This window comes from Rhinopithecus bieti, unplaced genomic scaffold, assembly GCF_001698545.2.
Source record: "Rhinopithecus bieti isolate Rb0 unplaced genomic scaffold, ASM169854v2 scaffold_13262, whole genome shotgun sequence".
Lineage (NCBI taxonomy): Eukaryota > Metazoa > Chordata > Mammalia > Primates > Cercopithecidae > Rhinopithecus > Rhinopithecus bieti.
This window is the reverse complement of record NW_016808004.1, coordinates 6,356,803-6,428,480: the sequence shown is the minus strand read 5'-3', so window position 1 is coordinate 6,428,480 and position 71,678 is coordinate 6,356,803. Positions and strand designations below refer to the sequence as shown.

Genomic DNA, 71,678 nt, shown 5'->3' with positions numbered 1-71,678 from the left:
GCTTCCCTTCCTTGCTGGGGTTGTGACTCTGAAGAGGGCACAAGGAGGCTCAGGCCCCACCTGCCAGGTGCATTGTCCACAGGGTCCATGGCTTCGGGCACACACATTGCTGCGTGCTCTGGGAAAAGCTGCTTCATTCACAAGCGAAGGGCTGCAGGGAAGGCATTCCTTAAAGATTACTGGGGTGCTGAGATGGGAGTGCCAACCAGGTGCACGTGGGGTGCTGCTGGCCAGCCAGGGCATCCCTAGGCACGGGTCTCATGCAGGAGGGGGTGCAGGGCACAGCAGACTCTGCAGACAGGGCCCTGCTGAGAGGTGAGCTGGGGACAAGGGCAGGGTGTGGAGGGGACACAGGGAGGGAGCCAGAGGCATCACAGGTGGGTCTGGTGAGGATGTCCGGAGATCAAGGGGGGACTGCCGGGGGGTCCTGCCTTGGTCAGGCCTAGCTTAAGAGATGGTGACATTAGTAGCAGTTCTTGAGACACTGATCTGTGGAGTGAGCTGGCTACAGAGAAGAGTGGACATGCTGAGGATCAGCTGCACAAGCTACATGCTTGGATCTTTCTCTGTGTTAGAGACTGTGAGTGTGAGAGTGTGTGAGTGTAAGTGTGTGAGCATGTATATGTGAGTGTGGGTGAGCATGTGAGAATGTGAGTGTGTGAATGTATGTGAGTGTGTGTCAGTGTGAGAATATTGATTGTGTGTGTGTGAGATGTGTGATGGAATGTAAATGTGTGAATGTGTGTGTGTGTGTGATGGAATGTGAATGTGCATTTGTGTATGAGAGTGTGTGTAAATGTGTAATGGAGTGTGAATGTGCATGTCAGTGTGTGTATGAGAGTGTGTGTATGTGTGAGTGTATAAATGTGTGTGAATATGTGAGTGTGATGGAGTGTGTGTGTGATGGAGTGTGAATTGTGTTAGTGTGTTTGTGTATGAGGGTGTGTGTATGTGTGTGTGAATGTGTATATGAATATGAGTGTGATGAAGTGTTTGTGTGCGCAATGGAGTGCTAATGTGTCTGTGTTTGTGTGTGACATGTGTGATGGAGTATGTATGTGTGAATGTGTGTGAAGTGTGTGTGACTGTGTGGTTGAGTGTGAATGTGTGTCTGTGTTAGTGTGTGTGGTGTGTGTGAATGTGTGTGTGTGTGATGGAATGTGAGAGTGTTGTGTGAATGTGTGTGGTGGAGTGTGAATGTGTGAGTGCTTGTATCTGTGTGTTTGTGATGGAGTGTACGTGTGTGTCTATGTGTGTTACTGTGATGGAGCGTGAATGTGTGTGTATTAGTGTGTGTGAGTGTGATGAAGTATGTGTGTGGGGGTGTCTGTGTGTCTGTGTGTGTGAGTCTATATGTGTGTGTCTGAGTCTGAGTGTGTATGTGTCTGTGTGCTTGTGTGTGGAGTGTGTGTCTGTGTGTCAGTGTGTCTGAGTATGTGTGTGGCTATGTGTTAGTGTATCTGTGTCTATGTGAGTCTGTGTGTGTGTCTCTGTGTGTCTATGTAAGTCTGTGTGTGTGTTTCTGTGTGCATCTGTGTGTCTATGTAAGTCTGTGTGTGTGTTTCTGTGTGCATCTGTGTGTCTGTGTGTTTGTGTGTGTCTCTGTGTCTGTGTGTCTGAGCCTGTGTTTCTATGTGTGTCAGTGTCTGTGTGTGTGTCTGTGTCTGTGTGTTTGTGTGTATGTGTCTGTGTGTGTGAGTCTGAGTGTGTGCGTGCCTTGTTTGAGTGTGTCTGTGTGAGTCTGTGTGTGCATCTGTGTGTCTGTGTGTCTGTGCCTGTGTCTGTGTGTCTTTGTGCGTCTGTGTGTGTCTATGCCAGTGTGTGTGCATCTGTGAGTCTGTGTGTGTGTGACTCTGTGAGTGTCTATGTGTCTATTGAGTGTGAGTGTGTGTGTTTGTGTCTATGTGAATGTGAGCGTGTGTCTGTGTGTGAGTATGTGTGTGTGTCTCTTTGTGAGTCTGTGTGTGTGCCTGTGTGAGTTTCTGTGTGTGTGTCTGCGTATGTGTATGAATGTGAGTGGGAGTGTGTGTGTGAGTTTGTGTGTCTGTGTGTCTCTGTGTGTGAGTGTGAATGTGTGTGCGTCTGTATGACTCTGTGTGTCTGTGACTGTAAATGTGACTGTGTGTCTATGTGTGTGTGTCTGTGGGTGTGTGTAAATGTGAGTGTGTCTCTGTGTGTGTCTGTGTGAGCATGAGTGTCTGTGAGTCTGTGTGTGTGAGTATGTGAATGTGAATGTGTGTGTCTGTGAGTCTGTGTGTGTGTGTGTGAGTATGAATGTGTGTGTGTCTGTGAGTCTCTGTGCATGTGTGGGGGCGTGAATGAGTGTATGTGGGTTTGTGTAAGTCTAAGCGTGAGTGTAAATCTGTGGGTGTTAGCGTGAATGTGAGTGTATGTCTGTGAATGTATGTGTCTGTGTCTGTATGAGTGTGTGAGCATGAATGTGTGTATGTCTAAGTGTGTCTGCGTGAGTCTGTGCGTGAATGTCATTGTGTGTGTCTGTGTGAGTCTGTGTGAGCGTGAACATGTGTGTGTGTCTGTGGGTGTGTGTGAATGTGAATGTGTCTCTGTGTGTGTCTGTGAGCATGTGTGTCTGTGAGTCTGTGTGTGTGTGTGAATGTGAATGTGTGTGTCTGTGAGTCTGTGTGTCTGTGTGAGTGTGAAAGTGTGTGTGTCTGTGAGTGTGTGTATGTGTGGGAGCATGAATGAGTATGTGTGGGTTTGTGTGAGTCTAAGTGTGAGTGTAAGTCTGTGGGTATTAGCATGAATGTGAGTGTATGTCTGTGTGTGAATGTGTGTGTCTGTATCTGTATGAATCTGTGTGTGAGCATGAATGTGTGTGAGTATGTCTAAGTGTGTCTGCGTTTGTGTGTGAATGTCAGTGTGTGTGTGTCTGTGTGAGTCTGTGTGAGCGTGAACATGTGTGTGTGTTAATGTGATTGTGTGTGTGTCTATGTAAATGTGAGTCTGACTGTGAGTGTGAATGTGTGTGAATGTGCGTGAGTCTGTGTGTGTGAGTGTGAGTGTGTGAGTCTGTGTGTGAATGTGAGTGTGTGAATGTGTCTATGTGAGTGTGAGTGTGTGAGTCTGTGTGAGCATGAGTGTGAATGTGTGTGTGTGTGTGTCTGCCTCCTACTTCCTGGGCGCTCTCTCGCTCATTCCCTCTCCTCCACTCCTCTCTGCTATTGGCTCTTCTTCAAATTGCCCCCAGGTTTTAAATTTTCTCTTATTTAAAATCTAGTGGAATACAGCACATCATACACATTCAAAAGTGTATAAAATGTGTGTGAACAGTTTCAAGCACAGTAAAATGAACTTCGAATGCATGGGAACATGTTTTTGGGCTCTGGCAACCTCCTGTGTGCCCTCCCTGTCCAGGCTTCCCACAACACCAGCCCTGAGCGACTACCATGGAGTCCCTTAATCACTCCCACCCAGGAATGCAGCCTGTATTAGAAACAGATCATTTAGGCTTTCTGGGCTTTTTTTAACTGGGTGTGAATGGAATCAAACATGTGTATCTTCTCTGGCTTGAATCTCTCAGGCGATACTGTTTCTGAGATCTCTCTTGTGTGTGCCTGGAGATCAACCTCTCTGGTGCCACGTGGATTCCATTGTTTGAATATACCACTCCCTACTCGTCCATTCCATTGTGGGCGGACACGGGAACTGCTCCAGGATTCTTTTTGTTGAAGAGCAATGCTGCTGTGAGCATCTGAGATGCGTTTCCTGGGGTGCACACCTTCCTGGGGCTGGTCACAGCGTGGGAATGGCCTGCCACGGTTCAGAGTATGTCCCTCCTGTGGCCCTCCACCAGCAGGGCAGGACCCCCCGCCCTGTTCCATGTCTTCCTTGTCCTCCTTCCCCACTTCCATTCCCTCCCTATTTCCCACAAGGGTGGAATCAGACACATGTCGCTGTATCCGCCATGCTTGACTAGAGTATCCTGGTGCAGAGGACGTAATGTCCCATAGTAAGAGGAGAGCACCCTGTGCCCTCCTCCCTGGGCCTTGCTGCCCGGGCAGGGCATCTCTGCCCTCCCTCACAGCAGAAGCAGGTGAGCTCTGTTTTTTTTCTGTCTCAACCAAACCATCTTCCAAAATGCAGCCCCTGATTGAGGAGGTCCTGATGCTCCTGGGGCAGCCCTCTTTGGGGCAGAGAGCCGCATGAGCTCTTGCTCCCCCTGCCCTCAATTCCTGATTGTTTTCTATGGGAAGCCACTTGGAAAATGGTGGGGAATCGGTTCTTTGTCACCGGTTTTCCAGGTGGTTTGTAAACACTCCCAAGGAAATACTTCTCGGTAATGAACAAGGCCCCTGTGCAAGCTGAAATTGTATGGGCAATTAACCCCACTGGCCCGGCGCCCAGGAGGAACACCCCTGGCTGCTGCCTGCTGCACAAGTACCTTCCAGGGTCCCCGATGTGAGCACCTCCTCTGCTGCCTCTCACCTGCGGGGCGTCAGGCAGGGGGGTGGGGAGGAGCAGGTCGGGGGCAGCCGGCTGCACGGGGGTGCTCTTCCCTCTACTGCTGACAGCTCATCCAGCCTCCCATGGCTTGGGATTCCTGGTGGTTTCTGAGGTTGTGGATGCCTGATGGCCTCATTTCGAGTCCCCACCACTAGGCAGTCCCCCAGTGGAGTCACCTGTGGACATGAGTGGGCGTGGGGCAGGCAATTCGAGTTGATGTGTGTCAGTGACACCCTCTGTGGTCACCGAGATGACAATCACAGCCATTTTCAGCATAGCATTCAGACACATCTATGCCTGGCAGGAATCACAGGGGCTACTTCCTCCCATGAGGCTCTTTTTCATTAGGGAGAAAAAAAACCCTTGCCAGATTCCCTCCCACCTCTCCAGGAACAACCTGCACCACTATCAGCTGCCAGAGGCTGCGAGGCGGAGTCTGGCATTTTTAAGCCTTGGTGGTGAAAGACTCCTTCAGGAAAGAAGAGAGTAGGGAGGCTGAGGGAAGGTAGAGTTGGGCATTAGGAGGTTGAATAGGAGTTCACCAGTATGAGAAAGGGAAGGCAATACAAGCTGAGGCAACAGCAGGTGAAACGCCCTGATGTATTCTGGTAACAGCAAAGGATTAGAGGATCAGAGTGTAGTGGCAAGAGTGGGGACCAAGAAGGGGAGTGGCTGGGATCAGCCTGGGGTTCCTAAGAGTCTTGGATTTGTCGCTGTGGGCCACAGAGAATAATTCGGTTTCACCACTGGGCATAGGACTCCTCAGTTTACCCTCTTGCACCTCCCCAAAGTCTCCAGAAAGTACTGTTGGAACAATTTCCCAAAGTCCCCCAGGCCCTCTTTTAACATCACCCCCATCTGAGAGCATACACCCGCCCTCTGTCCCTGAGGTCACTGCAGGTCTGAGATGGGGGAGGAGAAAGGAAGGGCTGAGGGACAGATTATGGGTGGCTGGCAGCTGGGGTCTAACTAGCTCATGGCCTTGGGGACATCACCTCCTTTGCTGAGCCCTTGCTCCCCTGTCCACAAGTGGATGGCAACAGAACTAAAGTCTCCTAAGATCCTGTGTGGATTTGAGGGGCTAAATCCCTGCAGTGCTTGGCATGTGGAAGGCGCTTAGTAGGTCCTTGTGCTCAACATCCAAGCCATGGTTCCTGAGCAGTTGGGTGCTGGGCATGGGGCACATAACTGAGACGCCATGCACAAAGTCCCTGTCCCCCTGGAGCTGACACTTATGTGAACGAGACCGTTCCAGAGAGAGCTTTGGGGAAAGTTAACAAGTCAGTGTGTTGGCAGCTGGGGTGGGCTGGGTGGTCTGGAAGAGCTTCTTTGAGGAGGTGACAAAAGGCTGAGACCCGAGTGACAAGGAGGAGCCAGCGGGGAAAAGCACCCCAGGAAGAGGGACTGGGGAACAAAGGCCTTGAGACAGGAGCATGCAGGCACATCCTGGGAACACAGAGGAAGCAGGTGTGGCTGAAGAGAGTGGGGACAGGGCAGCTGTCATCCCTGCCGCTGTGATTATTGTTAGGTCAAGCTCTGCATTGGCCGTGGCAGTTTCTCTGCGACAAGCCCTGTCCAGGGTGCTGAGAGGCCAGCGCAGGGCTGCAGCCCACAGCCCAGCCCATGGACCGGCCGGCTGTGCTCAGACTGGCTCCACCACTACAGCTGGGCAGCCTTGGACAGGCAAGTCCTGAAGCTTCTCTGTGAGCTGTTTTTTTCTCTGCAGTGTAGGGGTGACAGCTAGTACCTACCTCCTGCGGCTGTCACATAGGAAGAAAGCCGGGCATGTAGAAGGTGTGCACCCCACGCAACAATTACTGGGAGGACAAAATGAGGGAAAGTACCAAAGCAGCTCCCTTAACCCAGGGCAGGAAATGCTGGCTTCCTGGGCTCCAGGGCCATTGCCACCTTAGTAGGTGCTGTGGCTTTGTGGAGGGTCCTCCCTTCTTGCAGAGTTAGCATGTCTGTGTCCATTGGACCAGTGTCCCTTCCCTGTGGCCCATGGGTGACTTCAGGCCACAGGTGGGAGCTCTCCTGGGACCTGGCCGCACCCCCACAGAAGCCTCCAGGAATAGCAGGCGAAAGACATTATGAAAACGCCAGCAAGCAAAGTGTGAGGCCTGCTCTCTCCTGTCGAGAGCTGGAGCAAGGGCCTCTTTGCCATTGGATTCAATTTATTCCCATCTGGGCCCTGCTGTCTCCATCAATTCAGCTAATAAAGAGAGGTGGATGGCTATGACCTGGGTTGCCGTGGAGGCCTCTTCCAAGCTAATTAACCGGCCTGAACAATCCCTTTTAATACTTCTGCGCTTAATGCCCTAAAAGGGTAAAATGAACTGGGGATGGGGGAGGGGATGAGAGGCTGCAGCTGGCTGGGGGAAGGAGGGGGACTCGTCCTCCTGACACCACCTGGGGAAGTGGGGGAGGTGCAGCACCCGCCTCAGGAACCCAGCTTACAGACACTGAGTTGAAAGCCTCACTGCCAGAAACTCAGTTTTCTCACGTATGAAGTGAGGACAAGGACAGATTGTGAATGCATGCCCCCACTCTGTGAGATAAACTCAGAGCAATGCCATGTGTGGATATGCTGCCTTGTGCACACAGTGCCTCTGGGCAGGTCCACGGGAGGCTGGGGTCTCGGTGGTCTCTGTGGGAGGAACAACCTGGAGGGCAGAGGCACAGGAAGAAATTGAGCTCAGCATTTATTAGCCCTGGGGCCCTGGGCAAGTGCCTTTACCTCCCTCCCCTCAATGTTTTCATCTGTAAAAGGAGGCTAAGAACAGTGCTTCACTCAGGGCTGTCCTGAGGTCTGCATGACATAGTATGGTTAAGCACTTACTGCTTCCTCAGTAAATACTAGCCATAAGCCACAGTGATAATAGTTATCATTGTGGTTTGAATTCTTACCCAGTGTGTATATTAGCTATTAGATGGCATCTATCTATTTAAAGAACACACAGACAAAATCCCATTCCCCTGGGAGTCACAAGATTCCTCCATGCATGCCCAGTGCCAAGCCCAGGGCTGGGTGTTCCTTGGCATGAGTTCTGGGTACTTCCCAAGCCTATGATACCTGGCACACAGAAGAGAAAGTACTGCCCTAATGACTTTGCAAATGTCACTGGACCTCTCTGTACCCATGTCCCCACCTGCAAAATGGACATGTTTCTGTTCATGGCACTGCTCTTCCCAAGGCCAGCAGACCTTCCCCCCTTTGAGGATGGACTTTCTGCCCAGCTGCAGGGGGTGGTCAGCACACGACCTCCACCTGTCAAAGCCTCAGGGTCTGCCTCAGCTGCAGGGAGCTGCCTCAATGCAGACTTTGACCTCCACAGAGTGGCCACACCTGGCAACTGAGTGAGAAGGGGCACAAAAGCTTAGCCATTCCAGCCAGACCAGGAAGAATCTGGCACAATGTTCACTCCATCGCTGATGGGTTGGGCAAGGCTTTGCTGGGCCTGCACTCTCTCTTGTAGCACTTCTGTTCTAGCAGGGCTCCCACAATAAACAAGTGGAACACATCCGGGGAAAACCTTGGGGTTTCAGTGCCACCTCTAACCCAGGTGTGTCTCTTCAGCTCACAGTTCTCCTTTGACCTCCACTTATGCATCCTTAACTCCTCTTGGGCATCCTATAGGCATCTCAAGCTCAACGTGGCCCCCACTGAGCTCCTGCCAATGCAACAGTCCCTCCCCAAACCTGCTCCTCTCACAACTCGCCCACACAGGGGAAGAGCTGCTGCCTCATTTCTCAGCCTGGACTAAAATCTAAGGGTCATCTTTGGTTTGCTCTTTCTGGGACGCCTTGCATCCAGTGCATCAGAAAGTCTTGTGGCTCCTTCTCCCAAGCACCCGGCACCCTGGTCCAGGCCACCATAGTCTCCCCACTGGCCATTATTGTAGCATCTCTTCACTGGACTCCTGCTCCATCCTGGCCCCTTCTGTCTGCTCTCCACTCAGCAGACACAGTGCCCATCACAAAATCTAAGCCAGATTGTGTCTTGCCTCTGCTCACAACTTTCCAGTGGGTTCTAACCTTACTCAAAATGGAGCTCCACCCCTGGACTATGAGACCCTATGTAACTTACCCTGTGGGCCTCACAACTTCACCCTGCGTCATCCTCTGCTCCACTGTTAGCTCTGTGCCAGCCGAATGGCCACCTTTTGCTCACCATGTGCTGCTCAGCCTCAGGGCTTGGCACCTGTCCTTCCCTCTGCCTGGAGTATCCTCTCCAGATGTCACACCCTTTGCAAAGACATCTACTCCAATACCTCCTCTCTCCCTCCCCCACTCACTATCCACCTACTCCAGTCAATCCTCCTTCAGAGCAATAACATTCCCAGATAACATTCCCAGATCTTGATCTACACCGGTGCCTTCACCTACATCTACACTTACACCTATATCTACAACTACACATATGTCTACATGTACACCTACACCTATGTCTACACCTACATTTATATCTACACCTACACCTTCACCTATGTCTATACCTACATCTACATCTATGTCCTCACCTACATATACACTTACACCTACATCTATACCTACCCCATCTACAACTATACCTTCACCTACATCTACACTTACACCTATATCTACACGTACATCTACACCTACACTTTCACCTATGTCTACACCTACATCTATACCTACACTTACACCTACATCTTCATCTACACCAACAACTTCACCTACACCTATATCTACACCTACACCTATGTCTACACCTACACCCATATCTGCACCTACATCTACATCTACACCTTCAGCTACATTTACACCTACACCTATATCTACACCTCCATCCACACCTGCATCTTTTCCTATGTCTATACCTAGACCTACACCTATGTCTATACCTACACCTACATCTACATTTATACCTACATCTATACCTACACCTTCACCTACACCTACACCTGCATCTACACCTACACCTTCACCTACACATAAATCTATACCTACATCTACATCTATATGTACATCTACACCTACACCTTCACCTACATCTATACCTACGCCTTCACCTATGTCTACACCTACACCTATATCTGTATTTATATCTATATAGAGTCTGTTTCCCTTGCTGGAGTGCCTGGCTCTCTCTCCCTAAGGAGCCAATGACCCAACTTGGGCCCAGAGCTGGAGGCAGCCGCTGAGGAGCTGTCCACTCCACGGTGCTGAAAACAGGACCCAAGGGCCCAATCCTGCAGCCCGACAAGGGGACTTCAGGGCATGCTAAGGCTGCAGCCTCAGCCCCTGACTTGTTGAGTGGTCCCGGAGCCTTCAAGAATTCCCTTGCCCTGCCAACAAGTCAGTTCCCAGCTCTGATCCCATGCCCTGTGGCAGGCGCACGAGCAGAAGAGGGGAGACATCCCATCCTGAAGACGTCTCCCTCTCCCTGGGGAAGGCAAGTCTTTTGCAAACTAAACCCTTGGGAAGACAGCCTGTAATTAGAGCAGTAAATTGTGAGTCCTGATAGCAGGTATGGGAGAGGGTGGAGGTCAGGAAGCTCGTGGCAGGCTGGCAGGGTCAGCACATTGGTGTTTTGGGAGGACCAGACAGGCTTGACCACAGTGGGATTCAGATAAGTATCCCTCCACTATGCAGCTCACTTTTGTTAGATGTTCACACACTGCTCAGTGCTGGGGATGGTGGGGGAGAGACATGGGGCTCTCTCCCTGGGGTTGATGTCACAGGGGACTTCCAGACCCTGTTTCAGGGTAAGGATTGCCTTNAAAAAAAAAAAAAAAAAAAAAAGTGAGGTGCAGGTGCAAGCAGAGCTCCATAAAGGTAAACCGCAAAATGAATTCTTCCAAACTGCCTTTATTACGATTTACTAAGGTATTTTAAATGACCTTCCACATTTTTGTCCAAGTAAAGCAGTTAAAAATTAACATTATTGGAGGATTTAGGGGCAAACAGTCTCCACTTGGACACCACTCTCCCTCCTCAGGGGAGTCTCTGGCCCCTTTCGGCTGCAGGAACATCCTCTGCAGATCCACACTATTCCTGGCTGGGCTCTTGTGCTGTGGCAGAGGTGGACTCGGTCTCTCCCCACCCTCCAGCTCCCTTATCCACCCGGCAGCCTCATCCACCTGGCAGGGCAGCGGCTCTTGTGTTTCCTCTCTTGTTTGCTTTCTCACCCTGATGAGTATATTCTGATCTTACTTCCTGCTTCATCAACTACAGGCTAACATCTATAGATACTAATCTTTATAGCTTCTGCTTTGTTTCCAGTTGCAGAAGCACAAATGAGGAACAGGAGGGGACTCATTGTTCTCCTGGGTCTCAGTTATGTGCACCCCGAAAACCCCAGATTTCCTGGGTCAGAGCCTCACCTCTGCTTGTAGAGCCCTCACACCAGCACTCATCAGTGTGAGACCACCCATGACCCTGTGCCAGGGTTCCCTGCTCCCCTCCTGCCCTCCACAACCCAGCCTGACAGCCTCAGCAATCCTGCCTCACCTCCCACCCAGGGTCCTCCAGTCCTGTGGTTTGGGAAACAATGCAGGAATGATGGTGTGGCTCGACCCTATGGCACAAATGTGAGAAGAGGGGTCAGGCGTAGTCCCTCATCAGTCGTATGACACAGGGGCTCATCTCATTTTGTTTCAAAGTCCACAGGAGGGAGGTGACAAGGCCAATTCCCCGGCATTTCTCCAGTGAGTTTAATGTGGCTTGTTAAAATTACTCATTCAACTGAGAAGTCAGGAAGAGGTATTGTCTCCTTTCTCTCTCCCATTAATGCTGTGAGAAGAGAGTATCATCTCATTTTATGGCTGGGGAAACTGAGGCACAGGGAGACTCAGCAACTTGCTCATGGCCACACAGGTTGTGTAAAGTGGGGAAAGGGGCTCGTCTGGACCTGGAAGTCGCCAGCACACCGGCCTCATTGTCTCATAGCATTTGCCGAAGTTGATGACTGTCTCGGTCGCCTGCCTGATGCCTGTCTTCCCCATGACAACGCCAGAGCCAAGGCCAGGGCCTGGTGCATTCCATCTCCCCACTTAATGCAGTGAATGGTGTGGAACTGATGCTTAGTAAATCATGATTGAAGGTCTGGAAAGAAGGACACAACCTAGATAGTGTGGAAGGGCTCTCTGAGAAAGAGACTGGGTGGTTTTTCTTTTTGTATTTTTTATTGTGGTAAAATACACATAACACAAAATTTATCATCTTAACCATTTTTAAGTTCAGTGGCATTAAGCACATTTACATTGTTGTGCAGCCATCACCACCATGTGTCTCTATCCCTTTTCATCTTGCAAACCTGAAACTCTGTCCCCATTAAACACTAACTCTCCATTCCCTCCTCCTCTGGCACCCACCATTCTTCTTTGTGTCTCTAGGAATGTGACTATACTAGTGCCTCATATAGGTGGGGTCATACAGTATTTTCCTTTTGTGACTGGATTATATCATTCAGCATAATGTCCTCAAGGCTCATCCAAGTTGTAGTGTATACAGAATTGTCTTCCTTTTGAAGGCTGAGTAATACCCATGTGTGGATAGACCACATGTGCTCATCCATTCATCTGTTATGGACACTTGGGTTGTTCCCACCCCTCAGCTCCTGTGAATAATACTGCTCCAAATATGGGCATACAATTATCTCTGTGAGATTCTGGTTTCAATTCTTTTGAGTATTTACCCAGAAGAGAAATTGCCAGGTCATACGGTAATTCTGTTTAATTTTTTTAGAAACCACCATACTGTTTTCCACAGCAGAACAGTGCCATCTTACTATAAAATGTATCATTTTATAGTGCACGTACTATATAAAATGTACCAGGATTTCAATTTCTCCACGTCTTCATCAACCGTTGCTATTTTCTGTTTTCTTGATTACAGGCACCCAGATGGGTGTAAAGTGGAGGAGATGTCATCTTAGCAGATACCAGGAGATGAGAAGAGATGCGGAGTGTCTCAGGAAGAAGGAACGTGAGCAGGCACTTGCTGTGCTGGAGGGTGGAGGCCAGTGTGGATGGAGCCCAGGGAGGAAGGGAGTGGCAATGGGGACAGGTGCCAGACTGTCCAGAGCCCTGCAGACCATGATGAAAAGTCCAGATTTTGTAATAAGAAGCCACTGGAGAGCTTGAAGTTGAGGAGTGGCATTGTTTGGTTTCCAATTTTGAAAGATCTCGCTGGCTGTTGGGTTGTGTTGCAGTTATCCACTGCTGTATAACAAAGTGCTCTAAAACATAGGGACTTCAATTAGCTGTTTTAGTTTGGTCACAATTTTGTGGGTCAGTAATTTGGAGAGGGCTCAGCAGGATGGTTCTTCTTGACTCCACATGATGTCCATGGGGGAGCTGAAGCTGGAAGAGCTGCCTCTGAGAAGCTTCTTCATCATGTATCTGGTGCTCCTTGGCCATGCTCTCCTCCAGGGCGTGTCTCATTCTCCATGGCTTCTCCATGTGGCATGAGTTGCATGCAGCCTGGTGGGCTCAGGGAAGTCTCACTTCCTACACAGCAAAAATGGAAGTGGTCAGTCCACTTGAGAGCTATGTTCAGAACTGGCACAGCATCTCCTCTGTCATAATCTATCTGTCAGAACAGTCACAGGGCCTAGTGGATTCAGAGAGGTGGAAAAAAAGACTTCACTCTTCATGGATGGGGTGGGGGTGCTGCAGAGAAGCATGTGGAATAGGAGGTGGTGTCTCAGCCACTTTGGAAATGGTGGTCTGCCCCACCTAGGTGATGAACGATGGAAGTGTGGGAGTGAAGGGGTAGGCACAGGGTGGAATTATTTGGGGGAGAGTGGGGATGCTGGGTACAGGCTGGCACCCATGGAAATGAGAAGACAATGTATTGGAGATATGGGAAGCAGTGCCAACAGGATTTGGTAATTTAATAGATGGTAAAGAGGGAGGGAAACAACTTAAAAAAGACTCCCGAGGTTCTGGCTTGAGTTACTGTATCAACCATGCCTTTTATTTTCTGATACTTTGACATCTGGAGCCTTAGTGACTCTGGAGGGACTACCCTTCCCAGGGTTATCCAGTTCCTAGAGATAGCAAATAATCCACCCAGGGGCACACCTCTCCTATCTCCCATGCAAACTACCTAACTCAGAGCCCACTCTGCCAACTGCCTCCTCTACTAGGTGCTCACATGGCCCGCCTGCCCTGATCACCAGGGCCAGAGACCAACAACAGGGTACAGACCCTCTACCCGAGAGCCCGCTGAAATGATTCAACTAGATCACCCTAAGCCTACATGCCCTGCCTCACCTGTTCCTTCCCATAGAAGCCATGCTTCCCTGTGCAGCCCTCATAGCATGGCATGCTCTCCTTTTTGAGAACTGTGAGTAACAAACTATATTTTCAATGGCAGTCATCTCCTGATCTATTGGCCTTACCATACCTACATAATAAAATACCTACCTTTTGAGATAGTCAGTGAGATCAAGACACCATGGGTAAGTATGTCTGGAGAGGCAGCCTCCTCTCTTGACCAACCAACTGCTTTCTGTGGCTCTGTGAGCTGGAAGGGACAGTGCAGAGAGAACCCATGCTGTGGGGCTGAGCCCTCCCATCTCCTCCTACCTGCCCCTGGCCATTTCCCTGGTGGGGGAGTTCCTAGGTCAACCAAGTGAGTGACGATAGTCAACTCCCTTCTTGAACAGGTGGGACAGCTGACACTCAAAGGATGGAGAAGGTATGAATGGGTTATTTTTCTTAATTAAAAAGAAGATATGTTCCTGTAGTTACATCTAAATCAGAAAGCATATCATGAGAAATTGTACATATCCCACATTCTCCCATCTCTAACACAATGACTATTGTCCTTTCTCCAGGATTCACCTGTTCATTTATTTGCTCAATGGACATTTCCACTTTCCCCCACCACACTGGCCAGATGCAAGCGCTGGCCGTGGGCAGAGTTGGGTAGTGGTCTTTCAACCTGACACCCCACTGGCACGTTTCCTATGTTGCCAGTGGTCTCCTGGCTGGCGGTTTTGTCTCGCTGAATGCTGTCATGAAAGAAGTGGGGTGGGCTCCCCTGCAGCTGTTGAGTGCAATAGGTTGGCCACAGCCATGAGAGGGAAGTCCAGAAATAAGGCCAGGTCCAACATGCCATGAGTGAACAAATGGCTATGTCCAGGCTGCCAGAGCCGGGGGAGGGAGGCCGAGGGCGCAGCCAAGTCTAGAAGCCAAGTCACTGCAGTGGCCGAGCTGGTGAGTGTACACCAGGATGCAGGAGCCCTTCCAGGTCAGCCCGGGGCCAGCTGCTCTGAGTTATATTTAGCCTGAGCTGCCGGGGACAGCAGGGGGACCGGGGCACCCCAGGCCCATGCATCATACACTGCCTAAGCATCTCTGGCACTGGGCATGTAGATAGCTTTCCATTTTGAGGGCATTATTTTAAGATGTTTCAATTAATAAAGAAGAGAGGAAGGGGAAGCTGTTACAGAATAAAGGAGAACGAGAAGACATACAGCAACCGAATGTAATACCTCGATCTGTTTGCTTTCCGATTCCAACAAACCAGCTCTAAAAATAGAGCTAAAGGCATCTGAGGAGATTTGAACATGGGCTGAGAATTAAAAGATATTAAAGAATTATGAATGTGTTGGGTGCAATGATATTGTGATTAGATTTTTAAAGTCCTTATCTGCTAGAGACACAAATGGAAGTATTTATGGATAAAATGATACGATGATGTCTGGGATTTGCTTTAAAACACTAATAATATTGGCTGTGAGCTTTTAACTGCTGAAGCTGGGAGTTGGCACGTGGTTCATTATCCTATTTGCTCTACTTTTGTGTAGATTTGACATTTTCCATAATAAAATACTAGAAAGTGCTTCAACCAATATATTCTCGTTTCTGACTTTTTTTGTTCCTTCTATTACATTGTTTCCTGAGGATGAATTCCCAGGGGTGGGATTACTGGAGGCAGGGGCTTCAGTGTGTTTTTCCTGGCTCTGCATGTGCTGTCAAGTTGCTCTTCCATAGGACAGGGTGGATTTATGCTGCTGTGCGCATGGGGACCCTGGAACCAACCGTTGCTGGGCAGCCTTGCTGGCACTTATTTCAGTTTTCAACTTTCACTAATTCAGTAGGTGGAAAATTGCCATTGTTTTCATTATTTCATTTCCAGGTCTTTATTACAAGAGTGGGTGAAATGTTTGCCCCGGTTGGCCACTAGCTGCATTTCTCCCCTAGCCCTACCCACATTTGACTAAGAGAATTTTTGTTTGCAGAAATATTCGTAACCTACTGATATAGTTTAGGTGTTTGTCTCTTCCAAATCTCATGTTCAAGTGTGATCTCCAGTGTTGGAGGCGGGGCCTGGAAGGGATTGTTTGGGTCATGGGGGTGGATCCCTCCTGGATGGCTCGGTGCCCTCCCTTTGGTAATGAGCGAGTTCTTACTCTATTAGTTCACACAAGACCTGGTTGTTAAAAAGAGCCTGCCACCTCTCCTTCTTTCTGTCTTTCCTCCTCTCTTGCCACGTGATTTCTATACATGCTGGCTGCCTTTCGCCTTCCGCCATGAGTGGAAGCAGCCCGAGGCCTCACCAGAAGCAGATGCTGGCACCATGCTTCCTGTACAGTGTGCAGAACCATGAGCCAAACAAACCTCTTATCAATTACCCAGCCTCAGGTATTCCTTTACAGCAATGCAAATAGAATAAGACAGCTGTGGATGACATGGACCCTCTGCCCTTTGGATGCAAATGTTTCCCATCATTTTAGTTTCTATTGTCCAGAAAGTTTTTATGTTTACATTATTAACCCTGTCTCTTCTTTAATTTCTTCAATTCCAAGACAGGTAGGTGTTAATACTTCCATATATCTGCCAAAGCATCAACTGTGTTTTCTATGTTTGGATTTCTTATAGTCAAATCTTTAATTTATCTAAGTTTAAATGAGTCTACGATGCAAAGTATACATGCTTCTTTTTTCTTTTCAAAATTGATCTTCAGCTATCTCAGCATCATTTTGTAAATTATTTTCCCCTTCACCATTATTTAGTCTTGAGTGTTTGTGAATAACTCCTCATGCATCCGACAGGACTCTATCTCAAGGCTCTGAATTCTCTTCTCCAGCCTCATGTCTGTCTCTGTGGCAGCACCACATGTTGCTTTAGTCACTGTTACTTTAGAGTGTGCCCTGACACCTGGCCATCCTGGAGTCTGAGCTCAGTCGCCTCAGACTCCAACACAATCCTCATACCTTCCCACGCTTCCCCCAAGGCTCTGGACCTGGAGGAAGGAAACTTGGGTCTCAATTCCAGTTTTTTCATGAGCTGCATGCATTTGGGCAAGTCCCTTAGTCTCTCTGAGGCTCACAGCAATCATGTGACTTGTCAGCCAGGTGAAATGCCTGCCCTAACAGGTGCTCCATAAATACCTGCACTTCAGGATTTTAAAACTGTCCCTGAAGGTAACAAAGCCTGCAACTCAGGTGGGTTTGGGGGGAGGTGGGACATCTTCTCCAGGGTGAGATTGGTTGTCATCCCTCTTGGCAAATCCTGGGGATGGTCCGATGAGGGGTCCCTGCCAGCCTGCAGAGCTGAGGGTCTGGGTCTGGCTTGGGTGAGGGGCACCGAGGCACCTCACCCCCGTGCGAGCCATAGTGGCTCACAGTTCTGTTTCCATGGTTACTGCCTGGGGATGAGATCACCTTCCGGCTCACAGGCCTGGGAGCACCAGGAATTCTGCCAAGGAGGCCCTCTGGTGTGCGGCAGTTAGCGTGGCTGGCCACGGGGTGAGGGTGGCATGGGCTGGATGTCCCTCCCGGACAGCAGGGGTGGGGCCACAGGGCACAGGTGGGAGTGTCATGAACCTGAGCCAGAGAGGCAAGCTTGTCAAGCCAGAACTATGTAGCATGTCAGTTCTGGTCCTCCATGAAGCAGACACTGAGATGGAATGAGGTGTGCAAGAGATTATTGAGGGAAACACCATTGGGGAACATAGGGAAAGGGGGTGGGGCAGGTGGGGGAGCCTCAGATCAGGACTCAGGGACCTGAGAAAGGGAGGAGGGGGCAGGAAGAGCCCCAGGCTGCAGTACGGCTCTGAGAGAGCCTTGGTCACACTCCACCGAAGGCCCCAGAACTCAGACTGCCCAGGGAGGAGTTCCTTTCTCCAGGATTCATCCTTTCATTTATTTGTTCAATGCCCCAGCACCCATTGGCCGTGCTTGGTCCTCAGCCTCTGTGTAAAGCTGCCATGGACCTTGAAGACACAGGAGCTGGGGGCTCTCGGTCAACCCCTTCCTCCCAGCAGGCTCCCTCCTGGAGTGAGCATGAGCTACCTACCCCTTAGAGCCATGTCTCACTCACTGCATGGCCTTCTGGAGTCCTCAGCCTCCCCTTGGGTGCTGATGAGGGCTGGGGGTGTGTTGGCTTCAGAGTCACCTCATGCAGGCAGAGAAGCAGCAGCATGTCAAGCCCAGGGAGGACATCACCCCCTCCCTAAGCTTCACCTCCTAGTACCAAGTCTCATAGCCCCAATCTTATGCAGGGGAGATGCTGGTGGCCACACTGAGGTATCCCCAGGACAGGGCATGGAGGGAGGGCCCTAGGGCTGTGCCAGGGAGGCAGAGGCCATGCTCTGGGAGAAGGGGCTCTGCGCACTCGATGTCTGCCAATGGGAGATGAGATCTTAAGCTGTGTGCCCACGTGGAGGGATTTTGGGGGAGACATTGGGGCCCAAGGAAGTCTCCTGGAGTCTTGGACCGAGGGCTTGGCTGTGGATGATGGGGAAATTTGGAGAGAGGAGGCATGAAGCAGGACCATGAGAAAGGAGGGCTGTGCGAGCAGAAGGTGGACGCAGGGTATGGGGAGGGAGAACAGAGGGAGAAGTCGGACATAGGGCACTCGGAAGGTGGAGAGCGCTCTGGAATGCTCCAGAGGAATTTGGGGAGACTGTTCCTGTTCATACCCACTGTGGCCTGGGTGCATAGAATAAAAGCAGAGCTCCTCTCATGAGCCAGCCACCCCCCTGGCCTCCCACTCTCCCTGGATGCCCCAGCCCTTTTGCCCCCGATACATGGGCCTCTCTCTCTGGGACTGCTCAGAGCCTCCACACTGCTCTTCCCTGGACGGAACACTTTCCCCACGCAGCTCCTGCTCATCCTTCAGGTTTCAGCCCCAGGGTCCCCTCATCTCAGCCCCTACCCAAGCTGTCTGTTGTGTGTTGCCCTCTGCTGTGCATGGCCCTGCCTGGTTTTCTTTGTCACACTAGCCACGACCTCCAAGTGTCTTGGTAGTGTTTTTGCTTACTACCTCCTCTCCCAACAGGTTTGTCACCTCCAAGGTGACTTTGTCTACCTTGTTCATGACTGTAGCCCAGCTCCTACAGCACACCTAGCACATAACAGATGCTTGAAAGAAATTTGTCAAATGACTGAATCCAGGTGCCTTTAAATTCTTACCCGTGGGAGTGGGGCATTGTATCACCACACTTGATTTTCAGGGAGGAGGCACGGGTGGAAAGAGTCACCCGTCCATGGTGACTCCACGGGCAAGAGGCTGCGGCTGCTCCTGAGTTGGTTTCCTGCTTCCTCGCTGAGTGGCCTTGCACAGGCCATCACCCTCTCTGGGTCCCAACGTGGGATGTGTGAGGAGTGGCCAAGAAACATCCATGGAGATGCCCTGCTTGGGGCCAGACACCTGTGGGCCCCTGTTCCATGCCACCGACACACAGATACCTGGTTCTGAGTGGCTCTTCCGTGTGTCAAGGTTGTCCTTCTAACAGCCCTGCTGGAGTGGGGGAGGCCTGAGCTTGGAAGCGCCTCTGAAGGGAGGGCTGATGTGTGAGGGATTTATGGACGCTGCTCGAAATGAAAAGCAATTCAATTCAATCCCAGGGTGGTAAGAGTCTTCCCGGAGCCTCACTAAGTGGGTCTGGAGCAGTGATCAGCGTTGCAAATCTATTAGCCGTGCTCGGCATCTGGGGCCGCCGCATGCATGAGTCATCGGGGTGGGAAGCCAGGAAGCTGCAGCGTCCAGCAGGCCACTCATCAATTAAACTCCTCTCCGTTTAATTAAGACATAAAACATCACCCTTTGTGTCTGCCAGAGGGGCCAGACAGCCAGGGCCATGGCAGCCCCACAGGCAACTCAGTGCCTCCCAGACCCAGACATCCACCTGACTGTGGGGCCACTGAGGAGTCCTTCTGTCCATTTCCCCGCCCAGGATTCGGCATCCCCAGTGGAGGCCCCTCTGCTTGTATGCTGCTGGTGAGTTGCAGCTCACTCCTCTGTTCCTCTGCTGCCCTGGACTGGACAGCAGAGTGGTCAGGTGTGCCTCTAGGGTCAGTCTGCCTGTGATCAGGCTACTCAGCGAAGTAACTTTGGCCCAGTTCTGAGTCTCTCTCTCTCTTGCTGCCTCAGTTTCTCCAGCTACACATAGAAGGATTGGACTAGTATCATCAGTGCAGGGTTAATTTGAAGATTAAGTGAGTTAAGGTGCACAGAGCACTGGGGACAGAGCCCAGGCTGTGGACAGCATCTCTGCACTCACTGCTGAAATGCCTCCTCCCAAACTTCCCTGTCTCTGCTGCCAGTCCTTTGACAGTCAGCCCCAGTGGACCCTGTGCTTATGCCTCCAGGGACCTCTGGGACACATGGGGCTGGATGCTGGGCAGCTCTGCTAGCTCACCTCCTGCACCAGGAGGTCTGAGGAATCGGCCTGGGTCTACTTGCCCCCCATGTCTCTGGTGCCCAGCACAAGCCCTCACATAAGTGCAAGTCAGCAGGTTTCCCGGGTGAATAGATGATATGAATAATTCCTTATTTAACTCTTCCGGGCCCCAGAGAATAAGATGAAGGTGGATGATGTGCTAGAAAATTGCCATCCTGGCATCAGGCGGATCCACCCAAAATTCCAGTTCCTTTGTATGATGTCCTTCCCATCTCTCAATCTCAGCATTCCCATCTGCAAGTTGGGTGCTGCACTGCACCTCTGCTGCCTGCTCAGTATCCATTCCTCCCTTCATCCTTAGTAACAGACATTGTTTTGCTGGAGGAGCAGTAGTTGTCTCAGCATAGGTGAGAAGAATCCCTTTTCCAGTCTTCCTTGCAACTGGGCGCAGCCTGGAACTCCCCTAGGAATCCACCAAGCCAATGGAATATCCATGGGATATTCTGGGGGCTCTGGGAAGCCAAGCCTGGCACTGGATCCTCTTTCTCCACTCACAGCCTTCAATTTGGCAACCAGAGCCAGCCTGCTGAGAGCAGAGCTAGAGGCAGCCCCTGCCTGCCTCCAGACCCCTCACTGGACGCCGCATGACCACAACAGGCCAAAGCCTCTGTGAATTGGGGTCTTCTGTTTCTTAGAGCTGAGGGCATCCCACACAAACCCAGTGATGTCGCCCCACCCAGGAGCACATAGAGTGCCTACTCTGGTGCTCTTCATGGAGCAGGTGCTGAATAAATGTGTGTCCACTCATGCCCAGCCTGGCTCACCATCCTGCTGGCCTGCACAGGTGCAAGAGAAGCAAGTGAGGCGCCATGCTGTCAGCACATGCTGCGGAACCTCCAACTGCAGCCTGCCCACCAGGGCCAGCCCAGAAACCTCTAGTGTGCGGTAGCATGGGAGAGAGAGCCCCAGAGAGGGAGGGTGAGGTGCTCTGTGGGCCCAGCAGCAGTCACTGGGGGTCAATCAGGGAAAGTTTGGCCTCGAGCTGGCCTGACAGATGGCATGGCTTTGTCATGAGAAAATTGAGGGGAAGAGCAGTCCAGGAAGAAGGTCTGCAGGTGGAGAAGACCAAGGCAGGGCTGTATACCATCCCCAGCACACAGGGCTATGGAGGGCCAGTGGGAGGGCACCTTGACGGAGTAGGTTAGGGTGGGAGCACACCTTGACGGAGTAAGTTAGGGTGGGAGCGACCGGATGGTGGGCTGCATTCTGGCTTCATTCTGTCAAACGGTGTCCCCACACTTCCACCATCTGTGTGTTTTGTCAGGGTGTCATACCACCTACGCTATTGTTTACTTCATACACACTTTCAATTCAGTTCCCTTTTATAAACCTAAACAAATGTATCTATGGATCCCAACAAGAAAGCAGAAAGGCGGTACCACTTGCCATCGGAGGAAGATACCTGTGAACACAAGCACAATGAGCGCCTGAAACAGCTAGCAAGCCAGTTTGCGATTCTGCCTGCCAAGGCTCTGGCCCGATGCCGGCTTGCTCTCTATTCAAAAGGGAGATTCACACATGTTGGAGAGGTGTGAAAGACAGGCTAGAACAAGCAGAGACTTTCTGAGTGCTGGAGTGAGCAGGCTGGGAAGAGCATTGGACAGGACTCAGCACACTGATGACATGAGGCCTGATTTAATGCAGGGCAAATGTGCAGCCCACGCAGAGTCTATGAGCAGGAAAATATCATCAGAGATTGGGCTACTGGGGCAGACAGGGTTTGATCCATGGATGATAAATGAAGATACAAGATTTTTTTTGCTATTGTTTATAGAGTTAGGGCCTGGCTCTGTCACCCAAGCTGGGGTGCAGTGGCATGATTACAGTTCGCTGCAGCCTCTACCTCTGGGGCTCAAGCAATCCTCCCACCTCAGCCCCCTGAGTACCTAGGACTATTGGTATGTGCAACCATGCCTAGTTAATTAAAAAGTATTTTAGTGATGGGGTCTCACTCTGTTGCTCAGGCTGGTCTTGAATTCCTGGCCTCAAGCAATCTTCCTCCCTCAGCCTCCTGAGTCACTGGAATTATAGGTGTAAGGCACTGCATCCAGGAGAAGGCCCTTCTGAAAGGGAGAGTATGCTGGGGGAAAAGCAGGAAGGGGTGAGAGTCAGGGCAGACCCCCCCAAAGCATCTGTGTCCTTCTGCCACCTCGAGGGTGGGATCTCCTTGGCAACTGAGTGCAGATGACCTTCAAGGTCTGCTCTTGCTGGGATTCTCTGTCTCCCCCAGTGGAACTATTCAGGGTCATGGAAATGGAGTCTGAGGGGGTAAGAGAACTGCCTGACTCCAGAGCTTCTGACCCTCAGATCATGTCCACAGAAACTACTGCCCCCCCAGCACCAATGGCTCTCCCAATATTTCCAAGGAGCATCAGGAGGTCCTTCTAGGATGGAGAAAGACAAGAGGTAGATTGGAGGGGCTGCAGCCCTGTGAGCCTAAGGATACCAGCCCCATGAAAAATCCTAGAATAAACAGTTACATGCACGGTTTGAAGCCAAAAGAGCCAACCACCAGGAGTTGACAGGGGCCCTCTAAGAAACATTTGATGGAAGACCAATATCACGTGCCATAAGTAGATGGTGATCAGATAAACACGAGGAGGATGAAACAATGCCATCCACTACATATCTACCCTGGTTGCTATCTGCCTCCACTTATTGTACTTTTATGAGGTTTAAAGGAGTTTTCTTCAATGCAAAGAGAAGAGACGTTTCAGGGCGTATTAGTCTGTTATCATGCTGCTAATAAAGACATATCTGAGACTGGGTAATTTATAAGGGAAAGAGGTTTAATTGACTCACAGTTCTGCAGGGCTGGGGAGGCCTCAGGAAACTTACGATGGCAGAAGGGGAAGCAAACATATCCTTCTTCACATGGTGGCAGCAAGGAGAAGTGCAGAGTGAAGGCAGGAAAAACCCCTTATAAAAACATCAGAGCTTGTGAGAACTCACTCAGTATCACGAAAATAGGATGGGGAAACCACCTCCACTATTCAATTACCTCCCACTGGGTCCCTCCCATGACACGTGGGGATTATGGGAACTACAGTTCATGATGAGATTTGGGTGGGGACAGAGCCAAACCGTATCACAGGGCAATAGTTGACTTCACTGGAGATTCTTATGGGCAGTCAAGAGCAGAACAGCACTCTCAGTTATGGCTGTTTTCATGAACATTTAATTTGTGGGTAAATTCTGGCAAATGCAGTAACACAAGAAACTGAAATGGGAGGTAGAACTCTTGTAAACAGCCATGTTTATCTTAGTTTAGTACACTTACATTCCCCTAAAAAATAGAAAACTAATTATAGTAAAGGGACTTCTGTAGGTGACTGAATATAAGATAAATATATGCAAGTAAATAGCTTTCCTATAAATACAGCAGCCAGTTAAAAACTGTGACAGGCACAGAGATGTGCTGCTCAAAGCCCCTTCATAGAAGGACTTCTTGCTCCACCTGCTGGGAATGTGGTCAGCAGACAGCCTTCAGATGTCAGTCTTTTCAGGGACAGCCCCAGCGGGAGATGGCCACCCTGACCTTCCCAAAGGTGGCCTTCCCAAGGCTGTACACATCCAGTGACTGAGGGAGGCAAGGATGAAAGCCCAACTGGACACCTCCAACAGGCTGTTTTAGTTTCTGGAATCCTCATGGGGTTAACTAAGGTCATTAGGCCTGCATGGCCCATGAACTCTCTTGACCTTGACCTCTCTCTGTCCAGTCCTGCTTCTTTCTTCTCTCTCCCATAGCATTAATTCCAAGAGTCAGCTGCCTGGAGAACCCAACATAGAATAATAATGCTATAGGAAAAATGTCCCCTTAACAATAGCAACAGAAAGTATAAAACAGCTAAGAATAAAATCCTAAATGGATTTCACAAAGAAAATTAAAACCAGGGCAGAGAGCCCTGCTTCAAGGCTTCAAGTCAATAGACCATCAAATGCTACAGTTGCCCTGTGATGATTAATTTTTGGTGTCAACATGACTGGGATTAGGGATACCAAGGTATCTGGTAAAGTATTATATCTTATTTTTGGGTATATCTGTGAGGGTGTTTCCAGAAGAGATAAGCATTTGAATCAGTGAACTGAGAAAGGAAGATCTACCCTCAACAATGCTGGCAGGTACCATCCCATCCTTTGAGGACCTGGATAGAACAAAAAGACAAAGGAAAGGCAGATTACTCTCTCTCTCTGTCTCTCCTTGAGCAGAGAAATCCATCTCTTTCTGTCCTCAAGCAATGTAACTCCAGGTTGTCAGACCTTGGACTCAGACTAAATTATACCATGTCTTCCCTGGTTCTCCAGCTTGCACGTGGCATATCATGAACCTCTGAACCCCTATAATTGTGTGAGCCAATTCTCACAGTAAATCTATCTATCTATCTATCATTTATCTATCTATCTATCCATCCTGTTGGTTCTGTTTCTCTGGAGATCCTTGACCTGTGCTAAACCCTGGCCTGTGACATACCCCTCTCTGCACTAAATCCATACCAATAAGGAAAACAATCAACAATTTAACAGAAAAGTAACCATCCCATTTGCAAATAAGAAGGGACTTCTTGGTAGACTTGAAACTGAGACGAGTCCCCCAAAACGCACAGAATAGATGGAATTATACGGAAGAAAAAAACTGCTGGCTGGACGAAGTAATATCTGCAAATGTCAAATCAGCAAATGTCTAGAGATGCTCATGCTGGCTTCAACAAAGGGAGGAACCCCTCCAGAGATAGTTAACACATGAATCTTCAGGAATTTCTCAAAGGTATCGTTAAAAAAAAATAAACACTACACAATTACATTCAGAAAGATAAAGACTACTACTTCATCCATAAAACAAAGACGGGGGTTATGAAACAGAACTAAATAGAGATGGTGGAAATGAAATATATAACATTCCATGTAAAAGATTAATAGATTGTACACATTGCAGAAAAATGCAGCACAAAGGAATAAATAGCTGGAGAGTATGGAAAAATGGGACATTGAGGTTTCAGGGATGTTTCAATATCTGTAGTTGGAATTCCAGAATGGATTAAATAAGAAGAAATATTTTCAAAAAGTAAAACAGAACCTCTAGAACTAAAAAATAAATTAATCTTCAAATCGAAGGCACACACTGAGCAAATCACCATAAGACAAAAAACTGGCCGCACTGTGATCACATTCCATTACACCAAGGATAAAGAATCAACCCTAAGAGTTACCAATAAAGAATGTGGGCCATAAATAAAGGAATAGTCAGATGAAATCAGCAAAATGAAGGCAAGAAGACAATAAAACAGCATCTTCAAAGTGCTGAGGCAAAGTAACTCTGGAGTTGGAATTCTATACCCAGCCACACTGTCAATGAGGACCGATAATAAGATGAAGTATTGGAATATTAAGGTATTTTTATCAGTTTATCACCCTCACAGTTCTTCACCGAAAAAAAAGTTAATAAAGGAAGTTATACAGTAATTACAAAAATCCAGTAGGAAGCTGTGGAAGCCAAGAAGCAGTGGTGGGCAGAGACACACATGGAAGTCATTTAAGATTGCAGGCATACTGATTAAAAGTAGTCTGGGATAGGTGAGAAGGGCAGAGAGGGTAAGAAGATGCCAAGAAACTGGCCTCTGCTGTGGAAGAATGGCATGGATTCACTCAGTAAAGGGCAGTAAATGCAAACTGATTAAATACATCTGTGGAAAGACAGAGACTGACCTGTAAATATTAACAAAAAAAGGAGGATATAGTAGTAGTCGCATAGTCTAAAATAAAATTTAAGGCGAAAATCATTTTAAAGAGTCAAAAACAATGGATCAATCACAGTTCAGAAGGAAACACTTGAAGGATTAAGAGAAGAGCAATGAATGAAAAAGTCCTATTTGCAGGGATACTGGTGTTAGAGTTGGTAGCTAGGCAGACATGAACAGAGCAGGAGAGGGCTCCCCCAGGGGGAATGTCAGGTGACCATCAGGTGATGGTCAGGTGGTGTTAAACTGTCTCTCTAAAATAATAATTGGTTGCACCAGGGAAAGGCAGGCTCCCAGTAGATAGAAAACACCTAGAGCTGGTAATCAGCAGCTTCCCGATAAGATCTCAGGAGTTGGGTGAGTGGGCTCAAGCATGTGCACTAAGAGGCAAAATGGAGTTTAACTGGTACGTGACCTTCCTCTAGGAACACTCTACTGGTAAGGGAAAAACGCCTCAGATGAGCATGTGCATAACTTCGGTAAACACACGTGCAACCCCTCCCAAGTGGGCCTCTCTAAGCCCACCCCAAGAGAAGAATCAGGCGAGAAGAAACACAAACCCCCAAATCATGACAAGGTATAAAACCCCATAGCAAAGGTCGGATGAGGCACCTGAATCTCAAGTTGCCTGCTTGGCCCTCTTCCAAGTGTACTCTACTTTTTTGGTCCTGCTCTAAAATTTTTTAATAAACTCTCAGTCCTGCTTAAAAACTCACCTTGGTCTCTCACTCTGCCTTATGCCCCTCAGATGAATTCTTTCCATCGAGGAGGCAAGAATTGAGTTGCTGCAGACCCATATGGATTTGCCACTGCTCACACTGGCAGGGCTGAAGGAACCAACAAGAGATGATGAGGTCCCCAGGGCCCTGCTGAGGTCTGCAGAGGAGGCAGAGAGAGTGGGAGGTGTCCCAGGACCCAGGGACACTTGTAGCTTTAGGAGAGGGGCAGTTGATTAGGAATACAGTTGCCACTAGCCCACAGGCCTGCAGGGAGGAAGTGGGTGATGAAATCAAGAACCTGAGCCCACCCTCTATCCCTGCTCTCTGATTTCCTGAAAGCCAGAGCAGGCAGGGGTGTGGCAGATGCAATCTACTAAGGGAGCTGCTGGGGCTCCAAGCAGGGCAGAAAGGTAGGCCTGTAGGGGCAAGTAGGGGGTCATTGCTGAGGGGTGCATCCCATCCTGGTGAAAGGAATGATCATGAAGAAAATATAACAAGCATAACCCTCAGTGTATGCAACGACAAACTTGAAAATACCCAAAGCACAAAAGATAGCACTACAAGGAGAAACAGTAATCTACATCACATGTTCACAAGTAGATCACACAGGAACAGTGAGAACAGCAGAAATCTCTGTGATATAATCTAATCAGTACCAATTAAAACGGTAAAGCAGGATATTACCAACTAGATGGAATTCAGGTTTCCCCTGATAACACTGGAGCTGGTCTGTAGGGGCAGGGAAGTGGGAGGCCTGCAGTCACTCAGCCAATGAAAAGATTCTGAGAGAAATTCTTTCTTTGGGGAAAAAGAATACAGGTGTCAGTTAACATTAGAATTTTAAGAATATGCATGTGTTAACAATTTAAAGGTAATGACCTGAGGCCGGGCATGGTGGCTCCTGCCTGTAATCCCAGCATTTGGGAGGCTGAGGCGGGTGGATCACCTGAGGTCAGGGGTTCAAGACCAGCCTGGTGAACATGGTGAAACCCGTCTCTACAAAAAATACAAAAATTAGCCGGGGATGATGGCAGGTGTCTGTATCCCAGTTACTCGGGAGGATCAGGCAGGAGAATTGCTTGAACCCGGGAGGCGGAGGTTGCTGTGAGCCGAGATTGCGCCATTGCACTCCAGCCTGGATGACAGAGCGGGACTCTGGCTGAAAAACAAATAAGAAATAAAGGCCGGGTGCGGTGGCTCAAGCCTGTAATCCCAGCACTTTGGGAGGCCGAGACGGGCGGATCACGAGGTCAGGAGATCGAGACCATCCTGGCTAACACGATGAAACCCCGTCTCTACTAAAAAATACAAAAAACTAGCCGGGCGAGGTGGCGGGTGCCTGTAGTCCCAGCTACTCGGGAGGCTGAGGCAGGAGAATGGCGTGAACCCGGGAGGCGGAGCTTGCAGTGAGCTGAGATCCAGCCACTGCACTCCAGCCTGGGTGACAAAGCGAGACTCCGTCTCAAAAAAAAAAAAAAAAAAAAAAAAAAAAAAAAAAAAAAAAAAAAAAAAAAAAAAAAAAAAGAAATAAAAGTAATGACTAGAAGAACAAAACTAAAAGATATAATTTTTAAAGAAGTAGAAGGGGAAATGGAACAAAAGGAATGAAGTAATCCAGTGAATGTCAGGATGGGAGAAAAAGTAGTGACAAGCATAATAAATGGGAAAAATAAAGAGAAATGACTGAACAGATTATTAAAAGATTCTCAAATTGGATTAAAACATGAAATCCAACTATAGTTTACAAGGGGCATACCCAAAATGCAATAAAAGTGAAGCAGGAAAATGACAATAATATAAAAGATACAGCAAACAAATGCTGACACAAAGAAAGGTGTAACAAAGTTCTGTGGGAAAATACAATTGAAGGTAAAAGTATAAAAGGACGAAGAAACATAGTTAATTTTGATAAAAGGCACCTTCCACTAAGAATAGATCACCTCTACTGGCCTAAAGAAGTAGCTTCCAAATGTGTGCGTGAAAGCCAAGCAGAAACACAGAAGGTTTAATAACATGCGGCTCAGAAAGCAACTGACTGCTCAGAGAAACAAGGGAGGAAAGACAAAAGGGTCCGAAGAACACAGCAAAGCCCTGAGGGCGCATCAGTCTTTGCACATGCACAGGAACTAGCTGCTCAGAGGGAAGTCAGGGCTTAAGGGTGTAACTCCCTCTCTAAAGTGGGGACAGGAACCCCACTGGAGATAGCCCTGGTGCCTCCTGGTCTCTGCCAGGCCCCACCGGGACAGCAAGGGTTGAGGCGGATCCAGGGCCAGGTCTAGCTCCCCTTACCCCAGCTGCAGCCACAGTGGCCTCTGGGCTCCTGGGAGGGGGTCTGCTCCCTCCCCTGGGACCTTGGTAGCTGGGCTGCCCCTGCCCTTGAGGTCCCCAACTCCCTCCACCCAGCTGACTCCCACTCCCTTCAAACCCTCCTGCTGGGGTCATTGTTCCCTGACTTCTGACAAGTAGGTCAATTACACACCCTGCCCCTCTCCTGGCCAGCGGGCAACACAGTGCAGTGAGTACCTTTGTTTCTGAGATTAAACAGATGGCTGGATCGATTCCACCAGCTTCTCGCCTAAGACAGCACTGGAGAGGTGGACCTTTGATAGGGAACTTGATCCCCTGTCTCCCTGAGTCACACCTGGTCAAAGCCCCTCCCTCCCCTACTGTGTCTGCTTCCCCAGCCCCTGCCTGCCCCTGGGTGGTAAATCTGGGCCCCTTCATCTCTAGGGGAGGAGTCAGTGTGGGTGGAGGCAATCACTGCTTGGAGCCCACAGCAGCCCCGGTGGCCCTTGCTGTCCCGGACCATGAAAGGCTGCCTTCTGGGCACAGCACCGAGGAGGGACATGCCAGGAACATCAGGCCTTTGAGGGTGACCAGCAGATTTCATCAGGGGAGTCGGGGTGGGGATCCTGCTTGGCACAGGGTGACAGGGTCAACCTGCCCTGGACAGAGCACAGGCCCTCTCTGCTATGACCTTTAGCCCTGCAGCCTGTCCTCAGCTCGGTTACGCTGCCCTGGCTGTCCCCTCACCACTGCCCCAGCCCACCATTTGGTCTATGGACCCTGGGGTCAATATGTCAGGGTGGACTCTGGGATCCCTTTCGTGTGCCCTGACAGTGCATCAGAACGTGTTGATCTGCATATCCAGTGAAATGCCAGGTACATCAGGTTTTTCTACTTTACCAGACTCAGAGATTGAAGCCAACCTTTCATTCTTTTTTTGAACCCTCTCCCTCCCCCTCATCCACTTCCCCTCTCCCTCCCCCTCATCCACTTCCCCTCTCCCCTCTCCCTCATCCACTTCCCCTCTCCTTCCCTTCACTTTCAAGACAGGGTCTCACTCTGTCACCCAGGCTAGAGTGCAGTGGCATGACCTCTGCTCACTGCAGCCTCAACATTCCCGGACTCAGATGATCCTCCCACCTCAGCCTCCTGAATGATGAGACTACAGATGTGCTACCACACCTGGCTTAAACCTTCATTTTCTTTGTCAGTGACAAGGAGACCCCACATCACCCACCTGCCTGGCCCCCATGGTGGACTTGCCTGTGGACTCACTCTGCCTGGGCACCTCCCTTGTCACGGTAGTCTCCTGTGTCACTGATCACCGGTGAGGGCTCCTGCCACACACCTGTCCAGCCCCCTAGGCTGACCTGCAGCCCCCCTTTGGCCATTATCTCCTTATGGGCATCCCCCTCCATCTGCCTCGGCACCTTCAGCTTGAGGTCCTCCAGCTTTGAGTCCCTTGTGGGAAATCAGCACCCAGCCACCTTGGCCTCCAAGGTCTTTGCTTACCCTGTGGGACTCCCAGTCCTGTACTCCTTGGTCCTCCCAACTTAGCCCCTCTCTCAGGCGGCTTCTTAAATTGATAATGAGCGACAGCTCCGCGTCTCCAAGTGTGCTTCTGGATCCTGAAGTCTGAGTCCCAGTGCAGGAACTCACCTCTGTTTTTAGGGTGAGAAGGGGGATGGCCGGCCCGTGCAGGTGGGTCCTTAGGCTCTTCCTACGGAGGATGCAGCAGCAGGGAGTCCCCCCGCAATGGCCCCTCAGATCCACAGGTGGAGGGGGTGGCAGGAGTCTGAGAGCAGGGGAAGAGGACAGCTCTTTTTTGGAGTGAAAACTGACATGTTGGTGGGGCGTCCTGCTGGGGCTGCAGCAGGCCGGGCTCCGTGGGGAAGGACTGCTGTGGAGCCACTGGGTGCTAGTCCTTGCAGTGCCATCCCCTCCTACCCCACGCCATCTGGATCTGTCATTCACGACTCACTCAGGGAGGTGTCCCCTCCTCTGTTGGCCCCCCTGTCCTCTACAGCTCTTCATGGCTTCTGTCAAGCTTTGCCTTCCAGCCATTCCTTCTCCAGGGTGCTGTTCTCTAAGGGTGACTCCAGTGTGACATTTTACTTTTGAACATGACTCAGGCTTGATAAAGACTTTTTACTTCTCCCGAGGGGGCCACTGCATTTCCTTTCAGAGTCTGCTTCTCCCCAGCTGCCCTTGTCTGAACAACAGCCAAAGACCCACCAGAAATCTATTGACAGTGCACACACTCCTGACTCCCAGGCCTCGCGTAAGGGGACAGCCCAGCTGCCTCTTCCCATAGTTCCCCAGCGGCCAGGTTGAAGACCAGCTCTGCAGGGCCAGTGCTCTGCATGGGACCCAGCCTACAACTGCGATGGCAGCCTCGTGGGTGAGCCAGAGGGTGGAGCGGGGGTGGCTGTGGAGAATTCAACTAAACACTCACATTCATGCACACACTTCTCTTTCCTTATAAAATCTGCATAATGAGAAACCTTAAACATGAGGAAACGTAGAAAGAACAGTACAAAGAACAGTCATATACTCGTTGCCCAAATTCCACAAGTATTAACATTTTACCATATTGCTCCCCGCCCCCCATGCACAATGTCAAACCACTGAAAACTAAATCAGACATATTACAATACTCCAGGAGACAGCTCTAAAAAATAAGGATGTTCTCTCTCATTCACATGTAGCATTATCTTAGCTGCAAAAAATGACCAATTCCATGACATCTCCCGATACTTATTTACTCCGTATTCAAGTTCACATAACTGTCCTCAGAATATATTTTACAGCTTTATAAAAACTAGGATCAATCAATAATGATGCATTATAGTTGTTTGTTTTGTCTATTTACTATTTTATTTAAAAAAAGGTATATATTCTTGATCCTCTTTCAGATTATATAAATGTATTCCCCTTTACCTCCTTCTGCAGAACGGCATATAAACCTTAACAGTACAGCACAATGGTTTTTTAATTGAAATATAATTCACATACCACAAAAGTTACCCTTTTAAAGTGTACAATTCAGTGGTTTCAGAAAATTCACACATTTGTGCAACCATCACCATTATCTAATTCCAGAATATTTTCATCACTCCAAAAAAAATCCCATACTCATTAGCAGCCACACCCCATTCCCCCTCCCCCAGCCTTTGGCAACCTCTAATTACTTTCTGTCTCTATGAATTTGCCTTTTCTGGACATTTCATATAAATGCATGACTTCTTTCACTTAGTTTTTTTTTTTTTTGAGCTGGAGTCTCATTCTGTGGCCCAGGTTGGAGTGCAGAGGAACAACATTGGCTCACTGCAACCTCCGCCTCCCGGGCTCAAGCAATTGTCCTGCCTCAGTGTCCCGAGCAGCCGGGATCACAGGTGTGTGTCAACACACCCAGACAGCTAATTTTTGTATTTTTAGTAGACCAGGCGGGTCTCAGACTCCTGACCTCAAGTGACTGATCCACCTCAGCCTCCCAAAGTGCTAGGATTACAGGTGTGAGCTACTGCACCAGCTTCACTTAGGATAATATTTATAAGTTTTGCCTACGTTGTAGCATGCCTCAGATTTCATTGGTTTGTATGGTGACATATGTCATTGTATGGATAGACCACATTTTGTCTATTCACTTGTCAGCTGATGAACATTTGGGTAGTTTTGCTTTTTGGCTACTATGACTAATGCTGCTAGGAATATTCATGGACAAGGTTTTTGTGTGGACATGTGTTTTCATTTCTTTTGGATATAGACCTAGGAGTAGAAGTGCTGGGTTATATGGTAACTCTATTTAATTCTTTCAGGAAATGCCATACATTCCCACCAGCAAGGTATGAAAGTTCCACTTTCTCCACATCCTTGGCAGCACTAGTAATTGTCTTTTTATTATATCCTTCCTAAGTGGGTGTGAAGTGGCATCTCATTGTGATTTTGATTTGCTGTCCCCCAAGGACTAATAATGTTGAGCATCTTTTCATGTGTTTATTGGCCATTTGTTTATGGTCCTTGGAGAAATGTTTATTCAATCTTTCACCCATTATTAAACTGGGTTACTTGCCTTTCATTGTTGAGTTGTATGAGGCTTTTTAAAAATAAATTCTAGATGCATGTCCTGTATCAAATATGATTTACAAGTATGTCCTTCTATTCTACAAATCTTTTAATTTTCTTGATAATGTCCCTTGAAGCACAACAAAATTTAATTTGGTAAAGTCCAGTTTATCGATTTGATCTTTGCCTGCTTGTACTTTAGGTGTTATTTCTAGGAAACCGTTGCCTAATCCAAGTCATGAAGATTTACATGTACAAATCCTTCTGATAGTTTTAGGTTTCCCATGTAGGCCATTGATCCATTTTGAATTAATTTTTCTGGGTAGGCATGAGGTAGGGTCCAATTCTGTTCTTGTGCATGTGTATATCCAGTTAACCTGGCACCATTTGCTGAGAAGACAGTGCTTTCCCCCATCAAACAGTCCCAGCACCCTCAATGAAAATCGATTGACCGTAAATGTATGGATTTCTTTCTAGATTTACAGTTCTGTTCCATTGATCCATATGTCTCTCCTAGGTCAGCACCACATAGTCTTGATCACTGTAGCTTTGTAGTAAGTTTTGATATTGGAAAATGAATCCTCTAATTTTGTTCTTCTTTTTCAAGATGGTTTTGTATATTCTGGGTCTCTTGCATTTCCATATGAATTTTAGGATCAGCTTGTCAATTTATGCAAAAAGCCAGCTGGGATTTTGACAGTTACATTGAACTTGTAGATTGGTTTAAAAAGTATTTGCCATCTTAACAATATTGTCTTCTAATCTGTGAATATGGGATGCCTTTCCATTTATTTTGATTTTCTTTAATTTCTTTCAATGATATTTTGTAGTTTTCAGTTACAAGTCTGACACATTTTTGTTAAATTTATTCTTAAATATTTCATTCCTTTTGATGCTATTGTACTTGGAATTATTTCTTAATTTCATGTTTTGATTTTTTTTTATTGCTAGTAGGTAGAAATACAATAGAATTTTTAATATTTTGATCTGTGTCCTGCAATCTTACTGAACTCATTTATGAGCTGTCATGGGGTTTGTTTGGGTTTTTTTTTTTCTTGGTGGATTCCTTAGGATTTTCTGTATACATAATCATGTCACCTGCAAATAGAGATAGTTTTACCACTTCCTTTCCAATCTGGATGCCTTTTATTTCTTCTTGCCTAATTTCTTTGGCTAGTACCTCCAGTACAACCTTGAATAGAATTGGTAAGAGTAGACATTCTTGCCCTGTTCTTTCTTTCAGGGAGAAAGTATGATGTCAGCCGTGAGGGTGCTGTTTGTTTTTATAGATGTCCTTTATCAAGTTGAGAAAGTTGCTTTGTATTCCTAGCTAGTTGGGTGTTTTATCATGAAAGGGTGTTGAATTTTTGTCAAATGATTTTTTCCATATTTATGGAGATGATCATGTGGTTTTTTGACCTGTGTTCTATTAATACAATATATTATATTAACTGATTTTCAAACGTTGAGCCAACTTTGCATTTTGGGGGTGAATCCCACTTGGTCTTGTATAATTGTGTGTATATGTTGTTGGACTTGATTTGCTAGTATTTTCTTGAGAATTTTCATAAGAGTTATTGGTTTGTACTTTTCTTGTGATGTTTTTGTCTGGCTTTGGTATTAGGGTAATGCTGGTATCATAGAACAAGTTGGAAAATCTTCCCTTCTCTTCTATTTTTAGGATGAGTTTGAGGTTTGGTGTTAATTCTTTAAACACTTGGTAGAATTTACCAGTGAAACTATCTGGTCCCGGACTTTTCTTTGTTGAGAAGTTTTTGATCACTGATTTAATCTCTTTATTGCCATAAGTCTATTCAGATTTTTCTGTTTCTTCACGAGTCAGTTTTGGTAGTTTGTTTCTTTCTAGAAATGTTTCTGTTTTTATCTAGCTGGTCTAATTGGTTGGTTTACCATTGTTCTTAGTATTTTCTTATAATCCTTTTTACTTCTGTAAGGTTGGTAGTAATGTCCCCTCTTTGATTCTTGATTTCAGTAATTTGGGTCTTCTCTCTTTTATTCTTGGTCAATCTGGCTTAAGCATTTGTCAGTTTTGTGGTCTTCTCCAATAACTATATTTTGGTTTCACTGATTTCTCTCTATTGCTTTTCCACTTTCTATTTCATTTATTTCCACTTTAGTTTTTATTATTTACTTCCTTGTTCTTGCTTTGAGTTTGGTTTGCTCTTCTTTTTCTAGATTCTTAAGGTTGAAGGTCAGGGTATTGATTTAAGCTTTCTTCTTTTTTTAACCTAGGCATTTACAGATATAAATTCCCTCTGAGCACTGCTTTCACTGTAACCCACATGTTTTGGCATGTTGCATATTTGTTTTCATCCATCTCAAGGTCTTTCTAATTTTCTTTGTGATTTCTCATTGACCCATTGGCTATTTAGGAATGTGTTATTGATTATAATCTGTCTAGGTATGGAACTCTGAGTTTATCCTACTTGGAGTTCATTAAAGTTCTTGGATGTGGGGATTGTTTTTCATCCAATTTGTGAAGTTTTCAGCCCTATTTTTAAAAATATTCTTTCTGCTCCTTTTTCTCTTTCCTCCCTCTCTAGGACTCCCATATGTCAATGAATTTTTATTGTAATTTTATCTATGTAAACATATGTAACTATCAAGATATAAATCACCCCTAGCCCCCAGAAGTTTCCCAGGGGCCCCTTCCCACCAATCCAAACCACCCTCTGGCCCTGGGGGTGACTTCTAACATTTACCATTATAGATTATTGCTATAGATTATTTTTGCCTGTTTTAAAATGTTATACAACTTAAACTACACAGAATGAACTCCTTTATGTCTGGTTTATTTAGCTCAACATTATGTCTGTGAGATTCATGTCTCTTATGACATGGAGCAACAGTACATTTGTTTTTATTGCTGTGTATCATTCTGTTGTATGAACATGTCACACTTTTGTTTATGAATATTTGGGTTGTTCCCAATTTTACCTTTTATGAATAAAATTGCTCTAAACACTCTTGTAGATATATTTTGTGGACTCATGCAGTTATCTTTTTCATATATATGTGTGTGTGTACATATAACACCTAGGAGTGTAAATTTTGGATTATAAGGTACTACCAGTTTTCTAAAGTATTATTCCAATTTAAAGTCTCACTATCGACTTTTGAGGGTTCCAGTTCCTTCACATGCTTCTCAGCACTGAGTAATGTCAATTTAAGTTTTAAAAAATTTAATCAATTAATTAATTAGAGATAGGATCTCACTCGGTCGCCCAGGCTGGAGTGCAGTGGTTCTACCATAGCTCACCACAGCCTTGACTCCCACCTCAGTCTCCTGAGTGGCTGTGACCACTGATTTGTGAGCTGTGACCATTGATTTGTAGAAGCTTTTAATATATTCTGTACATGTATCCTTGGTTGGATACATGTATTACAAACATCTTCCTCTGGTCCGTAGCTTGTCTTTTCATTCTCTTTATGGTGTCTTCTTATAAATGGCTTTTAATTTTAACGGAGTAAAATTTATCAATCTTTTCCTTTATGGTTACCTTTTTTGTTTATTATTTAAGTAATCTTTGCCTGTCTCAAAGTTATAAAGTTATGCCTTTTTGAAACCTTTTATTTAAAAGTAATTTTAGATTTACAGAAAAGTTGTAAAAAACAATACAGAGAATTTATGTATACTCTTCATCCAGCTTTCTCTAATTTTACTATCTCATGGAACTATAGTACAGTTATCAAAATAATGAAAATATTCTTATTTTTCTTTTAGAAGCTTTATTATTTTGTCTTTTATTATTTCAAAAGTAAAATCAAGTCTATGACCCACATCAAATGAATTTTGCCTATGATGTGATGCATGAGGGGACGAGATCTATTTATTTTTGATATGGATATTCATGTGCTCCAGCAACATTCATTGAGAAGCACTTCATTTAGATATTGAATCATTGGCCCCTTTGTTGAAAATTTTGTGTGGGTCTGTTCATGGACTCTTTATTTTGTTTCATTAATCTATTTGGCTATTGCTAACTTATTTGTTGTAGCTTTATAGTAGATCTTAAAATCTGGAAGTGTAAGTCCTCCACTTTATTCTTCTATAAGATTTCTTGGATATTTCTGGCTTAATCCCATTGAAAGTGTCAGAAACAGCTTTTCTTTGGTGAAACTAGTGAATCATTAATCAACTTAATGAATGTTAGAGGTGATTAAAACTGAAGAAAGAAATTAATCTTCAAATTGAAAGGTCATACCAAGTGTGTAGCAGAACAAACCACCATATAATAAAAACAAATCATAATTACATTCCAAGAACATGTCAAAATATGAAAGGATGAAGAAAAATTTATATTAGTTACATGGGAAAAGGAACTATAAAGAAAGATTCTGATAAAAATCACAGTTCTCAGCAACAAAAGTGAGGCAAGAGGTTAATTAAACATTATTTTCCAAGTGCTAAGATCAAGTAACTCTGAACCTAGAATTCTATACCCAGCCAAACTGTCAATCAAAATTGAGAATGAACTATGTTTTGCATATAAAACTTTCCAAACTTTCCTCATAGAGTGACTAACAGAATATAAATTATAGAATTATATAAATTATATATTATAGAAATTATAGAATCAAAATTTTAAAGGAAATTAATCAAGAAAGAAATTGTGTAAGTCAAAATGCAACAGTGAACACAGTCATTAGTGAAAGCTGTTAGCACCAACATTAATATAGGGTGTTAATATAAGGGAAATATGAAAGGATAATTTTTAAATGGTGCTAAGAACATTGTTTTCATGGAGGGAGAATATAGCTATTGATTCACTAATGTAAGGAAAACAAATATGAATTAAGTAAAGCTATTTATGGAAAGATAAGTATTGACCAGGCCCGTTGGCTCATGTCTGCAATCCCAGCACTTTGGGAGGCCGAGGTGGGAGGATTGCTTGCACCCAGGAGTTTGAAGCTGCAGTGAACTATGATCGCTCCACTGCACTCCAACTGGGGCAACAGAGGGAAACTCTGTCTCAAACAAATTTTTAAAAAGATGAATACTGACAGTAATACTAACAACTCAACAAAAAGCATATATGGTAAGAGTGGTCTCAGGCAAAATATGACTCAAGGCAAGATCCATTTTGAAGAACCAAGGAAAGTGTATTGGGCAAGGTTCCCGTGTGGAACATTCAAATGGTTAATTGAAGAACACTGAATGTTAATGCATGGACTATTTTCAGAGGTCTAGGAAAAGGTAAGGAAAGCAAGAAGGAATATTAAAGTCTCTGTGGACAATAGGGGGTCATGACCATTCTGGGCTGAACGGCAGGGAAGGTGCAATGCTATCAGCACCCAGAGGCAGCCGGGTTCTCAGAGAAGTGACTGCTGCTGGTCATCTGGGACAATCAGTGGCGTTGCATGCATTTTACGATGTCTACTTTGGGGCTTCTTGTGACCTTCTCTATAAGCAACTGGATTTTCTGGATCCCGTTGATTGCATTAACGTGGGTCTCCCAAGTTGGTGTGAGGATGAAATGAGAGAATGCGTGCGAGGTGCTCAGAACAGAGCCTAGCACAGAGGAAGCTCCCCTTAAACGTCAGGGTATAGGGGTACTGAGAGCTGCATACCCGAATGACCGCACTCAAAGGAACATGCACATTCAGAACATCTGACTTCTCTTCCTGTGGGATGGCCCAATTGTTTAAGCTTCGGACCTGGCAAACGCAGGATCTGCCCCAGCTGAGCACACTACTGCTTCTGATGAAAACTCTGCAATGGCTCGCATTGCTCCCGGGACAGAGACCAACTTCTTTTGCCCTATCCACAAGGCCTTGGAAGGCGGAAGGCGCAGCCGTTCGACTGTCTGACTGCATTCGCTGAAACGTTCACTCTGCTCCAGCCTCACTGGCCTCCCCTCTTGCCGTGTGGGCCTCCTGTCCCCTCTCCCGTCAGCTCCACTCCCCAGCTCGGCTGGGGCCCATCCAGAGTGCAGACTCCACGGAAAGCTACCGCCTCCAGGACTCCTCCCCGCTGCCTCCCACCCCAAGAGGGGAACGTCTTCACACCCTGGTAACGCCTCTGCGCTCTTCGGTGTAGCCCTCAATACAATTGAGTTCCACTTTCATTTCTGGGATAGGCCGCTGACCCAATCAACCCCACCGGCGTCTACACCTCGGAGACTGATTGAGTCGTGGGGCCTCTTCTGACCACCGCCAGGATCCCAGGCCCCGCCTCGCGGCTGCGCGTATTCCCGTAAAACCCCGGGGACGGCGCTCCTGGGCCGCTTGAAACCTGGAGCCTCCAGTGGACTCCTGCCGCCACCTGGACCGGGGACAGTAACGCCTAGGGAGCCCCAGGACCTCTTGCGAGAGCATTTCAACTCTGTGGAAGAACCTCAACCACTTCAGGGACTTCGCTGGAAAGAAACGTTCTAGAAGGACCAAGTGGGTAAGTCGTGAGAAAGAACAAAGCCTAATGGGATGGCTGAGGGGGTGGGGCGAGGGCCTGAGGACCTTCTTTGACACCATCCTCTCCGCCTTCTCCCACCCAACTCCTGGCATCACCCCTCTCCTCCTTCCCGCCCCTTCCCTGCTTCTCTCGCAGTTCAACAGGACTGAAAGTGTCCGCCTTCCATCCCACCCTATGAGACAACTCTCTCCAACTTGTTCGCTCAGCCTCGGGCTCAGCCCTTCCCCTAAAAGCCAAGCCCAGGACCCTCCGGCCTGCCCCCTCGCAGAATCAACCCTCCAGCCGCTGCAGGTGCGAGGTGTGGGTAGCGGCCCAGATTAATGTGGTCTCTGTTCTGCCCTGGGGACAGGCATCCTGAACATTTTGCTCCTAGTCGCGCCCTAGGGGACCCAGATGAAGGCAGTCTGGCTTCTTCGGACAAGGAAATTGGGTTTTGAATTTGATACCTGTTGCCAAGTTGGACCCTGAAGGAGTAAACAACAAAACCAGCATGTTTCTCTCCAAATCCTTTGAAAAGCCAGTATAGGGCTTTATTCTTTATCAAATTAATTGTAAAATCAAAGTTCCATTTTGTAATTTGATTTTTTTTTAAAACCTTGGTGAAGTGGAACATTTTTACATGGTTTGTGTAGCTTATTCTGTGGCTTGCTTGTGGTTGCCCTCCCGCAAGATTGCTGATGGGGTCTTATTTACCTGCCCTGGACTAGCAAGGACTGTCTGTATCTGACACATGATTAGCTCTGGTCTGCCACGTGTTGGAGATATCCCCCTCTATTCTGTGGTTTGTCTTTTGATTTTGAACATGATAATTTTGTGGGTTTTTTTTTTTTTTAAACCAGACATTCAGTTTTTAAATAGCCAGTTTTATCTGCCTATATTTTCTGGTCTTGGTATCTTGCACAAAGGGCCTTCTCCACTATATTACTTAAGTTTTTGAGAAACTGACTAGGCATTTGTGCATGTTAACTCTTGCAGGGTTGTCTAATCTTTTAGCTTCCCTGGGCCACATTGGAAGAAGAAGAATTGTCTTGGGCCACACATAAAATACACTGACACTAAAGATAGCTGATGAACTACAAAAAAAAAATTGTAAAACAATTCTGTACTGTTTTCAGAAAGTTTACAAATTTGTGTTGGGCCACATTCAAAGCCGTCCTGGGCCGCAGGTTGGACAAGCTTGCTCTAGAGTATGCTCTGAACTTGCAAGGGTACGCGTACCACAGGCCAGAAGTACATACAATGTCCTGTGTTTTTCCAGAACTGAACTGATTTTCCATCTAGAGGCCACCTTTGGGCAGTTGGGGAAGAGGGATTTCCTCCTCAGTATGGGTAACCTTGGGCGCTTGAGACTTTCTCAGTGCATTCCCTTTTCCAGGAGTTGCTCCTGTAGTCTGGGGCCAGGGTGTTTTGCCTCAAATTTCTGGGTGGCCCATTTTGTCAGTGGTCCACATCTGTCCTGTGGGCATCTCAGCTGGGCCTCCTCCCATTGGTCCTCAGCTTCTGTTCCTGCAGGCATCTATGAAACACTAAAGTCCTTTCTTGTCACTGGCTGTCATTAAGTGTCCTTCAGGTCCCTCAAGAAGATCCTCCCTGGGGCTACTGGCCTCTCCTCCCCCCTAGGTCCTCTGCCCATTTGGGAGGAAATGAATGCTGCTTTAACCACACAGGCCCTCTGCCCTGACCCTGCCCAAACTTCCATCTCAGAGCATCAGGTCACACCTGAGCACCTCCCATGGTCGAGGACCCCAGCCAGAAGAAAGAGCGCTGGTGCTCTCTTCCCTTAAACCTGTCCTCCTGCCCCTGTGGCAGAGAGGAGGGGTAGTGCTACTGTCGGATCTCCAGTTTCCCCTGTGACTGTGTTCTACCTTGGTGGAGGAGAGAAGAGATACACCAGACCCATTCAGCCCACACAGACCTAACCAGGAACAGCTCCTTGGCACACCCCAGTCGCTCAAGACAGAAACTTGAGCATCTGCCTGGCACCTTCCTCTCCTTCTCCTTACATCCATTTCTCTTCCTTTCCTGGGCCGGGTTTCTTCCATCTGTGGTCCACCCTCTGATCTAGAGAGGCTCCTCAGACATGAAGCTGGTAGAGCAGCCTCTCAAAGGCTCCCTGTCGTGCCCACCCTGAGGGTCCTGGCAGGCACTCTGGGGCATCTTCATGATCTGACTGCTTGTCCCTGCCCCCAGGAAGCCCCTCCCTGCCCTCACTTGTACCCTGAAAGGTTTCCCAGTGTCCTTATCTGCTCAGTTCCTGACTTCAATAGGCAGCATCCCTCTAGGTTCTGCCAAAAGGACTCTGGAGACACCTGGCTGGTTCCTTTCTCATACAGGGTCCCCTTGTTCATCTGGCTGGAGATTGTGGGGTGCTTCCAGTCAGCTGTGTCTCAGTCTCTTCCATCCATGCTGCCCCTGACCCCAGCCCTCAGGACCCCAGGGGTCCTGACCACACCAGCCTATGCTCCTTGATACTGGGGCTGGGGGTGTCCTCTCCTGGCCACATGACCACTCCACCATCTCTCTATGCCACACCCTTGTCACCTATGTCACCTAAGACAGTCAAAGCATGTACTGGGCACCAGTTCTGATTTCAGAAACAGCTCCAAATTTCAAGGAGATTCCTCTGGGAGACCTTCGTTTTGGGGGAAAACACCTGGTGCTACCTGGTGTGCCCTCTCCTGGATGCTGGGCCTTTGATTATCTCTTTACTTCCTTTCCATCATGTCCTCACTGTGTGAGGTGTGGGTGCTGAATATGCCGTTCAGAACTCCAGGAGAAAGCTGGCAGTCAGGCCTTGTGTTCAGACACTGCGTCCTTTGCAGGAAATGTTTTGGGAGGTCCTGCTTTGTGGGGCGAGTGTTTGTCAAGGATGAAATGCTCCAGGACCTCTCTGCCCCTTCAGCAGCCCCCGTACTGGGGTGGCCCCTGTGGATTTCTGGCTTTGCTGTTCCTTCATCAGTCAGCTTGGGGGTTTTGCTGAATCTTTAACACTCCCTCCAGCAGGTCTCCAACAGACTTGGCCATCCGTACTCTCCAGTCTTTAGTCTCTGTGACTTGCATAGAGGAAAACATGAGGAACCGAATTTGAAACTTGTTTTGATGTCCCTAGAAAATGCCTCACGTGGCTGCTGTGCACCCCTCCACTGCAGGGGTCACTCATTCCTACCCAGGACACCTTGCTCCTCGTCCTCCCTGGAGACGCCTTGACCTTGGCACTTCTATCACGTCACCGCCAGCTGTCCCCTCCTCCCGTCCCCTCCTGAGCGACTTGGTCTCCCTGCCCTCTGACTGGCTGTCTGCTCACCCCACAGATACCAGGAGCCCCCTGAGGTACGTGTGGCCTCAGCTTGCGGAGGAGTGCACTTGTCGGACACTTCGGGGCTCTGAAGAGTACGGCTCATCTAAGATGGGCACAGGTGCATCCGAGAAACAAGCAGAGCAGAAGGTCTGCTGTGCCTTCCAGGCCTCCGAGGAAGCCCACGGGACTCTGGCAACCGCAACCCCCTGGGTGGCCGTGGGCTCTGCCTATGGTTCCTGTACCTGCTTGGGAGCCCAGCGTGTAACTGACCTGGCCCTCTGGCCTGTTGTGGGGACTTCCTGTGTTGTCTACTCCTGCATGGGATTTTCCCCACAAGCTTACCCAGCCTTCTGGCCTTACCCGTGGGTGCTCCATGGTGGGTATCTCTGGATGGGTTATCTCCCTCCAGCTGCCTTGGTGCCTTCAGTGTGGCTATATTGGAGGGGTGCCTCCAGTTTTGACCCCCTCATAAGAAGTCCATACCTGGCTGCCTTGGCCCCCAACCTATTTCCTTTCCCCACGAGATTCCCACCCACCTACTCCTTGGCTTCTCCTACTCTGGGCAAGGCCACCTCCAGCCACTGTCCCCAGGTGGGATGCCAGACTCCAGCCAGCTCAGCCCCCAGGGCTGTCATAGGGGGGCCATCCAGAGGAGCTCCCTACTTGAAGACAAGCAAAGCCCCTCCCTCAGAATGGGCTTCCAGGTTCAGTATTTGGGTGCCTTTGCCCTGCTGCAGCTCAGAGCTCCGCCCTCTGCCCCCTTCCCCCATTGAAGATTCTCAGCTGGACCCCAGCTGCTCCCGCTCCTGCTCCTGGTCACCGTGCAGGGCCCGCCGCCACCTCTTTGAGTGCTAGTCAGCCCTCCAGACCCACCCAATAATCAGAAACATATCTGGCGGAGCCCAGTCAGCTGTGGACTTTTAGTTAAGAGTCTCAGATGTAAGTTGTTTGCTATTCCTCAGTACAGAGTACACCTCCTGGACTCATGCAATGCCCCACTATTTGCTATTTCTCTTTACTTTCTTGTTTTTCTGTTTGCCCTTCAGCCCTGATACTGGCACCTTTTCTCCTCCCCAGACTGTCCTGGGCCAGCCCTCTAGTAGATTTGCTGTAAGTCCTCAATGTGCATGCATGCAACCTTGTAAAATGAGCTTATTTAAGCTCAATCCACCCTGTAGAAGCGCTCAGTTAGAACAGGCCTCCAGGTTCAGTGTTTGGGGACCTGTGCCACCCTCCAGCCCAGGAGTCTCTCTGCCCCTCCTCAGCAAAGACCCTCAGCAGGATCCCTGCATCCCTGGCCACCCTGTGGGGCCTACCACTGTCTCTTCCAACATTGGTGTGTCCTCCAGGGAAGCACACACTCAGGCACTTTGGAACCCATGGAATCCAGTGAGCATTTGCTGTGGGCTCTGCCTAGAAGCTTCCAAAACCTGTTTGTTCCAGTGGACACAGAATGGGAAACGCTAACTCGTTCAGAGCGCTGGCACCCTTGGGTCCTTGCGGGTGTGCTCTTCTCACTCCTCACCCCATCAGCACCTTCTGGGGTAATGCGCATGCACCAGTAAAATGTATGGTGTATGCTTTTTAAAAATTTTAAATAAACAATACTGTGCTATAAATAATGTTTTCCCCAATTTTTCATTAATTAGTTTAAGACCTAGCCATATCTGTATATATGTATAGTGTATTTTGTTTATATATTCAAATTTATTAGCATGTTTTCCATACTATTTCTTGCTATTGTTATGTGCTGTACTCCATTTTTCTTTAAAATTTTATTGTGTATGTTTGAGGTTTACAAAGTGATATTATGGGATACATACAGATAGTAAAATGGTTACCATAGTGAAGCCGACTAATATCTGTCATCTCACAGTTACTTTTTGTGGTGACAAGAGAAGCTGAAATTTACTTATTTGACAAAAACCCCTAGTACAATGCCATTTCATTAGCTTTATTCCTCATGCTGTACCTTAGAGCTCTAGGCTTGCTCAGCCTACATATATTTAATATCCTTTGGCTTACATATCCCAGTTTCCCTGCTCCTAGCCCGTGGGAACCACTGCTCCTTTCTCTATCTCTGTATTTTAGCTCTTTGTTCTGTTTTAATATTCCACATATAAGGGAAGCTGTGCAATTTTTGTTTTCTGTGTCTGACTTATTTCATCATACCCCATGCATGTTATGGTAAATGGCACGATCTCCTTTTTTTTTTTTTTTTTTTTAACGAAGAAGTATTTTATTATTTTGCTGCAAAGCTGTTGCTTCACCATATAAAAATAGCACCAGCAAATGCAGTGTATTGCAAAATCAAGATAGTGGTGTGTCATCTGACACTGTACAAGCAACAAAAACCCCTTCACTCCCAGTTATTTCCAATGGAAAGATCATTAAGTATTTCATCCCAAATCCAGGTATGGATATATGCAAGTTACAATATTATATAAGGCTTAAGAATAACAACGTTATCTTTGAATTATGTAATTTTTAAAACTAGTTTTTACCATGGATAATTTAATGAATTCTGAACACTAGAGCCTAGTCTAAAATCTATAATCATTAGAAAGTTAAAGGGCATTTTCCTTCATTAGCAGCGTTAACAGTAGTTTTTTTCTTCTCCATCGGTAATGCTAAAAGTTGCTATTCTAAGTCTTCTATCCACCACTAATTTAAGACAATCTGCTGGGTTGCGGTATTTCATACTAGTTTATTTAGGGGTTCCATTTTCACTCCTCAATAGATTTGATGTATTTCTCATATGCTTCTTCACTCATAAGTTCATCTAGTTCTGAAGGGTTACTCAATGTCATCTTGATCAGCCAACCATCTTCATAACAAGATTTGTTTACAAGTCCTGGATTTTCTGCAAAAGCTTCATTAATTTCAGTTACTTCTCCTGATAAAGGAGAATAGAGTTCACTAGCAGCGTTCACACTTTCCAAAGCACCAAACTCATCTTGTTTGTTCAATTTTGTCCCAACTTCAGGTAGACTACAGTAAACAACATCTCCCAATGCTTCCTGTGCAAAATTGCTGATTCCCACTGTTCCAATACCATTTTCTGTTGTTATCCATTCATGTTTCTCTGTGAATTTACGCACCCAGAGCAGAGCGGGTCGCGTGCGCAGTGTCCGGACGGCGCCCGCCCCCAACTCCCAGGGCCTCAGTGAGCAGGGTGCGGCGGGGGACGGGACCGCGCTCAGGGTGCAGAGCAGGTCTTGCACGCTCCGCACCACTCGCAGCGCATGTTCGCAGGGACGACGATCTCCTTTTTAAAGGCTAAGTAATATTTTATATCTTTTATGTATATGGATATAATCATATTTTCTTCATTCATCCATTGATAGGCATTTGGGTTGTTTCCCTATCTTGGCTGTTGTAAATAATGCTGCCATGAACATGGGAGTGCAGGTATCTTTACGAGGTGATGATTTCATCTTTTTTGGGTACATACCCAGAAGAAGCATTGCTGGGTCATATGGTACTATTTTTAATTTCTTCAGGGACTTCTATATTGTTTTCTATAATGACTGTACCCCTACTTTTCTTTTCAAACATTGTATATATTGAAATTTTCCCATAGATTTTTGTTTTATTAGTATCTATTTTTGACTCGTTGATTCTGTGTCTTGAAGTGTCTTCTCATTGTGAGCTTGTTCGTTTTGTAAGTTCCTAACGTTGATAACAACAGCCAGTTCATTTTTAGGCTTGATTCTTTTCTATTACAATTTTTTAAGGCTATAAAATTCCCTCTAAACATACCACTTTAAAATATATCCTACAGTTATGATATATGATATTCTTATTTGTATATCTTTTAAATAATCACTATTAAGGAAAATAAAATAAATTTTATTTTCTTATAGCCTGACAAAGCAAAATTGTTTGTAGTTTAAAATGTTTCATATAGATTTTCTGTAATATTCCAATTAGTATTCCAATTATTATTGCTGTTTTAATGGAGTAATGAGAATTAAAATAATGTCTGTATGATATTAATAGAGCATTAGTATGGAAGTTATTCACTTACAATACTCATATACCAATAATATGTGTACTACTCAAAAAACTATAGCTTCATCCACAGCACTCTGAGCAAAATTTGAATCTCTTGAGTGGCAGTGTTTGTATACCTTTTGCTGATCTTATGCTGATGGTGAAGGAGAAATCATTAAAAATACCTTTTGAAGGGAGTAGAAAGATTGCCAAGTTTCTTGGTATACTTTTGGAATTTGAAATCATTGATCTATTAGAAGGTTGAATTAACCTTGAAGAAACCCAATTCTGTCTCCAGGACATGATAGCCCAGGGAAACTTAGGAAACCCCAGCCTGAGATGAGGCACCGTGTAACCTCCTGGAGCGGGTGCGGAGGGACAGGGCTGCAGGTCTCCAAGACCCTCAGCTTGGGAGGGGAGAAGGAGCTCTTCAGACTAGCACCAGGGAATTGATTCCTTCCTCCAGCCTGGAGATCACCCTTTCAGCTCTCTGTAGTTTTCTCTTGGCTCTGTGTTTTGGATGATGCCTTCTCTAGAGTGGTGGTTTCTCAAGATGGTTCTGTGTCTGCAAGTGCCTTTTACACAGCCTGAGGTTTTCTTATGAACTTCATGTTCTTGGATGGGGGCAGCAAGTCTTGTGCCAGATGCTTTTCTCTTTTTACGCTGATTGCAAAAGACTGAGCAAATGTAGGAGACTGTTGATGACAGGTGCACACACAGCTGGCCCCCAGGGGCTGCGGAGGATGGGGGCAGCCTGGGTTGTTGGGTGCTCGACCACTGCTTCCTACAAGTGTCCCCAAAACACTTGGGTGGTCCCTTGGTGCTGCCAAAGTCTTCCACAGGCTGAGCTCCCCCATGCCCAACAAGCAACAGAGAGCCCCCAAAGCTATCTGCTAACTGGGGCGGAGCCTGCAGAGAGCTGCTTGCAGAGAGCTGGGAGGATGTGTGGGGCTCCCTCTCATAATCTGTTTTTACATTTTCTTCTCACCTTTCCTGAGGTATACAGCAGTCCCTCCTTATCCTCGGTTCTGCTTTCTGAGGTTTCAGTTACCCACAGTCAACTTTGGTCTGGAAATACTAACTTAAAAATCCCAGAAATAAGCAATTTCTAAGTTTTAAAGGGGCCACCATTCTGAATAGTGTGATGAGATCTCTTTTCTGCCCTGGGAATCGAGCCTGCCTTGTCCAGACTTCCATGCTGTCTTCAAGTTCCACACTGTCTTCATCACCTGCCTGTTAGTCACTCCACTGTCTTGGCTATCAGGTCCACAGTGGGGGTACCTCCACTTGTGTTCAAGGAACACTTGTTTTACCTAATGGTGGCCCCAAGGCACTAGAGGAGTGCTATTGGCAATTCACATAGGCCAAAGAGAAGCCATAAAGTGCATCCTTTATGTGAAAATGTGAAAGTTCTTCACTTAATAAGGAATGAAAAAAATAGTATGCTGAGGTTGCTGAGATCTATAGTATAATAAGATGCTGAGAGACAGGGAGACCACATTCACATAACTTTATTACAACATATAGTTATAATTGCCCTGTTTTATTATTGATCTTACTGTGCTAAATTTATGAATTAAACTTTATCATAGGTATGTATAGGAAAAACAGCATATACAGGGTTCAGCACCATTTGTGGCTTCAGGCATCCACTAGGGGTCTTGGAACATACCCCCCTCAGATAAGGGGGGACTAACTGCAATTGCATTTTTACATTTCTATTTGAAGAATTTTAATTATAAGGAGTAACAGAAGGAATACCCATATATCCCCCATCTGTATACAATTGTTAATACTTTGCAACCTTTGTTTTATCTCTTGGTCTCTATTCATAAAAACAAATACACTTATGCATAGTATCACGCATATAGATTATCCATTTGTAGGGCTGTCTATCAATCTGTTAAACCATTTGAAAGTAAATCACAGATGTCTGACACTTCTTCATGCACCTCTCAAAAATAAGAGCATTCTCCTACGCTACCACTTATTATCACACGTGACAAGATTAATAATTCCCTAATGTCTATTATTCAGAACATATTCAAATATTCCCAGTTGCTCCAACAATATACAGTGTTTGATAGCTTTTTAAAAAACCTAGGATAGATCACATAGCCATCTATATATCCTATTCTGTGGAGTGACTGTCCCAGATGTTTTTTTCCTTGGGTTGGTTGTGGGGTATGTGGTGTGTGTGCACTTATTCTACACATGAATATTTTGTCAGATACAAGTATTGCTTATATCTTCTTTGTGGATTTTTACTTTTAAAATGGGACCTGTTGATCAATGGAAGTTGTAAATTTTGTGGATATCCAATTTTGATTAATATTTTCTCTTTTAGATAGTGCTTTGGAAAGCCTGTTTAATAGCTTACCCCAAGGACATGGACAAAGTCTCATATTTTTTTCTTGAAGGTTTATTATGTTACATTTTATACTTAGGTCTATAATCTACTTCAAATTAATTTTTGAAATTTGTTGACTCTTGGCTTGTGGAACAGCCTTTGGTCTATTTTGGTACATTTCCCCATGTACTTAAAATTCTGAAATTTGGGGTATAATATTCCATATATGTCATCTAGGTGAAATTGGATAATTATTTTGTTCAAATATGTGTTATTATTGCTTTTTATCTTCTTGTTTCATCAGAGTTGGCATTAAAATCTCCAACTCTGATTGTGACTCATTCTATTTCTCCTTCTAGTTCTGTTGATTTTTGCTTTATATTTTTTAAGTTATGTTATTAGATATATAGCAAATTTGGGACAAAGGATGATTTGTCTTTTTTATAAGATGTCCCACTTGACATCTTTCAGTGCTTCTAACTTTAACATCTGTTTTGTGTGATGATAATATATTTATTCCACTTTTCCTTTTCAAGCTAGTCGAGTGAAGTGGTAAGGGTGGAAAAGGAACAAAGAAATCTATAACCGCCTGTGATCCATTAGCTGTAAACACCACTGCCTGTGTACTTTTCTTTTGGTTGGTGTTTGCCTTACTTTCAATCACTTCGTGTTCTTATGTGTTTCATACATAGCAGGTTGATGGTTTGTTTTTTTCAATCCAGTCTGACAGTCTCTGTCTTTTAACTGGATTGTTTACACCATTTATATTTAACAGAATCACTGCTATCATTGACCTGAGTTTACCATCTCACTATTTGTGTTCTCTTTATTCCCTCTGCTCCTTGTTCCTTTATTTCTCCTTTCCCGCCATCTTTTATAATATTCAAAGAATTTTAAAATTATTCCGTTGTACCTCCTCTATTACTATTTAGTTACATATTAGTGTATTATTCTTTTGGTGGTTACTCTAGAGATTAAAATATATACCCTTGATGTATTACAGCCTACTTTATATTTGTATTTTACCACTTTTCCAAATCATGCATGAGTCTTCCAGCAGTTTTAACTCCATTCTTCCCTCTGCTTTTGCCCTATTGTTGTAATGCCTTCTATTTAAGTTGGAAATTTCACAAGACATTATTGTTTGAGACTTACAGCCATTGCTGTTATACAGGTACTCATATATTTCCCTTTCCAGCAGTCTTCTTTCCTGCCAAAATCTCCAGGCCTCTGCCTGGAATCATTTTCTTTCAGCCTGAAGAACTACTTCCATGCTTTGAATCATGAGGAATTCTTTCAGCTTATGTTTGTCTGGAAACATGTTAATTGTGCCTTCTATTTTAAAGGATATTTTTGCTGACTCTTTTTCCTAGGTCAGCAGATTTTCCTGAAAGTATCATTCCATTTTTTTTCCTCATGGGATTCTAACTTACAAGGAAGACTTACACACTTTGGACAACTTTCAGAACAGGAAAAAATCTTCAAAGGCTTGTGGACTCTCACACCAATATGTTCACTATGGTCGTTTTTTATTACTGATGGTAATTTGATTCCATTGCTTGAGAATGCAATATCAAACCAATTCTTTGAAATTTATAGATATTATCAACCCAGTAAATTTTGTAAACTTGTTAAGTTCATTTTCATTGCAGCGTTCTTTATATGTTCATATATGGAAGAGTTCTGATCAAGTTGCTAATTGTGTTGTTTAAATCTTTTATATCTTTAACTATAATTTTTAGTTTCCTGATCTTTCAGTTGTTTAGAGATGTTTGTTGAGTGTTAAAATTTATCAAAGTATTTTCTCAAAATATTTTCTCATATCTACTGTCATCTTGTATTAATCATTTTGTTATCTTCTCTAGGCTAATAATGTAGTGAATTGTGTTGAATCATCCTTGCAATTGTTGAGATAAACTAAATCTGAGCATATTTTTTATTTTGCAATATATTTTGCATTTGGTTTATTGATGTGTTATTTAGGATATTTTACATAAGGGAAAAATAATCTAGGTATGTTTCTTGTGTTGACCTTACCAGTTTTAATTCAAAACTAAATTTCACAGCTTTTCCACTGAAAAGAAATTTCTGGAGTCTATTTATGAGAAAGTTTGAAAAATCACCTATAATCACCTGTTCCTGGGACTTTTTTTTTTAAGGAGTTTCACTCTTGTTGCCCAGGCTGGAGTACAGTGGTGCAATCTCAACTCACTGCAACCTCCGCCTCCCAGGTTCCAGTGATTCTCCTGCCTCATCCTCCTGAGTATAGAATTACAGGCATGTGCCACCATGCCTGGCTCTTTTTGTATTTTTAGTAGACAGGGTTTCTCCATGTTGTTCAGGCTGGTCTTGAACTCCTGACCTCAGGTGATCCATCTGCCTCGACCTCCCAAAGTGCTGGGCATGAGCCACCATGCCCGGCCTCCTGGGACTTTTTTTTTTTTTTTTTTTTTGAGATGGAGTCTTGCTCTGTTGCCCAGGCTGGAGTGCAGTGGCCAGCTCTCAGCTCACTGCAAGCTCCGCCTCCCGGGTTCACGCCATTCTCCTGTCTCAGCCTCCCCAGTAGCTGGGACTACAGGCACCCGCCTCGTCGCCCGGCTAGTTTTTTGTATTTTTTAGTAGAGACGGGGTTTCACCGTGTTAGCCAGGATGGTCTCGATCTCCTGACCTCGTGATCCGCCCGTCTCGGCCTCCCAAAGTGCTGGGATTACAGGCTTGAGCCACCGCGCCCGGCCAGGGACTTTTAAGGAATAAAGGAGTTACCATTTTGCTTACCACATTTATTTTTGTATTAGTAGTTTTTATATTTCTTTTATATAATAGTTCTATATTTTATTTAAATGCATCTTTTTTCATCTCAGTCTTCTCAATGTTTTGTCTTTCAAAGTTTTTTTTCAAAGAAATCATTTTTTTCACTCTTATTATTTTGTCATTCTGTGTTCATGGATTTCTGCCTTTGTATTTTGTCCCTTCATTTTGTTTCCATGGATTTTTTCTGTTGCTATTTTTTTAAACTTCAATGGAATGGGTAGTGTTGTTTCTCCTTTTGCCTTATGATGAACCTAAAGCTATACATTTTCTGCAGAATACACACCTCTTTAGCTTTGTCCCACAAATTTGGCAGGTGGTATATTCCTTATTGCCTATTGGACAGGGCTGAGGAGCTCCTAGAGCTTCAGTCCCTGGTGGGGACCAGCTTCCCTCAGCCCAGCCTCAGGCATCAGCAGCAGAATCCCACAGTGCAGCTCCTGCCTGGACAGGCTCAGGGCCGCCATAGCATTGGGCCCAGAACTTAGCATCTGGGCATCACATCCTCCTCTTCTTTGGCCTCTTCACCCTGCTCAGACTGTTAACCCCATCACTGCCCCCATACAAAGTCCACACACGTGCTCTGCACAATAGCCAAGACAGGAGCCCACCCAGTACTCATTGAACTGCCGTTGTAAACCCTGCCTGAGTTCCCAGTATGAACACGCCTTGCTGACCTGGGGCTCCCAGCCACACCCTGAGCAAGTCCAAATGCCCCTGTGTACCATCTCAACAGACACAAGGGCGCCGGGTTATGACGGGATATCCTCATAGGGACTGTGCACTGTCTAACCATTTAACTGCAGCAGCACTGCTGAAGGCATCTGGTGCCAAAGCTGGAGAACATCTTCAGGACTCTCCCATTTAAACTCAAAGTTCACTTTGGAGCCCAGTGGGGCATTTTGGAGGTTGACAGCCATCCTCCAGAGCCACTTCCGCCAAGGAACACAAGAGGCTGGTGTTTCTATGGGTCAGGAGTGATGAGCCATGTGCTACATCCAGGGAGGAGGGGAAAGCAGACGTGGGCCAGCGTGAGTGCCAAACCACTCAGGAGTGGAGACAGCACAGAGCAGGGGTGAAGCTGGCCCTGGGCCTGTCCTATCTCCAGCCTGCATGCCCTCCACCTCACCTCCACTCACACCCTCCACAGGCTCATGCACTTGCCTTTCCACAGGGCGATATTTAGAGAGTTAACTCCTTTCTAAACTCCTGGCATTCCTATGCCCACGTTAGAGCTTCTCCCTGTTTTTGTACTTTATATATTATTTTTTTCAAAACTTGAGTCACAGGTGATACATTTTATTTTAAATTAGCTTTTATTACTCTATATAATCCTGTTTTTTGTTTTTGTTTTTGTTTTTTGAGACAGAGTCTCTTCCTGACACCCAGCTGAAGTGCAATGGTGCAATCATGGCTCATTGCAACCTCAACCTCCCTAGGCAGGTGATCCTCCCACCTCAGCCTCCTGAGTGGCTGGGACTACAGGCATGTGCCACAAGGCCTGGCTAACTTTTTTATTTCCCAGGCTGGTCTCAAACTCCTGAGCTCGAGTGATCCACCAGCCTTAGCCTCCCCAAGTGTTGGGATTACAGGCATGAGCCACTGTGCACGGCTGTAATGCCTTTTCAATAGATGCACTACATGTTAAATCTAATCACTAAAGGAAATTTCAGCGTCACTTACCAGATGTAGAATATAAAACTAGATACAGTGAAAACAGAACAATGTGATTGCATTCTGACTGACTGAAGGTGTCAGTCTCAAGCCTAGACTTGCTTTGCTAAAAAGAGACATTGGTAGGTGTTGGTGTTACGGCCCAACCCTCAGCTCTAAGAGGCCACAAGAAGCACACTGGGTCCCTGATTCCCCCTTGTTGCAAAGCCTGAGCTCTGGAGGACAGACCTAGAATCTTTGGCTTTAGCCACATCCACTCCTGTCTGCCCCAAGTTCCCCAGATGGAGTTTCCGTCCTGCCCAGGCTACGGGGCAGAAATAAGAAATGAAATCTCTGCTTCCTTTCCCAGTTGGTGGAACCCAGCACTGGAAAAGTACCAGGAGCACCCTGTCCCTGGCTCCCTTCCTTATAGGCTTCTGACTCAGTTTCCCCACTCACACTCTATCTCTGTGCTGGGGTTGAAGCCCAACTGGCCTTCCCTAGGACACCCTGCGATGGGGGCACCCTCTGCCCCTGGGCAGCTCCTCTCTTGGACATGTCAGCTGGCCAGAGCTAGGGAAGCTGTCCGCCTAACCTCCACCACTGGCCTGGACTGCCCCAGCCTCTCCTGTGAGATGCTCACATGGCCCAGGGTTGAAGGAGTCAACTTGCAAGGGCAGGGCCAGGGCCAGGGACAGGGGTGCACATACCTTGCCCTTGGCCTAGGGGCTGGGCATCCACCAGTTTGCCCCTGTTGTCCTTCTGCTGGGCTCTGCACCAAAGACCTACAGCTCCCAGGCTCCCTTGCCAAGTGGCTTCCTGGCAGGCGTTGGTGAGAGGGTGAGAGGAAGGGGAGAAGCCAGGGTGTCTTCCCCTCCTCTTTCTGCTTCTTGGGCTCTGGCTCCCCTGGGCCACCCCTGCTTTGGCCCGACTCCCTCTCAACGCCCTGACATGAGGGTCCTGGCAGCATCACTTCCCTCCATTGTTTCCTCAGCCTTGCAGCGATGGTGGCTTCCAGCTGTGGTTGACCGAGCTGATCACTGTCCCATCAGGCTTCCCAGAAATTCCATCACCCAGAGAACTTATTCTCTGAATTAAATTCACTTGGTTTGTAAAACTTCGAGGGGTTTGTCCCCTGGAGGGACAGGCTGTGCCCTGTGGAAGTGCAGCAGTGGGAAGCAGAGGGGGCCTCTGAGGGCTGGCACACTTGCCTGGAGAGGGCTGAGGTGCAGGGCGGAGCAGACCTGCTACTGTCCAGGCCCTGGGTGGGGTGCTAGAAAGAAACTACCCCTGGGTTTGGGTGATTTTTGAGACTCTAAGGGCAGGGGGGCAGGGGTTGGCTCAGATTGGCTATTGCCAAAAAGTGGGTCAACGCCACGACTGGGTTTCTGGCTAAATCCTATCTATAGAAGGGGGGCACATAGGTTGTCAGGGGGACAGAAGAGGTGGTCACTCACTTTGGCTGAAAGAATAGTTGCTTGGTATTTTGTGGGTGGCACAGCGAGTGACCTCACTTTGTCAGGGCAGAGACACATCATGAAGTGGCCTTGCTTTGTCTCACATCATCATGTCTCAGTGACCTTGGCCTCAGTTGGTCTTCTGTGCAATGGTTAATGTCTAACAGAGTGGACCCAGTTATAAGTGCCTGGCCAGCTTCTGGATGGGAGAAGCTGCCCTTTTTCTTTCTGGAGAGGCATCGTGTGAAACATTTCTGACCATGGCCTTCCCTTGCTCGAGCCCCAGTGATGCTCTGCCTGCCCCAGTGTACCCAGTGCAAGTGCCCCTGAGCCCAGCTCCCAGGCAGACCAATGGTGCCAGCACCCACACTATGCAGGAGCAAAGCACTGCACCCCAGTTCACACATTTAATCCTGTAGTATGGGTGGCACTAGCATCCCCATTTTCCAGATGAAGAAACTGAGACATGAAGAGGTTATGGCCTCTGCCACTGTAAGAAAGAGACAGAGCCAGCCTTCCCCAACTTATCTTAACAATGATAGTGGTCATGAGAAGAACAGCAACAACTGACAAGAACTGAGCCCCAGTGGCTGGCCACGTGCTGAGGCCTGTCGCCTACGAGCACCTTCACCAGCACAGCAGCTTGAAGAGGTTTGATTGTCATTGCCACTTTACAGGCCAGGACCGAGTCAGAGGCCAGAGGCTTTAGGGTCACTCAGCCAAAGCATCTAAAATGCCAAATCCCTGTCACCCCAGGGAAGCCACTTGCCCCCCAACTTGCTCCCATGCAGCCCCCGGTGCTCCCGTGAACGCTTCTTGCACACCCACCCCTGTGACTGCCTGGTTCCCAGCCCATCTTCCCTGCCACTGCGGAAGCTTCTGGAGGAGGTAATGGCCCAGTTGATCTTGTGTCCCCACACGAGGGGTGTGAGCAGGCAGGATGCAGATGTGACAGCGGGCGAGGGTAGGGGCTGCAGCATTCCCTCTGGCTGTGTGAATAGGGAAAGGGCTGCAGAAGCCCACCCTGCCAGTCCCCTGCCTTCAGTCACTGCTGGCAGGCAGGAGTGAGGGCTGGGGAGCCGCAAGCAGGCGGGCTGCCAGGACGGTGGTCAGGCATCCAGCCTGAGCTGGACGGCAGGTGGAGAATCCAGGCTGCAGTGGGGCCCGGGGCTCACGCTCAGGAGCCAGGCCCGGGCTGGAGGTCAGGGAGCAGCGGGCAGAGTGACCACAACCCACAGCCCCTCCTGTGAGGCCCAGGCCAGAATGGCCCTAGGATGCCTGTGACCAGAGGTCTCTGTGACATTTCAGCAATGACATCATGCCTATGGGCTCTGTGGCGTAATACCCCAGAGGAGTGTGGCCTAGTTAAGGATTCAGACTCTGGCCTGCAGCCATTGTTTCCTAAGAAAAGTCACACTGCAAAGTGGCTGCCACTGGCACCTCATCTGTCTGTGTCATCCACCCCAGAGGCTTGGCCAGTTTGCTTTACAAGGGTTAGAAATGAGTTTTCAAAGGTGGAATTGGTGGCTTGTTAATCTGCATAACAGATGCTGAGAGTGGCCCTGGGAAATCACCACTAGAGGTTTGTGGATTGGCTAAAATATTGTGTCCTAAGCCGTCCTCTGTCCAGGCCTTGGTGGGGAGGATGTGGTGGCCTGATGCTGGCTGTGACATGTTGGAATATCTGCCTCTGCCGGAGCAAGACTTTACGCAGGAGAAGGCCAGACGGCCAATACCTTATCCAGCTTCCCCATGGCCTGTGAACTGCCTTTGGTGCAGCCCCGCTGGAGAATATCTGTGTGCTACACTTCAGGATGCAGGGAGGAATCTGGCCTGCACCTTGCTCTCAGGATATCCCCCTGATGAAGCTGAGACAGCACTCACCAGGCGGGCACTCACTACAAACCTTTTAGTAGCTGATGTCATCTGGACCCGACGTGTGGCAGGATCACACTGCTTGGGGTGGGGGCGGAGGGGCTGTGAACCATGGAGGCCATAGGGTGCACCTGCCTGAGGGGGACGCAGGGTGCGGGCATATGCATGCTGCATGGAGACCCCCATGCTGGCCAGCATGAGGCACCCTGGGCTTTATCAAGAGCAAGAACCAACTGGAGACTTGACAAGCTGGTGTTCCCTCCTGGGGAACACCAGAGCTTAGCCTATCCATCAGTTGGCCCCAGAGGCTGGAGTGCAGGCAGGACTGTGAGGCCCACCTGCTGCTAACTTGCCAAGGAGGACCTCTTGAAGCTCGTCCACCTGAACATATGCAAAGTGGCTGATGGTGACTGTGCCAAGTCCTCCAGGCCCTGAGGCACTGAGCAGCCCCACAGGAGCTGAGAGGTGCTGCACCCAACCCTCCCTCCAGAAGCGCCATGAGGAAGCATGTGGCTGTGCCTGCATGAGGGGCCAGCTAGGCTTTGGGGCTGCGAGATGGACGGAAAGAGGGCTACTCTCCCCGGGGGCTGCACCCCCAGTCCCAACAAAGATTCTCGTCACCTAACCACTCTGGGCCTGTTTGGGAATCCTGAGAGCTCCCATGGCAGACAGCGATCTTGCTGAGTCTCAGCCTTTGTGGATTGGAGTTGTCAAAAGCCTGCTGTGACCTGGGAGCAAGGGAGGCCAGAGCCTAGCATGGGGCCCCAGTCAAGCTGCCTGGCAGCTCAACCACTGCAGTGGGAAGGAAGTCATTTCCCCCAGGCTCCACACAACAGCGCAGCCATTGCGGGTGCACCCCCCGAGCGGGCCACACACCAGCCCCAGACTCCCCTGGCCTTACCTCAGAGCCCTCTGCTTACAGCCACAGGTCCCTGGGCCAGACCCTGAGGAGGCCCGCAGGCTCTGGGCAGTTCAGTCCAGTGTCCATGTAGTACCTCGCCTCCTTTACCTGCAGAAAGAACAGCGGGGTCACTGGAGGGGAATCCCAGTGGAGCTTGTGGGGAGAGGTGGGGACCCTGGGGGAAGCTCCTGAGCTAACTCCAGGCTCTGAGCTGCTGTGTGACTTGGGCAAGTCACTCACCCTGCGGTGCTGTTATCCAGGTGCTCTGGTGTCCTGGTGGTTCTGCCAGGGCTGGATGGGTCACAGCACATGTCTCAGGGCCACAGAGCTTTTTGTGTGGCTGCTGTGCCCTGCGCTGACTTGAGTGATGGGGAACACTGAAGACATTAACCACCCCCTAGACAGCACGAGGGCTAAGGTGCCGTGCTTTCCTGAGTCTGACTGTCCCCTGAGGTTCCTTGGTGGTGGTCAGGAGCAGGAGGCGGGAAAATGAGATTGTGGCTCACTTTTCCAGGCACCCACACTTGCAAGTGTTTTCCATGAGCTGCTAACCCTGTAAGCAGGTGCCGCTGAAATCAGCACCACCCTCCCCATTCCACAGAGGGGGAGACATGGGCAAGGAAAGGCCAATAGCAACGTCTATTTCAAAATTGCTCAGAGATTACGTTTCCATTGCTCTCACCATAAAACATAAGTATGTGAGGTGATGACTAAGTTCATTAGCTTGATTTAATAATTCCACATTGTATACATATGTCAAAGCATCACATGGTACCCCATAAATATAGGCAATTATGATTTGTCCACTAAAAGTAAAAAATAAACAAATAATCAGGTTGAGGCAGGGAGAAGCTTTGGGGAGGAATGGTCAGAGGAGGACGGCTGAGCCCCATGCATGCCTCCCGCACCCCCAGGCCTGTCCCCTTCACATTCAATTCAGGTTTTGGTTTGAAATTTGGTGGATCTGGCCTGGAGGATGCTGTCCTCTCTGAGGCATCCACAAGCCCCAGGTTGAGTTGAGCCTGTGCAGCAGGGCAGCCCCTGAGGCTGGATGGTCCGGAATGAGCCTTCGACGTGTGGGATGAATCCGCCACCCCCACGGGATGCAGTGGCAGGCTGCCATCTCTCTTGTGGGTTCCTCCTCATGACCTCACTTCCTGCTAAGGATATCTCGAGGAGACTTCTCAGCACCCAGGCAAAGCCCTGGGCACTCACCATCTCCCTCACAGCACCAGGAAAACAGTGGAGCTGCTGCCCTCCCCAAATGCCAGCGCCCCACTGAGGTGGGATAGAAGTGGCTCCAGGAGCAGCAGAGTGAGTTCCTCCCAGCCTCTGCACCCCAGGCCAGGAGCACAGCCCAGGGAGAGGAGCTTCTGGCTGTGGGGCAGCGCTGCGCTGGGGAGGGGCAGGAGTGTCAAGCCAGGGGCGGCACTCAGGGTATGGGTGAACCTGAGACTTCAGTCGGAGGAGGATGAGAAATGGCACCAACAAGCCCCTGGGCCAGCACGTTCCGAAGCAGAGAGCTCGAAGAGGAGCACCAACTCAGCCACAGGACACAGTGACAGGCAGCTCAGGAGTCCCAGAGCCTGGAGCAGGACCCCGCGGCACAGCAGTCCCTGTAGCAGGGACAGGCGATGTCCTGAAGCAGGAAGAAGCAGTTCAAAGAAACTCCTTAAGAAAATGCTGGGAATGGAAATATAATGGAGACAATAAAGGCCTTCATAGCAGGGAAAACAGAATTAATGAGCTGGAAGATGAGGTGGAGGAACTTGCTCAGAAGGCATGAGGAAAGGACAGTGATGGAGCAGGTACCAGGAAGATGAAGAGGCGCAGCAGAGAAAGCCTCAGCACCTGGATCTTAGAGTGTCACAGAATAAAGGACAGAAATATTCAAAGAATCAACAACCAAGATTTCCCAGAAATAAAGAAGCTTTGAAAGATTGAGAAATACCAAGAAGAATAGAATAGGAACCCCCACCCCCCACCTCCAGACACACAATGAGATTTAATATCCTCAAACAGAAGCTTCTGGAAGGCTCTGGAACATGCAGCCCCATCAGGACACACACCCAGGGTGACGGCAGGCCCCACCCCATGCCACCATGGTGTGCCGAGTATGCTTGCATCTCTTTCTTCCTGTCCACCCACCTCTGGTTGTCAGAAATGGACGAGACGAGAACACAGATGTGAAAATATGAAGTACCATATTAGCTCACCAAATGCAAGGTTTATTTGTCACATTATGGTCAAGTAGGTCTCACTTAGTCCTGGAGATCCTGACCAAAGTTCTAATTCAGTAATGCAAGTCCCCACTGAGGAACTGCCAAGGGGCTCCCCTTGGCCCACCTTGACATCCCATGTGCGCAACAGAAAGCGTGGCTCTTTCCTTCCCCCACATCCTAAAAGATGGCCGAACTTCCCAGTCCATAAAAAGAACCCATCCAACATTTCTGTTAAGGCACTGCAGAATCTAGAGGGTCCTAGGACACCCACCAGTCAGGCTTTGCACAACCTAGGCTGCCCCAGTCCCCCACAGCATTCTCATCTTCCTGCAGTGCTGCAGGTCGCAGAGTCTGTCCTCAACAAAGTACCTCTTGGCAGATCTCATCTCCAAGGCTGCCTTAGCCTTCTTGCTTGAGAATGAATCGCCAAAGCCTAATAGGTCCAACACTACTTTTTTTGTACCAAATATTAAATAGCACTTTCATCCGTCTTTATTATTCTGAATAAAATTCACACATGGAGATACTTCCAGTTCCAGACAAACTTGGAGTAGATACACTTCTCCCTGTTCATCCTGCTAAGTACAGCCAGAAGCCTTGGATCTTATTCATAAAACAAACATGAGAAGAGTCAGAACCATGGAGGGGAGAAGGCAGGGGCTGGGAAGCACCTGATTGTAAATTTCCCAAGTTTTCTTTTCCCTCCTATAACCTGGGATGGGTGCTGGGAAAGCCAGCAACCCAGAGGTGCCAGTAGGAATAGACAGAACAGAACTCAAGCTTCCTATCTCTAGCCAAAGCCCCAGGAAAGAGGCAGCCCGGTAAATCAGAAAACATGAGGACAATTAACTGCCCTTCCTCAGCCAAACCCCATGGAAAAACCACAGCCTGACTCCATTAGCAAAGGCAGGTGGGGACATAGCCTTGGCCCTTGCCTGCTGTAAGGAGGCACCCCTCCCCCTTTCCTCCCCCCACCCACCCCAACCTCACCGGGGTATGGGAGAAGCCTGCATAGGGACCTGGGACTTGTACTCCTGCCTGGCTGCAAGAAGGTCCCCATCCCTGCAGTGTCAGTGGAGGCCGCACAAGGAGGGGTAATGAGGTACCCTCCTCTTCCCAACAGTTGGTATCAGTTGAGGCCTAGTGGGGAGACTGGACTTCCACCCCGCCTCCCCATGAGGCCAGGGAAGGCCAAGTGGAGAGCATGGACTTCCAGTCCCAGTTGACTGGAACTTGGTGGTCTCCCTTTTCCTCCACTGGCCTGGTGTCAGAGGAAGCCAGCCAAAACAGTTAAAGAAGACCAGAGACTCACAGCACAATGCCCCAAATGTCAGGATACACACAGAAATCAATCATTATGCCAAGAACTAGAAAAATCTCAACTTACATGACAAGATGCAGTCAACAGATGCCAACACTGAGATTATATGAATGTTGGAATTATCTGACCCTGTAGATCAACCACATGAAAGATGTTTCATTGAGCAATTAAGAACATTCTTGAGGCTGGGCACAGTGGCTCACACTTGTAATCACAGCACTTTGGGAGGTTGAGCAGGTGGATCAGCTTGAGCCATGAGTTTGAGACCAGCCCGGGCAACATGGTGAAACCTCATCTCTATAAAAAATACAAAAATTAGCTGGGCAGGGTGGCACATGCCTGTAGTCCCAGATACTCAGGAAGCTGAGGTTAGAGGATCACTTAAGCCTGGGAAGTCAAGGCTGCAGTGAACTGAGGTTGTGCCGCTGCACTCCAGCCTGGGTAACAGAGTGAGACCCTGTGTCAGAAAGAAAAGAACATACCTGAAACAAATGAAAATAGAATTTCAGCAAAAAAATAGAAAATATAATAGAGAACCAAACAGAAATTTTAGAATTGAAAAATATAATAACTGAAAATTTAAAACTCAGTGGATGGGCTCAACAGCCAAATGGAGAAAACAAGAATTAATGAACTTAAAGACAGAACAATAGAAATTACCCAGTCTGAACAAGGGGAAAATTGAACAGAGCCTAGGGACCTGTGGGTCTGTAACAGAAGATCTAACGTTTCAGTTATGGGAGTCCAAGGAGAGGAGAAAGGTGGGGAGTGGTTGAAAAAGAGGTCAGAGAAATAATGGCTGGAAATTTCTCATATTTAATAAAAGACATAAACCTACAGATTGAAGCAGCAGAGCCCGCCAAACAGGATAAGCCCAAAGAAATCCACACCAAGACACATCACAGTCAAAGTTCTGAACACCAAAGATAAAGAAAAAATCTTGACAGCAATGAGAGAGAAATGACACCACACCGGTAAGAGAAAAACAATTTGAGTGGTGTGGAATTCTCATCAGCAACAATGGAAGCTGGAGGGAGACAGCGCAATATCTTTCAAGTGCTGCAAGAAAAGAACTGTCGACTCAAATGAAGGAGAAATCAAGACATTCTCAGATAAAGGAAATGAACAGGATTTGTTGCCAGCAGATCCACCCTCAAAGAATGGCTAACGGAAAGGAATGGAATGGCTCAACAGAAAGGAAATGATGAAAGATGGAATCTTGGAACCTCAGGAAGGAAGCAGCTAAAATAGGGTGACTGCAATAAACTTTGCTATTCCTCTTGAGTTTCCTAAATTGTGTTTGACAGTTGAAGTGAAAAGTATAACATTGTCTGATGTGGTTCTCCAGGTGTGTAGAGAAAATATTTAAGACAACTGTATTTTAAACAGGGGAGGGTAAGATTTCTACATGTGCCTCAAACTAGTAAAATATTGACACCAGGAGACTAACTTATCTATACAGAATGTGAGATCTAGAGCAGCCCCTAAAACATCCATAGAGAGAGAGAACACTCAAAAACACTGTAGATCAATAAAAATGGAATTCTAAAAAATGTTCAAGTATCCATAGGAAGGCAGGCAAAAGAAAACAGAAGTGAAAATCAGAGGGAACAAATAGAAGACAAAAAAATAGATTTAAGCCCCAACATATGAATAATTACATTAAATATAAATGGTCTCACCCGCTATATGATCCCATTTGTAGAACATTGGTGAAATGACAAAGCCAAAGAAATGGAACACAGTTAGCAGTTGCCAGGAGTTAGGGGTGGTGGTACAGGGAGAAAGGGGAAGTGTGACCAGAAAAGGGATGTACAATAAGATGTGTCTTCTGGTGGCGATAATACAAAGCTACACATTTGATACAAGGGCATAGAAGTATACACACACACTGTACCAATTTCAGTTGCTGACTCAATATTGTACTCTAGCAAGGCAAGATGTCACCACTGGGGAAAATGAGTGAGAGGAACACGGGATCTCTTTGCACTATATTTGCAACTTCCTGTGAATCTATAATAATTTCCAAATTTAAAAAAGTCAGATTGTAACTTCCATATGCATTTTTCAAAAAGGCCAATCCACTCTTGTCTTATATAGGAGAAAAATGTGTATTTCCCCATGGAAATACGTGGGCGTGACACCCTAGAAAACATGTCATCAGCTGTCTCCCTTACTACTATGATTAAGTCTGGATGTGAGAAATAAGATCAAGCCATTTCCACACATACACAAAAAAATGCAGGAAAGGAAAGAACAGAGGTCACATTCAGGAGCATTTGGTGCACCTTAAAACCAGCAAACACACTTTGTGTTTATATGTAAAATGAGGTACCTGTCAGGCTTCAGTAACTACAAATGGTTCTCACCTCTGTGAGTATCAATAGGGTCTCTGAAAGACACACAAGCTGAGGGCACGTCCCCGAGGAGGGACCGCTGTCACACGTAAGTCATTTAGCATCTGCAGTCCCTGCCCATTAAAAGGCAGCAGCACTCTTCCAACACCATGTCAATCAGAAAAGCCCCAAGATGTTCTGGGATATCGCCAGGGAGGAGTATGAACTCCCTGAAGCATCCCTACTGAAACAGAGGGACGCTGCACCCTGCTGACCTCTCAGTGACGGCGGCTTTCTCTCCGTGTCCCACGGGTGCTTCTTGGTCTTCACCACCACCTCCACACCACTGCCCCAAGGGTCATCTCTGACTATGCCGCTGCTACTCCCTCTCACCATGGTCGTCAATTCGTATGATCTTGCAGCTGGCCAGGCAGTTTTCTTCATCGCTTCTCCTGCCCTGCTTCTTTGCAATTTCCATATCCACATGGATAATTTTCCAGGAACTTTCACCGCCTCACCGCTAAACTATCTCAACCACCCACTCTCATGATCAAACCTGCATCTTGTCATTACCAATAACTACACACATTTTTAAGTGAATTTAGCATTTCCAATCAGTTACACCTACCTTCTCACCTCACTTTCTCTAGTACCTTCTGCTCTAATGATCCTCTGAGTCATTCAAAACTCCATTTTACTGAACCTGCCTTCGCTCCACCATCCGTGGCCCTGGAAGGGCTTCCTCACCCTCCTGACACACCGTGTTCCATCACACTGTTTAATCATCCTCATGCCTCATGTCTCTCTTTCTCCTTCTGGCCCACTTGGCAAGATCTAGCCCCAGCCAAACCCAACCCTCCATCTACTCTGTACTTGCCTCCATGGAGGTAAACACAGCTAAACAAAGACCTGCCACCATACTGATGGGTCTCATCCTCAACTCGTGATTGTGAACCTTAAGCAGTTAAACTTTCTGTGTTTTCTGGGTCCATTTCCCCAGCTGCTCATCTATGCAATGACTTCACCTCCTCCTATGGACCAACAGACTTCATGCCTGCAGCATTCCCTTCCTGTGCTTTGTCAGCACTTCTCCTTTCCATGGAGCCTCCACGTGGGTATGAAAACATCCTGTTGTGTGCCCCGTCTTCACCATCCCTCAGCTGCTCCTGTCCCTCCAGCGTCCACTCTGTGTTTCTCCTGCCCTTTACACAAAACCCTTATGAAAAAATTTATGTGATCTCATCTCTGCCTCTTCTGCTCCCATTCTTTTAATTATTATTACTATTTTTTCGTGTGACTTATTTTTTAGAAGTTTGATTTTGAGCTACCTTTAGATTTACAGAAGAATTGTAAAAATTGTGCAGAGAATTTCTGTTATCCCTCACTCAGCTTACTCCAGTGTTAACATCTAATACGACTCATGCTTTTTTGAACTCAAGTTCTCATCATCCACCAAAAATATTCTCATTAAAGTCACTAATGACCTCTGCCATCTCCAACCTGAAGCCAGCCCTGGTCTGAATCACTTTGCTGGCAGTAGTTGGCACAGCTAGGAATGCTGTTTTTGCAATTCGTTCACTCTCCTGTTTCCCATCCCACTCACCATACTTTTTTCTCCCGATCTTCTCAACTTCCAAATGTTGGAGGGTCCCAAGCCTCAGTCTTTGTCCCTCTTCCTCCCTGCCCTGCACATACACCCAAAGAAATCTCATCTACTTCTGACACCTGAAAGCCATCTGTGCTGACAACTCTCAAATGGGCACATCAACCCAGCCCAGCCTTCCCAACTCCAGACTCACATCCAGTTGCCTACACAACAACCCTGTTTTGCTGGAGAAGGCATCACAGAATCAACATGCCCCAAACAGAGCTCCAGGTCCTTCTGTTTCCCCATGAGCCATTCTTATCTCCATAAGTGGAGCTCCGTGCTTCAAGGAGCTCAGATCGAATGCTCTTGAGTCATTTCACTCCTCTCTCTGGCAAGCCCTACACCTGACACAGCAGCATGTTTCATTTCTACCATCAGAATATATCCAGAATTCAGCCACACTGTACTTCCCTCACAGCCACCACCGGGGAGAACCATCCTCACCTCGCCTAGACTCTCAGCCTTCCGACTGGTCTCCATTTCCGTGCTGCCTCCTCTACCTTCCGTCTGGTCTCACAGCATCAGCCTGAGGTGGATCTCCTCACTCCTCTGTGCAAACCCTCAGACAACTCCCGTGACTGACATTGTTTCCAACCCTTCCTGCCTGCGTTCTAACCACACTGGCCTCCCTGCTGTTCCTGGAATAAGGCAAGGGTATTCCTCCCTCTCCTCTGCTCCACCCCTTCCTCCTAGCTTCTGCTCAAGTCACTTTTTTTGGTGAGCATTTCCCCGAGCCCACCCACCATCACTCTGTGTCCTCCTTACTCTAACTTTCTTTCACAGGACTTACCGCCAGCCACTATTTATTTGTTTGCCGCCTCTTCTCAGATAGATGGAAGGCTTCATTAGTAAGGACATGCTTTTCTGGACTACTCTATCTCCAGCACCTGTGACAATGCCTGGCATACCTCGTATGCTCTATGTGCATTTATTGAATGAATTATTTCATGTATGATAATTATCTCATAAGACTCGACAGAATAAACTGAGAACTTATAAGATTGCAATTGAACATTTTTAATTAAAAATGAAAACATATAAATGTCTATAAATAAATGCTTTAAAGGAAAACAAACACCACGAAGATCTTAAGTGAATGAATATAACATGCTCATGAATAGAGCAAGCTAACAAGGTAGATGTCAATTTGTTCTAACTTAATCTATACGTTTTTATCCTAATCAATCTAGTTGGATTCCTTTGAAGAAATTAGACAAATTCACTTCAAAATTAATATAGAAGAAAAGAACTATAAATCACTGTCAAGTCTGAAAAAGTAGAGCAAAAATGGGTTAGAGTGGCTATGAGGAGTTGGCCTAGCAGATACCAACATGTATTGAAATGTAACAAACAGAAGTAGAGTGAGTGAAGGGATAGACCGGGGCACAGCCTGGAGAGCTCAGGAACAGACCCCTGGGCACACAAACGCCTGGCACATACACAGATGAGCCCTCGAATCAATAGGGAAGATGCTTTATTTAATAGCACCGGACCTCGCAGTGACCTGGAAAAAAATAAGTTCAGGTCCCTATGTAACATTATCTATAAGGATGGACTCCCAGGCGACATCCAGGGAGAACTGTAAGGGTATTTAAAAATAGAGGGGATCCGTGCAACCTGGAAGACACCAAGGACTTTCATGGTTGTGTTTGGGCCTTCTAAAGCAAAGCAAGAAGGAAGGAAGGAAGGAAAATAAGGGGGAAAAAAGGAGGACTTACTACAAAGTCACATATATTTTTAAATAAATATATTAATAGTTACCTGTATTATATATCATATATTATAATGTAGAATTAAAATACAAAGATAAAACTTATATGCATACATACAATTTTTTAAAATTGAGAAATAGCAGCAACCAGTGGTCCTCAAACTTGAGAGTGCGTCGGAATCATCTGGTGGACTTAAAACAGGTTGTCAACCCAACATCTGGAATTTGTGAATCAGAATCTAGGGTGGGACTGGAGAATGTGCATTTTGCACAAGTTCCCAGGTGATGCTGACGCTGGGTTTGGGGGCACTTTGAGAACCCCTGGCAAAGGTCATATTTGTTGACAGACATGGAAGAGACATTTGCATGGCCTAAGAATGAAAACACGTATCCAGAATTTACAATCCTGAAAATGACTGAAAGATATTCTATATAATGTACAGAGGAGGCCAAAGGGCTGACAGGAAGTCAAACCAAAACAATAGCTTGCCACTTTGTGCCTATCCACACGGAGGCAGTCAGAGTGGGCTTCCAGCAACAGGCCACGGTGTGCGGGTGCAGCTCAGGCACTGCTCATGTGGGAAGCGGAAGAAGCTGTTCTGGAGAGGGATCTGCTGGTCGTCCCAAATAAAATCAAGCACCATCTTCCCATGACTCAGAAAAATGTTCACACAAGCCCTAAGAGGTGGTGTTGGGGATTTTCCCTGGGGCTCTCCATGGAATATTTATAGCAGGGAATAGAAGGCAGCCAACATCAGCAGGCGGGGGGAATGATGTCCTTGAGAGCAGTTGGAACCACAAACAAAATGTGCATACAGCACAGTGCAATGATCTTAAATATCGTGCCTGCCGATAAAGAGCAAAGAAACAGTTTTTATGGCACATCATTTATGTAATTTAAAAACATACGCATGCACAGCTCATTTCACAAGGTTGTATGCATGCATATTTGGGGACTTAATCACAAATCTACTAGAGTGCTGGCCCAGAAAAAGGGCTAGGGAGGAGAAAAGGTGCTGGTATCAGGGTTAGAGGGCAAGAAGAAAAAAAAGGTAGAAAAATACCAAATAGATCAGCCCTGCATGGACTCATGAGCATCTGTTCTGTACTAAGGATAGTGAACTTACATCTGAGACGCTTCCAAAAACTAAAAGTCCACAGGTGGCTGGGCTCCACCAGACTTGTCTCTGATTGTTGGGTGGGTCTGGAGGGCTAATTGGCACTCAAAGAAGCAGTGGTGGGCCCTGCAGGGTGACCAGGAGGAGGAGCGGGGGCAGACAGGGTTCGACTGAGAATCCTTAATGGGGAAGGGGCAGGGGGCAGAGCTCTGAGCTGCAGCGGGCAAAGGCGCCCAAATACTGAACCTGGAGGCCAATTCTGAAGGAGGGGCTTTGCAGGTCTTCAAGTCCGGAGCTCCTCTGGATGCTCCCCTGCTAACTGCAGCCCTGGCTGGAGTCTGGCATCCCACCTGGGGACAGTGGCTGGAGATGGCCCTGCCCAGAATGGGAGGAGCTGAGAAGTAGGTGAGTGGGAATCCTGCAGTTGGTGGGAGAGGAAATAGGCTGGGGGCCAAGACAGCCAGGTACTGACTTCCCATGAGGGGGTCAAAGCTGGAGGTGCCCCTTCAATACAGCCATACCAAAGGCACCAAGGCAGATGGAGTAGGATACTCCATCCAGAGATACCCGCCATAGTGCACCCATGGGTAAGCCCACAGGGCTGGGTAAGCTTGTCGGGGCAACCCATGCAGGAATGGACGACACAGCTGTCTGCATGCCCAGCCAGCGGGCCGGGGCAGTTAGAAATTTGTTTCCCACACAGGCACAGAGGCCCCGGGCAGAGCCCACATCCCGCCTGGAGGCCGAGGCAGCTGTGAGTATGTGGATTTCCTCCCAGGGCTGGGAGACATGGGAGAGGTTTTTCTGTGTGGCTAGTTCCCAGGAGGTGGCTGTCCCATTGTTGAAGGGATCTGCTCTCCCCAAGCCTGGTGACACATGTTGGGCTTGCTCTCCTGGCTCCCCCACCATGGAGCAAACAGTGGTTAGAACAGAAAAGAAAAGGTTCAGGAAGGGGTGAGGCCATCCCAGAGTGTCCAGGAGGATCAAGACAGCACCCTCTGTAGCTCATGGTGGTAGAGAGGGCTGGGGGGCATGCAGTCTTTTTTTAAGGCAATGTCTTGGGTCAAATTAAGAGTCATTCCCTCCCATCCCCATGAGTCCCCAGCCCCCACCTCAATGTGGCGCACAAGCACCCCAGAGGACTGATGGCTAAGCTCTGTGGGGGACTGAGGTGGTGTTAGGAAGAAAAGGAAGAAAAATCCCAAAACAGCTGTATCCTCCTTGCTGGAGTCACAAACAAGGAAAGCTGGTGGCAAGGGGCTCCTCTTGGAGTGTGAGAAGGAACCCCTATGGAGGGAGACTCGACCTACCTCCCAGGCAGGGTGGCCCCCACGAGACCTGCCTCAGAACGTCAGTGAGTGGGCAGGTCTGTTTCCGAAGTGCACTCTGGCTGCAGTGGGGTGGGGGCAGAGACCAGCAAAGTCAGGGGCCGGACAGGAGTCAGGGAAGAGGTGATGGCACTTAGAACCCAGGGAAGCAGTGGGAGGGAGGGGAGCAGGTAAGCTTTGGGAACACTTAGAGCACCCTTCCTGACCAGGTGTTGGAGGCGAAGAGAAGAAACAGCTCAGAACAGTGCCAGGTGAGATGGACACACAGATGCACCAAGGCACTAGGAAGGCGTGGGTTTGGGGGAAGACAGTCTGGGTGAAACTGGCCACATCTGAGTCTGTGTCCCTCAACACCTCCTAAGGCAGCTGATTGCATTAGAGGCCCGGATCCTTCCCCTCGATGTAAGCCGCCCCCATGTCACATGACCCACTCAGGCTCTGGGTGAAGGGTGCGTTAGTAATGAGTGCCTCTGCGACTGCCATGAGAACATGCCAGGTCAGCTTGCCAGAGTAGGAGAAACATATGCACAGAGCTGAGGCACCCCAGGCCTCCGGGGCAGCCCACAGCACTTGACCTGCAGATGTGAACGAGCCCTAGATGGGTGAGCTTCAAAGTGCTGGGCAACTTCTCCAGGTGATTCTAATCTTGCTACTGCTGAGGTGCACTGGCCCCAAGTGGCCTGCACCTGCCTGCTGACACCTGCCTGACCCCAGCTGAGAGCCAGACCACACTTATGACTGGTCCTGGTCAGAAACTGCAGGTGTACACGCTGATAGGCATTTACAGTATGCTCTAAGGGTGTCTTGTTACGCAGTGCGATTTTGCAGTAGATGACTGATACACTTTCCAAAATGTCTGCTTCCTAAGAGTAGACAGAGTCTAAGGCTAAAGCAAGAAAAAGCCTGAAGGAATAAAGAAATGGGATGCTCTGGCCTGTCCCCCTCCTTCCAGGACACATTCTGAGGGGCAGGCCAGAAGGACAGGCTTGAGGGGACAGAGGAGCTGGGCTCATTTCTGCCCCCTTGCTGCCCAGAGCAGTGACTGTGAAGACAGATGTGGGAGGGGTACAGGCGGCCATCCCCTCACTCCAGGGGAAGGAGCAGTCAGCTACCCTCCCAAGTAGCTGAGGAGGCCCTGATGTGCAGTGACTGGTGTGAGCTTAGCGTGTGGACAGGATCCAGGTGTAAATGCAGGTGTTCAGATGCTTACCTGGATGCCAGAAGCCACAGAGACTGGAGAGGGAGAGCAGGCGTGCAGCCCCACCATAGCAGATGAACCCACATAATGCTTCCCATTGGTGAGCCTCACACCCACTTTCACACAGATGCAGCCTTCTGTTCAAGGTGGAAATCCTCACTGCACAGAGGATGGGGAACCTCTGAATACGTTCAGATTTCCTCAGAAAAAAATTCCCAATAAACAAAATGGGGGCAGTTAGAAATTATGTTCAGTTATGGGGGGAAAAAACTACCAGTATTGAGTAGCAAGACGATGAGCAACTCCACTGAGAAATGACCAAATGATGGCAATAAAAAAACTACATAAGATGGGTCAGGAGATGAGACGTCAATAAACATGAGAAAAGATGTTCAAACTTATTCAAATTGAAAGACTGGGCTGAACTTCTAGGTAAAGATGGCAGGCAACATGTATGTACTCATGAGGGCCCCTCCCCAGCCCCACCATAACAGTAAGGGAAATTGAACAAGCCATTAGCCCACAAGAACAGCTATAATGTGAGAGAAAACAGGAAGGAGATTTGGGTGGTGAGAAAGCAGATGGCCATGCAGGAACTGACTGAGCAGAAGGAGGACGCTGAGGAACGGAAACCTCAGCCAGCAGTGGGGACGCTGAGAAGCCACTTGTTCTCCACCACAGAGCCACTGAGGAGATGTAGAATTCCTGGATCAGGCAGTGGGATTGGAGATGATATGAAGTGGGATGAAGACGAGACTAAAAGCAGAAGACCAATTAGACTTTCAAGGACTATCCGACAAGTTGCCAGCTGGGAGACACACCTCCCCCAAACATGGCCATGTGCCCTCCCCTTCCTTCTTCCAGCAGAAGAGACTAAAATTTTCTCTGGACTGAAAACTGAGGCAGGGGTGGGAGAAGATCTTTATGTTCTGCTGAGACCCCAGCTCTCTTCCTCTCAGCTCCCAGCATGCCAGCCCAATTCCCTTCAGGCAGGAAAATAAAAGGGCCTTCTTAGGAAAATTTGACCTAAGATTTAAAAGTAATCCCAGCACTTTGGGAGGCCAAGGCCGGCAGAATTGCTTGAGCCCAG

At 47.4% G+C, this 71,678-nt stretch overlaps 2 protein-coding genes across 2 annotated transcripts; one reads left to right on the top strand and one right to left on the bottom strand.

The window, feature by feature from the left end:
- The first annotated feature begins 39,202 nt into the window (after positions 1-39,202).
- Positions 39,203-44,285, top strand: PRR23E (PRR23 family member E). The gene is made up of 2 exons (XM_017884959.1): positions 39,203-39,347; positions 42,680-44,285. Exon 2 carries the CDS (start codon positions 42,775-42,777, stop codon positions 43,519-43,521), a length of 747 nt encoding a protein of 248 aa, XP_017740448.1. The 5' UTR covers positions 39,203-39,347; positions 42,680-42,774; the 3' UTR covers positions 43,522-44,285.
- A 23,806-nt stretch (positions 44,286-68,091) lies between these two features.
- Positions 68,092-70,657, bottom strand: LOC108537479 (putative uncharacterized protein C3orf56). The gene is given in 3 exon segments (XM_017884958.1): positions 68,092-68,672; positions 70,100-70,253; positions 70,601-70,657. Coding segments are annotated over 3 exon segments (792 nt in total).
- Between the last annotated feature and the right edge of the window lie 1,021 nt (positions 70,658-71,678).

Coding starts and splice junctions, on each gene's coding strand:
- PRR23E (XM_017884959.1), top strand. CDS start 42,775: ATGGGCACAGGTGCATCCGAGAAACAAGCAGAGCAGAAGGTCTGCTGT.